General features: G+C 47.8%; 1 protein-coding gene across 1 annotated transcript; it reads right to left on the bottom strand.

Annotated features, from left to right (window-relative positions):
- Positions 1–50,209: 50,209 nt before the first annotated feature.
- LOC125759600 (uncharacterized) lies at positions 50,210–62,762 on the bottom strand. Its single transcript, XM_049418615.1, has 3 exons — positions 62,503–62,762; positions 62,250–62,434; positions 50,210–50,841 (listed from the first exon to the last, which is right to left on the bottom strand). The coding sequence occupies exons 1-3, from the start codon at positions 62,516–62,518 to the stop codon at positions 50,581–50,583; spliced, it is 462 nt and encodes a 153-aa protein (XP_049274572.1). The 5' UTR covers positions 62,519–62,762; the 3' UTR covers positions 50,210–50,580.
- Positions 62,763–72,089: the final 9,327 nt, after the last annotated feature.

The raw sequence follows: 72,089 nt of genomic DNA, 5'->3' as shown, positions 1-72,089 counted from the left end.
CTTGCTTCTCGAACGCGTTGAACAAGTCCCGCTGCCTCAAAATCCGCAGAAAACTGAAAGCGGACGGCACCCCACAGAAGCATTGCGGTTTATCAAGAACCAGCATTCCTACAAAGAATCCCTTTGCGACGTGAACCCCCGTAACCGATTTTTGGTATGTACGATGGGCGTCATGCTGTTGGCCTGTGTATTGATGTTGGAACGATAGAATATGCCAACAATGTTAGGAACGAAAAAGAGGGTTTCCTGCACAGCTGGGTTTGCTCAAACCACGGCGATTTTTTCCCATGCAGACGACAGCACGTGCATCATTGTGGAAGCAGCTCGAAAGGAAGCTATCGTTAGCATTAGGCGAACGATGGCTGTCATTGCTGTGGGACGCCAGCACGAATCTCTCTTCCTTCTTTTTTTCTCTCTTTCTGTAAAAATGCCTGCAGAAGAAAATAAAAAAAAGCTTGAGGTGGCAGTAACCACTCCGTCTTCGTTGTCTTTGCGTACCTTGCCCTTTTCGCGCTGCACCTTCTGAACGAAGAACCTTGACAGCCGTTCGACCGCACGTTGTAAAACATGCCTGGGAAGCAATTCTTCACCGACGACGAGAAAGATATAGTTACGGAGCTCGTGCAGAAATACAAATCATCGATACAAAATAAGAAATCGGACTCAGTGTCACTGGCAAGAAAGCAAAAGGCATGGGAGGCCTTGGCCGCCGATTTCAACAGCGTCGAAAATGTGCGGCCACGCACTGTTCCCCAGCTGCGGAAGTTGTGGGACAATCTCAAGCAGCGCTGGAAGAAGGAGAAAGCTCGGCAAATAAGGGATGCCATGGCTACAGGTGAGATTGTCCTATATTAGAGTTTGTTCTTGTGTTCAAAGGTGTCTAACGCAGGAGGTGGGCCGCCGTCAGAACCAATGGACGAGAAGCTGTCCCAAATCGAGGCTGCGGTTCCACACCTTTCCGAGCGAGTAAACAACCCCTACGACAGTGACCGTCAACTGCCATCACCACCCGGGTGATCGCGTTGACGATATCATCACCAGAATGACGCAGAACAACGCGCAAGACAGCGACGACGGTCAGTGCACTATACCCCCTACTACAATTTGTGTTTTTGTGGGACACTGCGAGGTTTCATTATAGTCTTGCATTGCCAACGGTGTAATGGCGTCTCGAGGCAGCTACAACGCTTCTACACATAATACCAAAGAAGCGTGCATTCAATTCGGACGTACGGCCGCGCTGTAACGGTGCTTTGTGTTGCAAGATGTTCGTGGTCGAGGCGACGCCTGCTTGCAAGCAGGGTCGTTGCCAGAAATGTTTTTTGAGGTGGGTTCAACTGCCGTTTATGTGGGTTCGTGCGTTTGTTTGTATGTGTGCGTGTTTATTTACACATGCAAAATTGAAAAATTTCGGGGGGTTTGAGCATCCCTATCGCGTTTGATGCATGACTTCGATTCCAGTAATTAATTTCAGCCTCTTTGGCCCCTACCGAATTCTCCATGGCCTATATTCAGCTGTAAGCATGTGAGCTTGCCACATGATGTACAAGCAGCAGGCATTGATGTTCGGAAGATTTTTATTTTACTGTATCATAGAGCGGCACAGAGCATCACACTAGACAGGCATTCTTGTTGAAATCTTTGCATTTTGTATAAACATATTTTTATTTTTGGCAGATCGCACTATCGAACTTAGCGGCACGGACTGGCATACGGATACCGTGAACCCGACATCCCCGTTGCCTGCAGGCCGTACTGAGGGCTCGTCCGAGTCCACACAGGCTACAACAAACTCGCAGCAACGAACCTCTCTGCAAACTCGGGGTACCACGACAGAGACAGGATATGAGACAGTAGCCAGCCGGCGGGCGCTTCTGCAGCAGACCTTATCAACAGAGCTTGATTCTCGGCTGCAAGTGCTGCAGGAAGAGAGGCTCCAGAGACTCGCTGAGCATAACGTAAGAATGAGGATGATGGAGGAGGAGAAAACTGGAAAAGGCTGCAGTATGCTGATGAGGAGAAAAAGAGGAGGTCACAACACAGGATGAAACTGCGTGTCCCTAAAGCCAAGCTGAAGGTATTTTCAATGAGAGTGGATGTACTTGCCAAGCAGCTGGCTGGTCACGAAGAAGAGTAACCCCAAATAAACAAGGTGTTGCACGGTCAGTCTGTGTCTCCATTGTTCTGAGCTACAATGCTCGAAAAGCGTCTGTCAATCAGGCGCCTTCGCAGCTGGTTGCCACGAGCTGTGTCAGGTGGTGCAGGCCCTGGATCATATGCGTCTTCTTCTTCATCGCCATTAAGCCAGAGATCACGCAATTTCGACGCCACGTTATGAATTGCTGCACATGCTGTTATTATTGCAAAAGTCCTCTCCATCTTTGTTTGAATCTTTGTCTTGAGGCAGGCAAACCGTCTTTTCCAAACCCCAAAGGTTCTCTCGACTGTGTTTCTTGTTTTGATTTGGCTCTTGTTGTACCTGCGTAAAAATACACAATGTTACAGCCTTATTTATTAGTCAGTGAAATCAGCCGGCCTGCACTGCCATAACACACTACGTTTCATAAAAGCCGCGTCTGCTCATTGTCAAGAATTCGCAAAGGCGCGATTTTCTTGAACAAATCATTGTTTACAACTTTATATTGTTTAGTTGAAGCCCTGCATGCTGTCTGTGGTACTCACCACAGAAAGCATGCAGGGCTTCAATACAACGCACATATGCACAGAATCGAGAGACGTGATGAAGTAAAAAAATAAGTGCATCGTGCCTTTTTTCTGCAGCTGTCTTGGGGTTTCTCAGAGGTGGCATGAGGTGCGGCAGACAGGCGTATCCCTGGTCGCCCAGAAGCACGCCAGATGCAGCTCTGCGCTCGTACAACGTCATGACGCGACTGTTGGCAAAAATGCGGCTGTCGTGAACAGACCCAGGCCAACCTACAACAATATCAAAAAACTGCAGCTCGGGACCCGTCACAGCCTGGAACAGATTTTTTTTTCCACTTCAGAAATATTTCTCACCTCTACACACAGCAAAACTTCCACAGAAAACGAAGAAAACATATGTGAAACAGCAATTGATCTATAAAAGAGACCAGAACTTACCTGCACATTTATGGAGAATACGCCTTTTCGGTTTCTATAAACTTCCGCGTTGTCTCCTCCGGGACTGATTATTTGCACGTGCGTGCAGTCAATGCAGCCAGTCACGCCCGGAAAGACACCAATATCGTGAAATCTTCTCTTCACGGATTTCACTTCTGTAGTGCTAGGTAGGCGCACGTATTTCGGGAAGTCTCACGCAAATTTCTTGCGTCACCTCCGAGATGCTTCTGCTCACCGGCGGCTGTGACACGTTGACAAGGTCCCCAACAACACACTGCATCGCGCCGGTTGCGTAGAATCGCAGAGTGATTAGCAGCTTTAGCAAAGGCGGGAGAGGCTCTCCTCTGTTATCACTACTCCTGTTGAGGTGCAGCTCTTGGTAGGGGTTTGGTAGGGGCCGGGAGAACCGGTATCGCCAGAAGCAAAGCCTCCGAGATGAGGAGACGTTTCGCGACTTTTCCGCTTGGGGAGGGCGCATGCGCCGGGGCGTCGTGAAAAAGCCGGATTCTTCCTCGCTGTATAGTTCTAGAGGGTTCAACTGATCCCTCAGGTTTCGGACTGATGGTACCGCATAGCGATACAGGTCACCGTACAAGAAATCATTCGCACGTAGCGCGAAGTCAGCCAACGACGCGTCGTGCGCCATTCCGTTTTTTTAACTGACCGGCAGCTGCGGCAGAGCCAACACCCTCTAGACTCTAAGGCCGAAGCGCTCTCCGCATTCGAAGTGCTGACGTCACCAAGTGGAGGCGGCGACGGCAGCGGGAATCCGGTTTCCCCCGTTCCCGGTGGCCCGCTCAAACGCGGATGGATACAACTCCAAACACGTGTCACTGGTCGTCATTAAGAAAGTCGCGCCATTTTTCTGAATAAACAAATACAATCGGCGGAAGAAACCTGCAATAACCCTATGAGAGTTATCTTTAAATGAAATATCAGCACCCAGCGAGATAACTTTCAACTCAAAAGCGCGCTATATTTAATGACGGAGGGCGAGTAGTGCGGCGGCACACCGGCACGTCAGTATGTTTCTTGTTGCCACACGTGGTACGTCGGTTCTGTCAGTGCAGCGTGCCGTTTTTTTCTAAAATGTGAGAACGTCGTGCGTGCTGAAGCGTGTGTGGGGCATTGAATTCGTCAAACCGAACAAGTGCTGTGTCCTTCAGTGCAGTAGCAATTACGACTTGAAGTGCAAGGTGTGCGTTTTTCGATTTTCCAAGATGCGGAGCTGCGCTAAAAATGGCTGCGCGAGATTTCGTGTGACAACTTCACTCCTTCACAGAACCTCAGGGTGAGTTTTCTGCAGAATATTCTACATATACTTCCAAGCGTGATTAGAAGTACGACGGTCGCCACTTCTAGAAACGCCAGTGACCAGGATGAGGAATGGCATGACCTTCAGAGGGAAGCAAACTGTTCACGGCCTTGCTGCAACGTAGTTGTCACCGAGGAAACGCTGTAAAACATGACGGACATTATCCCAGTATTGGTGTAAGTTATGTTCGGGGGACGATTTCCCCAGGACGGATCAACGGTGACTAATCGCAGACGGCGCGTGACGGAAAAGGGGCGCTCGGAAGGGCCATTAGGCCGTTCGCCTCTACCCGGGCCTTTGTAGCCGAACCCCGCGACCTTTTGTCGACCGCTCCTTTCGCGGCGGAGTCACCCGTACGGCGGAAGCGATCTCACGGAGACTGACAACGTAAACAATGTGTCGCCGTCGCGACGGTCCTCACTGAAGGAGCACCGACGTGGTTTTGCAGTAATTGCAACAGGCGGCGGCATCTTGTCGCAGACAAGGTTCGAGACGGCATAGTAAACTGGGCACGTTGGTGTGGTGCATTTCAGTGTACGTTGACTGTGTATGTGATTGAAGGCGTTTTAGTTGGCTTGCCGCATAGTGAGGGCACCAAAGCTTGGGAACGCGGAAGCGGAGACACATCTCTGAGAGAAACAAAGTTCTCTGCTTCATTGGTGGAGTATCAAAAAGGGTTGGTCCCGTAAGGCGGTCTCAGACGAGACAGGGGGGATTTAAAGGAAGAAATAGGAGAGGAGGGGGAGCTTGGTGCTCGACGGAGAGATTGCGGAGGGGACAGAGGTCGTGCTTGGCGCCGACTCTGATCCAGGGACGAAGGACTTAGAGTTATTCTCTTAAGGGCTTGAACGCTTGGTGCGGGCCCAGCCCAGTCGTTGTCGCGAGAGCTGTTCAGTGGCCGCCCCGGCCTTTGTTTTGTCATCAAGTGTGTAAATAAAGTCAAGTTTACCAGGATCTGAACAACCGAGCCTGTCCAGTCCTTCAACGTGTCGCCACGATCATCCGAACCATCGGGATCACCTCCATCGACCCAAATTTAACTGGCGCAGTCGACAGGATGACGTGGCGGCTTCCTGGAGGACAATGAGACATCCTGCAGTCCTGTGTATACACACATAAACCAAAGCAAAGAAAGGCGGGGCGAAGAAGCAAAAAAAAGGGTACCTCGGAACGGTGCATGCAAGTATGCAGTTCGAGAAGGCTGAACGTGAGACAACACCAAGTGCGGCAATCAACTGAGCTGCAATCAAGATCGGCAGCGTCCTCTTTCCGGACATTGGCACCTCACCCGGAGCGGCTGGCGACTGCTGGAGCGACGAGGACCGCGAGAGGCATTGCACGACCGGCCGTCGTCCCAACCAAAAAGGCAAAGACTGGACGGTGCGAACACATCGAAGTACATCGGAAAGCGAGGAGCCAGCGTGGCGACGCAGCTACCGACAGAAATCACAGGTGGGTCCCTGTTCTGTTTTCTCCGGGAGCACCATGGCGACTAGGGTGACCAGAAGTCAGAGGGCAGATGGGACTAGTGAGGACCACGAGCTAGATCGTGATGAGGCATCGGTAAATACTGATAGCGCAGATATGCGTGCTGTAGAAAGCGCCGATCCAGCCGTACAAGTTCGTGTAAAGGAGCTGGAAATAGAAGCGCTAAAGCTCCAAATCGAGCTGCAAAAATTGAAGCTTCAATCGCACACGAGCAATGAAGTGGGGCGGAGTGACAGGTGCAGTTTGGCGCGGTATGCGGATCAGTTGCGAGCAGTTCTTCCGCCAATGCCGGTTTCCGATGAGCTGGTGCCGGCGTGGTTCCGGAGCGCTGAAAATATGCTGAGAAGCTGCAAGATCCCTAACGAGGTACAAGGCGCTATCATTGTGCCGTTCTTGAACGAAAATAGCCGCACATTGGTGGCAAATCGGGCTGATGACCGAGTACTTTCGTACCCGGAGGTTCGCGACCTAATCCTGCATGAATTAAAGCTCACCCCTGAGGAGTACAAGCGCCGCCTCTATGCCTGCCGGAAGGGAGATGAGACGTGGGGACAGTTCGTCACTAGGCTCGAGATTTTGCTCGATTATTATCTCCGCAGTAGAGAGGTCAGTAATGTTCAGGAGCTGCGGGCATTGCTAATTTCAGACCGGGTCAAGCAGCTGATGCGCGAAGACATGCGCACATATGTGCTACAGCACGAGACGGCGGAATGGCTTAGACCTCATGACCTCGCGAAACTGGCGCAGAAATATGACGAGAGCACGAGTAATAGAAAGTCAGGTAAAACAGCCACTGGTAGTTCGAAGAATGGCGAAGTGTTCAATCGCCGCACGACAGAGAGGTCATTGCAGGGAAATGAGAGAACGGGTGTCCGATGCTATGCATGCGGCGAGAACGGGCACTATCAGTGGCAATGCTCGCAAACGACACCTCCACCCGCGGAACAGGGACAAGACCGTTCCCCTCCGGAGAGACTCGCCGCGAGGGTAGCATGTGAACCGGCGGTGGAGAGCTTAATCCCCGAAAGATGCTATGCCGGTGTGTCAAGATTAACATGGATCGAGTTGATAAGTGCGGGGCGCAAGCTCAACGCGTGCTTAGATTCAGGATCAGAGATAACAGTGATCAGGAAAGCGTTAGTTCCGGAAGGGGCAAAACTACAGGGAGTAGGCAAAGTGCGCTTGAGAGAGGCATTCGGGCGGGCTGTCCCCGCTGAGTTGATGTACGTCCCTTTGGCACTGCACATTCCAGGGGGAGGTATTACTCCGGAGCTGATGGAACTGTGCGCGGTTACTGAGAAACTCGCGGAAGGAGTAGACGCTCTCTTAACGCCGGACACGCTAAAGAAGCTTGAACAGCTTCAAAGAAACTCGCGGGAACTGGCGATTCATATTGTGAGGGCGGAGCGGAATTCCGCTGAGGAAGTTGATCACGAGGATGAAAAGAGTGCTCAGGAGACGCCGGAGCACCGGCAAGATTCAATGGGGTCGCGAACAGGACGGGTAACGGCGAATGAGGCGGGTAATGAGATCTTCGTAAAAGAGCAACGGGAGGACAGCTCCCTGCGATTGCCATGGGTGCAGGCGCGTGAGGGTACACACGGAATGTTCACAGAGGGTGAGTTATTGTTCCACCGGGAACTCTTGAACGGGAGGCAGTGTTACCAACTTGTCTTACCTGAAACACGTCGCAATGAAGTGCTGGTGCTCGCTCATGATGTACCTTCCGGTGGGCATTTTTCAGGAAGGAAAGCGAAAGAACGCGTTCGTAGTGCATTCTCTTGGCCAACAATGGCGGCGGACATTAAAAAGCCTTGTGAACCTTGCCTTACCCGCCAGAAATTCGCGAATAGAAAGGTGGCCGATCGAGTGTCAATCACTTAATAAGTGTGCCGATGCCTTGTCGCGCTTTGTCAGTTTTTTCTTGTTTTTTTTTTTAGATTAGCCAGACAGCGAGAGCATTGTGCCTATATGTTCACTAATTGCCATGGTGCTTCGAGGAATGTACAGTACAGGGTCCAACCTGCGAGTGACGTTCCAAACAGTGCGCGGGTGTGCCTGCTTGAGTGCATTTCGGTGTGTGTGTCGTGTGTAGTAACCCCCCTCGTTCTATTATGCGTGACTTCATGCGTTTGACTGACCACAAACAATAGGGAAGGGGCCATCCGGCATGACGCTCGGTAGTGATGTTGGGGAATCTTCTATAACGTGTTTCGTGTTTAGTGTTTGTCTTTGTGCGATTTTATTTGCTTACTTGCCTAGGTGAGATGAAGCGTTGTCGGTGCCTTCCAATGTGAATACCCCCCCCCCCCCGCATGGAATTTTGAAGTTGAATGTACAACAAGCGTACATACAACATTCTTGGGTTGGAAGGAGTTATGTTCGGGGGACGATTTCCCCAGGACGGATCAACGGTGACTAATCGCAGACGGCGCGTGACGGAAAAGGGGCGCTCGGAAGGGCCATTAGGCCGTTCGCCTCTACCCGGGCCTTTGTAGCCGAACCCCGCGACCTTTTGTCGACCGCTCCTTTCGCGGCGGAGTCACCCGTACGGCGGAAGCGATCTCACGGAGACTGACAACGTAAACAATGTGTCGCCGTCGCGACGGTCCTCACTGAAGGAGCACCGACGTGGTTTTGCAGTAATTGCAACAGGCGGCGGCATCTTGTCGCAGACAAGGTTCGAGACGGCATAGTAAACTGGGCACGTTGGTGTGGTGCATTTCAGTGTACGTTGACTGTGTATGTGATTGAAGGCGTTTTAGTTGGCTTGCCGCATAGTTAGGGCAGCAAAGCGTGGGAACGCGGAAGCGGAGACACGTCTCTGAGAGAAACAAAGTTCTCTGCTTCATTGGTAGAGTATCAAAAAGGGTTGGTCCCGTAAGGCGGTCTCAGACGAGACAGGGGGGATTTAAAGGAAGAAATAGGAGAGGAGGGGGAGCTTGGTGCTCGACGGAGAGATTGCGGAGGGGACAGAGGTCGTGCTTGGCGCCGACTCTGATCCAGGGACGAAGGACTTAGAGTTATTCTCTTAAGGGCTTGAACGCTTGGTGCGGGCCCAGCCCAGTTGTTGTCGCGAGAGCTGTTCAGTGGCCGCCCCGGCCTTTGTTTTGTCATCAAGTGTGTAAATAAACTCAAGTTTACCAGGATCTGAACAACCGAGCCTGTCCAGTCCTTCAACGTGTCGCCACGATCATCCGAACCATCGGGATCACCTCCATCGACCCAAATTTAACTGTGTATATGGCACGGTATGCTGTCTACGCCGCCTTGAAGAAACTCAAGAGTGATAAATGTAGAGAAGCAACGACAGTGAATAAAGAAATTTCAGTTTGTGTTACAGAGAAGCACTGACCTCGTCAGAGCAATGGACCGTGGAAGTATCCTGCTTTTAGCGCTGTTTGTCGTAAATGCTGTCGCATATAATCATGCAGTCCTGGAGCAATCGTCCATACAAGAAGTGCTTTAAAGTTCTCGAAACAGCACCAAGTGGTTACAGACCTCACCGTGGAGCTCCTAACCAACGACGAGTCGTCATATTTTAATACCTGCGACGATGGACATGCTTGACAGCTGGTTCTGAAGCAAGAGTTGCAGTGCAGCACGAATCCTCTCATACAAGTCTTTAGCCGCAAGAAATGGTTTTAGAAGCTGAGTCGAAATCAAAGAAGGGAAAGCTAGAAACGCTCAGCTAGAAATAGCTCTCGAAGTGCCTTTGGCCCCGCTGTAAATAAAGTTGTTCAGACAAAATGCCATTAGTCTCCCGTTCTCGCTTATAAAGCACGCTTGCGACCTGGTGTAAGATTTCCTCTGTTTCATTTAATACCTGCCCATAAGTTTCCCTATCACTGGCAAGCGCAACTCGAGAAGGCAAATGTATGGAGCCTACGTATTTTCGCACGAACAGTTAACCTTGCAGTTTTACTTAAGGTCGAAGGGTAGCTTGTTCCTATGAATCTTTTTTTTTATTTGAACTTCTCTGAATGCATTACGCGAAGATAATTTTCTTCGAGGTGTGACTACGTGTTCGGGCTCTTTTGTGGCCGATGTATCAATCAGTCGCAAGTTTGTGCTACCAGCCGGATGTATTCGCAACTTCCAGGTACCGTGGCGACGCCGAGTGGTGGCCGCCGGAAGCTCTGTTGAGATTATTGAAATGTTGGACTCGCTTGAGTCAGCGAATGTTGCCACTTGTTTTGTCTCGTTTGGGGTCGTTTCGCGACGGTGTGCACGGTCTCGATACGTGACACTTTCGGTTCCTCAATGTGAACGGTAAATAAAAGGAAAAGGCAACTGATTTTACTGCGGGCCTCGGTGCTCACAGCGGGAGGCAAAGCAAAAGCCTCCCCTTCAGATTAGCGCCTCGAAAAGCCGTGAGTGGTTAAGCGGGTTAAATTTCGCAAGCAAATAACCAAGGCCCATGAATGTACGCATAATTCCATTTTGTGTCCGAGTATATGTCTACTACCTCATATCACCGCGGGATCGAATCCCGGCCGCGGCGGCTGCATTTTCGATGGAGGTGAAAATGTTTGAGGCCCGTGTACCTATAGATTTAGGTGCACGTTAAAGAACCCCAGGTGGTCGAAATTTCCGGAGCCCTCCACTACGGCGTCTCTCATAATCATAACGTGGTTTTGGGACGTTAAACCCCAGATATTATTATATTACCTCATATCACCTTTCTCGCGCTTCATTCCTCCGCTCGACACAGTCGCTGTGCAGACAGTACCTGAACTCAAAAGAATGCGTTCCGCCTCTAGAATATAATGAAAAATCCGCTTTCAAAGCGTCCATCGCACCATTCCACGTCTGAAGTGGCTGTGAAGTGCCTCCGCGACCTTAACATCTCCAGCTCTTTTTGTTCGGTATTACTTGCTGATGGCGCTGTTTTTTCGTCCCTGTCCCGTACGATGTTACTTATTGCACTTCTCATAAACACTGAAAGCGTAGAATGATAACAGGAACGTCACATCTTAAACGTGAAAATTGCGTCTTGCGCTGATTTCATTCGCTGCTTGTCAACCTATTGTGGCATTGCGCTGTTTATTTTTTCTCTTTTTTACCAAGAAAGCGCAATAAAATCGTATTTCCGATAATCGCACATGCCTCAAGTGGTTCTTGTGCTTCGGTCTCGAAGGGCAACACATCTTTTTTTTTTTTTTTCGTTTACGTACATTACTTCGTGCGTTGAAGGGAGCATGAGCTAGCTACGCGGCAGAATGCAATGCAAGCAGAAATGAGATAAAGCATGTCTCCGAGAATGTCTCTGATATTACTGAGACATCTTTACTGAGTCTCCTACTACCATATCGTGCTAACAACACAGCGGGGGTTGCAACGCGCGATTAAGCGCCGCAAGCAACGCGACTAGTGTGTTTAGTTTATTTACAATTGTGTGCATATTTATCTTCCCAATGAGGTTCCAATCACGTACCCGACATTCCTTTACTTATTATAATATGTCACCGCGACCCTGCTTTCAGTCAAACATAAATCGGAGTGCAGCCGAAGCGCAAAGAACTGAACTCTTCGCCAAACATGTACGTTCCTAAATGGTCTGCAGCGGGCCGATAATCTCAACGACCGCCATGTTGGATGTACAGTCGCGCCACCTATAGGCCGTGAGAGTTGCGAATAACCAAGAACCGATGAACAAAATTATGCGAAGTTCCTGAACATTTGATATATCTATTTCTGTTTACTACCGAGGTGAAATACAGGGCATAAACTCCTCAGAGCAAACACAAGTCTTTTACTTATTCACAAGAGAAAGAAATATGTCAAAATTTGTGAGGCTCATTTGACCGTAAATATTTGCACGGAACACTGACGAAAGAAAAGGCGAAGACAAGCGTACAGCAGACGTCCCTACGCAAGCCTTCGCTGTGTGGCGAGCAACCGCCGCCGCCGCTTCGTGACGTCACGGTGGCAGCCTTCAGGCCTTAAAGTCTAGAGGGTGTTGGCAGAGCGCTGTGCTGCCTCCTTTCCCCCCTGTCGGCAGACCAAAAGTGGTGGTGGTAGTGGTTTGAAGAGGAAAAGGCGCCTAATTTCTGCAGCCCGGTCGGGAGCACGGCGCAGCGCAGAGAAGCACCCTTTCAGTGCAAGGAGCGAGGTAAGGAGACACGAAGGTTGCCCCTGCGCTACCTTAACCTGAGGGAGCACCAAGGAAGGCCTCAGTGAGGGAACCTTGGTAAGGAGCGTTCCAGAATACGCGGTAAGGCGTCCTCAAGCAGTTGAGGCCTCCTCACTGAGGTAAGGAGCGTTTCAGAATACGGGCCTTAGGCCCGTATTCTGAAACGCTCTTTACCTCAGACCATTTCCTTCCTTACGTGAGGAGCCCTTCATGCCTCCTTATCTTAAGGAGCTACTTGAGGGAGCCAGCGTATTCTAAAAGCTTCCTTCAACCTTCCTTTCCTAAGGGCCGCCTCAGTAAGGTAAGGCGCCTGTTTCACAAGTCGGGGATCGAGAGTACGTGTGAAATACGGACTAAACGTCCGTTTTAAAGCAAGAATAAGGAATATTTTTTAGGCATAACGATGACTAATAACGTGTACACTGCTTTTGTGGGAAATACTGAATAAACGTCCGTTTTCACGCAAGAATTAAGGAACATTTTTTTGTGCATAATGATGAATGTGTACACTGCTTTTTCGCGATATGGGTGCAGAGCCTTTTCCATTTACTTAACTTTCGCCTGTTGCAGAAAACAAGAACAGAATGGTCGAGCAACCTTGGAGCTCATTGCGTTTATTGATGCATTTCAACGGCCTGTTATGTGAGAGCGAGTAATAAAGATCGTTTAATGAATTGAAGACGTGGGTGAAATTGATTTTCATAACCGAGCAGAGTTAAGTTTGTGAAATCTCCTCACTTTGGTGCAAATGTGACTCGAATGTACTTATGTTCAAGTAAATTATTCTGTTTACATTCGAAACAAGGGCGCGTCTATCAGGTCGTGCATCGCGCCTTCGTGGATTGACCTGTTTTTTTTTTGTTTATGTTTTTTTTTTGCTAAACGAGAAAATCTTACAGCAGCGGTTCCCAGGAACCCAATTCGTGATAGTATTCAGATATATGTGCACTATTTCTTAGTAAACTTACAGTGTGGTGCATCGGAGTTACATTCTGAGTTGTCACAAATGGTCGGAATATTTGAAGAATGTCGCCCGTCGTCATAACACGTGGTATTCCCTTCTAGGATTCTGTCGGGTTCCTTGACCTTAAGCTCGATTTCACCCGTGATCATGTTTGCTGGACATATGAACTAGGCTCGTACAAGCTCAACTCCGCACAGTAAGCTTGTCAAAAGGTTTATTGTTCGGGCTTGCTTCTACAACGCATTAAAATAGTCATGCTGCAGAGTAGGCGCCAGCTTTCAGGCACAGGTCACTCGCCTTTATGACGACGGATTACTCATCTCAGTGGCTGAGATAATTCGCCGAAAAGGAAAGGAGGGTTTTCTGGGCATACATTGTAGCGCATGCGGCTGCACCCCTGTGTTCGCTGAGACCAATGTGATTTCTCTTACCCGGCCGACTGCACCTGTCTCATTGTGGAAGCAGCCCGCATGGCATGTGGAGAATTCCATTGTTAGCCTAATCCAAACAAGAACTGCCATTCCTGGAAGACGGCAGCACGAACTGTGTGCGGTGAGGGGGCCTACCGTTTCGCATTCCTTGAGTCTGTTCTTTTTTTCTCTATTCCTGTAAAATGCATTGTCCCCTTCGCGCTGCGCAATCTTAACGAAAAATGTTGACACCCGTTTGGCCGCACGCTCAAAAACACGCCTGGCAAGCAATTTTCCAACAACGACGAAGATACAATTAGAGCGAGCTTGTGCAGAAGTGCAAGGCATCAATCGAAAATAATATATCGGATACACTGTCGCTGACAAAGTACTGCAGAGAAGCGCCCTTTCAGTAAAAGTAGCAAGGTAAGGAGGCCTGAAGGTAGCCCTAGAGCTACCTTAACTTGAGGGAGCACCAAGGAGGGCCTCAGTGAGGGAACCTTAGTAAGGAGCGTTCCTGAATACGTGATAAGGCGTCCTCAAGCAGCAACGTTTTTCGGTTATTTTCAGTTTGCAAACTAGCTTCGACAGGCGGCCAGGTTTTGTCGCCGTCGCAAGAGGTGGCGCTGGCGTAGCGTTGAGATTAGAGTGCCTCGATGTCCTCCTCCCCCACCGCTCCGTAGGGAGTGGAGACAACCGCGTCGTCTGCTACGGCGTCCGCCATTTTCACGCCGGCTCCGATCTAGGGGCGCATTGACGGCGCGCGTGTGAGCTGTTTGCAGGCTGTACGGAGGCTTTGCGTAGAATATAATACTCCGGAAATGCATCAATGTGTTATGCTGGTTTATTAAATCTTATTTTTGATAGTTTACTGTCTAACAGCACTATGAAATTCGCCGCTTCGCGCGATGATATGCTGCTGCCCGAAACCACCTTTAAATGCCCTGTGGCCGCTTGTTGGCGTGATAGTTTATTTATTTTAAAACACAAACGGCGTCGTTTAACACCGGTTGATCTTGCTCTGCTGGTGTAAGCGCGTCGCTTAGGCTTTAGTGTAGAGCAATGGGTAATTGGGGTTCGAGTCACCATATTACGTGGCATTTCCGCTCTTCAGGAAGATTTGCTCGGCGAAGCTGTGCTGGTTCAAAACAGTCATTATGCAGCTATGGTGATAAAGTTACTTGAGGAAATGTCTACAGTAAAGGTAACCAATTAATAAATGACCAATGAATACGTGATTGCTGTCAGTATTTCGATCCACTTGCATATCTGTGTTATCTATTATCATTTAATTGTCACACGTATTTGGTAGAACTCCTGAGGCAAAAGAACAAGCTAGCAAAACGACAATACTAAATTTCAACACGTAAAATAGCCATATCCCTCTCCGGCTCTACTTGACAAGCGAAGAAAAAAAAAGAGAATATACATCACAAAGAGAAGCGAAAATGTCTCAGTTGTGCCTAATGCACCAACACACGATTTCAATGTACACTGCAGGCTCACTCCTACACATGTCTTGCTTGCATGCCTATTAGCTCCCTTCGCCGCGACTTGCAGCTGCACGTGCAGCCTCAGCCTCGCGGAGATTGAAATTAGCAGCTTTTCCACAGCTTCTTCGTGTCGCTGACAGCATCCTGCCAACTTCGGCCGCGCAACCCTGTTTAGGTATGCAGTCACAACCTTCAGGGGTGATTTCATCGAAAATAGGCCCTTGGTCCAACCGCTAACACATTCATATAACTAGAGAAGACAGCGCGCAGCATGCCGTCCCAGCCTCTTGGCGTACGAAAAGAAACAGCTTCGGTAGTCTTCCACGTCACGTGCAAGGTTGCGCGCGCTGAGTGCGAATTAGGATTCCAAACTCTACTTCTAAAACTGGTACAGACACGCGCAGAACTTTACAATGGGATTTGTTTTCTGAATGCTTTACACTCACAGCTAAGAGTTAGCGTAACTTGTAAATTACTTCGTACGCTGTCTCTCATCAAGAAACATCCTCCCGAACGCGATGTACAAGGGAAGACCTTTCAGTCACCACCCTCGTGCTACAAAAATATTCCAGAACAAACAAATATTTTGAGGGAATTGCGTAATACTCACAATTCACAGGGACGAGGTGTTTGTAGGCTGTCGATTGTCGTGCTTGATTTTAGCCACCGTGACAGTCCTCCTTTTTGGGTGCCTCGGAAAGTAGTGGTTTGAGCACAGTGGCACCCAGCCAGTGACGTAGGCAGAAATGTTTTTCGGGGAGGGGGGGTGACACTTTTTTGATGCGATATTGGGTCTGTGCAGATAAGTGGGGTAGAGTTTTATATTCGCAACTTTCAGCTACGGTGGCGCCGCCACGCGGCAACCGGTGAAAGCCGCGTTCCGGTGGTAGAACGAAAACTTGCCTGTCGACAACGTGCGGGCTGTGCTTCGTCGTCGGCGTGTCCTGCAACTTGTTGTGCGTGTGGCCAGTGAATTAGGATGGATATTTTGTTGGTGCAACATTGTGGAAGCTTTGCGGTTCAGTAATGGGTAAACAGCACAAGAGAAATCGCGTGTACTGCGTGCCAAAATGCTCAAGCCGTATACTGTGAAAGGCGTCGTAAACGTGGCTGGTTTTCCCTTGGACCGCCGGCAGAAAAGACAATGGGATATCCACGTGCGCATCGGGAAGCTTGTCATACGAGGAAATGATGGTTTCCATCGTGCTTCTCAAATCGGCTGAATTTTGGGACACGACTGAATTCCTCGGATATTACGTGCCAATACCACGATACGATTATGGGACGCGCTGTAGTGAGGAGCTCCGGATGAATTTCGACCACCTGGGGTTCTTTAATGTGCTCCGAAATCTAAGCACGCAGGTCATCTTTTGCATTTTTACTCCATCGAAATGCGAACGCTGTGGCCGGTAATCGAACCCGCGTGAACATGCACCGCAACACCGTATACGTACTGCGTTACCACCGTCCTGGAAGACAGCAGGCGAGTGCTCTTTTTTTTGTCTAATTTAGAAGACGACGGTCAATAAAACTATGCCTTCGCGAGCGAAAGCCACATCAAAACAGCCTGCCGCAAGTGACACCGGCGAGCGGCGGCTAGGCAGACGCCGCTGCCGTCCGCGATCGAGCGCGAGCACGCCGTAGACTGAGCAAATTTTACTAACACGATTGATATTGTACTCTTATGTCAGGCGTCGACATACGCAATCCGCTTTCTCGACAACCTCAATATTAAGAGCAAAGGTGGAAGCGAAGCAAGCCGATTAAGTAAGACGGCCTGCAATGTCACTGCTTATCTGCGAATGCATCGCAGGTGCCTTCGCATCGTGGTCCCCGATCTTGCGAGTGGTGTGGACGCCGGTGCTTTTTTTAGGGGCGAAACTCCTTAAGGCGGCACCCGTTCGTCCCTCGTAGTCGTCGTCGTCGTCGTAGTAATAGCAGTAGTCGTAGTCCATAACAAGTCTTACGCTTTGACCTCCAAGGTGGTGCCGGTGGGAGATTTTTCCTGTGCGTTGTTGAACAATAAAAAATTCGCAGCGTGCGCGTTAACTAAAAGCCGAATTCTTCTGTCTCTCATTCCCCATTAGCAGCCATTGGCATGTTCCAATAGGAAACGTTAGTAGAAGTAGAAGTGTAAGTGTTAGCTAAAAGCCGACTTCTTCTGTCTCTCATTCCCATTAGCAGCCATTGTTTACCTCCAAGGTAGTGCCTGGTGAGATTTCTCCTGTGCGTGATTAAACAATAAAAATTTTGTTCAAAACGCCGTTGATTGATGAAACAAACCAACGAAAGACGCCAGATGTTTTGTAAAAGCAGAACGAAAGAACGCCAGATGTTTCTAAAGCAAAACGAAAAGACGCCAGCTGCTTAACGAAAGACGCCAGATTTTTCTAAAGCAATGGTTTTCTAAACCATGAAAATTCACAGCGTACATGTAAAATTAAAGTGAGCTGCAAGTCGTCATAACTCATCGAACCTTTAGTATAAACGCGCCCGATCTCACGTCAGTGATGATGTACTGGGCAGAATTCACGGAAGATTCACGGTTTACCGATGAACCTCCGCAGCTTCGCCCACTCATCATCATTCACTCCGTGGATATGCTGTGATTTTTTTATTAGTGCCACACTGGAAGTACCGCATTATTGAATTAGGAATTAGTTTGCATGATAAAATAATTGTAGCTCATCTTTTTCATGCCACCGATAGCGGCGATACCGGCAAATACTTCGGCATCCTTGGACATGATGATGGGAGCGGTAAGAAACCGAGCAGCGGCACGACTTTGCCTGTCTCCCGTGCTGCTGCCACTATGGCTATACGGCCGTGCGATCGCCGGACCGGGCGGATGAGAAAAATGCCGAGTTTAACGCACGCCGGACGCCCGATCCGGCGACCCCGTACGGCGAAACATCACCATTCTGGCTGCTACACAAGCGCGTAGGACGTCAAATCGGATGCATAATCGTGCCGTATGTCTCGCAGTTTATGCTCTCAAGCGTGAGCCACTCCATGCATGGGAAGTTCAATGCGGTGGAAAATTATCCTAGCCGGCAAGCGGCAGCAACCAGCGACAACACATGCGGTGATCGCTCCCTGTGTACGGGTGATCACCGCATCGACAGCCATATTGGATTTCTTGTGGCGCCCCCTATAGTTGCTGAAAGTTGCGAATTGTGTTCTGTATCGCAAGGGAAAAATATTCTTGGGGAGGGGGGCTCACGAGCCCGGTGTGCCCCCTCCCCTCTGGCTACGCCACTGCACAAGGGAGCCAGGCATTTCGCGTGAAAGCGCTCAAAGAACGCCGTAGTTAAACCCGCATCAAATTCCTGCCGACTGCCGCCACGTTGTAGCCGCGTCTCGACACGCACGCTCGGCGTGAGAATAGAGAGTTTTAGCAAGTTACGGAAATACGGTACGCAAATATGGTAAAGCAGTACGGTAGCGTTCCTCCTTTCCCGCTGGTTGTGCTTTTGCCGCTCCCCGTTCCAGTGAAAATGCGTACCCCAAACGACAGGTGTCTCGTTAACAATGCGTGGGCTGGCGGGCAGCAATAAGCCGTGACAACCCCACAGTAAATTTTGAAAAAGCTTTTGTGGTGTTGGGGTGCCTTCACCCTTCACCGGCAAAAGGTCGACGGCCTGGAAAGGAGGAGCGGTACCGTCCTACGGTAGCGTATTTGCGTACCGTATTTCCGTAACTTGCTAAAACTCTCTAATGGCGTACAGCACTACGAAAACTGGTTTTGACGACAGGAGCTCAGTCAAAGGATGTCTCCACTCTCTACGGAGGGGCGGGCGAGGAGGACATCGAGGCACTCTAGTTGAGATCGGTCGAGATGCAGTACGAAGGGCTACGCCTGCTTCAGCTGCGTGCTTTTGCTGCGTTGTTGGTTTGTGCTCGTGCGTTAATCGACCATATATTCTGAGGTTCCACGCGTTCCACCAAGGCATGAGCTCTTTGCAGTGATCGTGCATACGTATTTGAGTAGATACCGCGAAGTGTCAGCGCAGCGCGCCGCGAGCTGTTGTGCGGGGTACGCTTCGCCTTTGGCAGTTACGTACCGCGACGTTTCTTCATGGGAGCTTTTCTGTGTGTTTAGAGGCATTGAAACCAAGTTTTCAGTTGAGCTGCAAAGGAACTGGGTCTTTTTGAGCCCTTCTTGGCGCGCTTCGGGACTGTGATGTGACAAGTGTCGGTTGTCCCGTTCACAAGGACACCACTGCTGCAATAATACCCGGGGTATTTACTTGCCCAAACCACGATGGATATTATTATGAAGCACGCCGTTGTATTGCCTCCGGAAATTTAGACAGTCGGGTGTTTAACGTGCACTGACATCGCACAGTACATGGTCCTCTAGCACATCCATCGAAATGCGACCGCCGCGGCTAGGGTCGAACCCGCGACCTTCGGGTCAGCAGTCGAGCACGTAACCACTGCACCACCGAGGCGGACCACCACTACTGCAGAGGTTCACTCGTGCATAGTGTTCAGGATGCATTTGGTGCCAAAGACGCTTGCAAAAAAAAGCCTAAGGTCTAAAGGTCGCATCAGCAAAAAATAAAGCTAAGGCTTCCCGTACAGTTCCGTCATCATAAGCAGCTTTCTGATTGCATTAGAGATGTGCGAATAGTGATTTTTGAGGCTCAATCGAATAGTGACAAAAGCGAATAGAATTGAATATGGTATACTTTTTGAATTAAGTCACGAATCTGAAACAGCCATTCTTAGAACGAATGTATACAAATTGATGTTCACGTCCTCGTATTCATATGTTTAGTATTTATTTATTTATTATACTCAGAGGTTTCAAAACGGGACATTACATGAGAAGTAACCCCAGACAGAGAGGTCGGTTAGGGCGATGTCAGATAGAAGTGTATTCCATATTTCTTTCTCTTTTACAGCGAAAGCTGTTATGAGATCATTTCACCGGCCGTTTTTGGCGCCGTAGTTGTCCGCCGCCGCCGCCGCCGCTGCCGCCGCCGCCGCCGGTGTCCGTAACCAGTATCGCTCGAAATAAGAAAAAAAACGAAATAAGAAAAAAATTCCAGGATGGAACGAGGTTCGAACCTGGGCCCTCTGCGTGGGAGCCCAGTATTCAACCTCTGAGCCATGCCGGTGCTTGAAACTGCTTTGCAAAAAGGTCCTATACAGTCTTCATGTCGGGAAGGAACCGCATTAGCATATGCGATATAGCGTGGTAGAAGAGTAAAATAAGCACCAAGCGTCGCACAACGCGAATTCTGTAACCAGGCGTCACACAATGCGAATTGCGCAACGAGTGGGTTGTTGAATGCTTCCAACCAAGGAGGTTTAAACCTCCTTGCTTCCAACCCATTACAGGGCTCTGCCATAATTCTTCGTCATCAGGCACAGCATCAACAAAGTGCGCATAATGCCTTACATGCGTTTAGCAGGTACCGCGGCTCTCCGTGGAATGACGAAAAATGGCACAGTGCCTGCTGCCCTACTTCTCAAAAATTACAATAATTTATATCGTAGTGGGTTCCTCGCAAGTGCACTTGTATTGGTTGCCAAGGAAGCCCATAAGCGCATGATCCATTTCCTCGGGGTCTCAGTAAAGTAACAATGATTTAGAGCGTAGTGGGTTCCTCGCAAGTGCACTTGTATTAGTTACCAAGGAAGCCCATAATGCATGATCCATTTCCTCGGGGTCTCAGTAAAGTTCTTCACCCCCCCCCCCCCCGCGTCTCTCTCCCACGTCAACGTATGTTATACAGCATGACGGGAGCGGGAAATAGCGACCAGGCGTCAGCCAATGCAAATTACATAACTGGTGGGCCGTTTAAAGCTTCCAACCCATTACAAAGGGCTGAGCCATAATTCTTCATCGTCATCACTCGTTGCGTCAACAAAGTGCACATAATGCCTACAGACGTGTAGCTGGTGCCTCGCTTCTCCGCAGAATGACAAGTAATGGCTTAGTAGGTGCTTCCCAACTACACAAAAATTGTGATTTATGGCGTAGTGGGTACCTTTCTAGTGTACTTGTATTGTATCCCCAAGAGAGCTTACAACGGGCTCTAGAAACGCCGCTCTTCCAGCTTTCGCTGTGACTGTGCTGCGGTTTCAGCGCAGGCCTGGCGTCTTTTTTTAAGAATACTGCAGGCCCTTCACGGCCCGTGCGAGTGGGTACATGAACACATGAAAATATATACATTGCCGAAAATTCATGTTGAACATTTAGGTTTCACCCGTCATATACAGCTTTGCTGTAAGAAAAGGTCGATAGGTATTAGAATACGCGCATGCCATAGGTACACAGCATTTGTAGGCGTATCGGGAGGAACGCACTGGAATAGGGATTTGTTTTCCTTCTTTGGCCAGTGAATGAAGGCAACTAAAAATAATTAAAAATCGGAGCCCTTTCACGGCAGGAGTTGAGCGAGGGAAGCAACTGGAGGGAGTAAGTAGAGGCCTACATAATTGTTCAGAAAGCGCGAATGCTCCTTGTTAAAAAAGACGTGCTCCCCAAGCGAGTTAGCGTGCCTTATACACGAGCTCTCGCGTTTTATGCCTCTAATGTGCCCTATATGAATGACAGTTATAGTGCTTTTGCGCCAATTTCTGCCTTACTTCGTCGATTGACATTTTGAAATATTCGCAAAATATTCGGGCTTACAAATGACATTAAGTAGGTTGGAATACTGGGCGAGTTGGTGCAGATTCATCGTGGCTAACAGCGCGAAAAACACAGACGAAGACGAAAAGTGGACATGGCACAGCGCTGTGATGTGGCCGTCATTACAAATGACGGTTATTCGATTCGATGATAGAATGGAAGAAGACACCGTTCCATTTGAATATCGAAATTTTCGAATACTCGCACACACCCCGCAAATACGTCACTGCAAATAATGTACGTGTCGCATTCTGTTTCACTAAATCGAATGAAAATGACAAGACGTGTTTTTCTGGCTTCCTTGCTGGTTTTTGATTTGGTAGGGTTTTCAGCAGCTGGCGTAATACGTGTTCAGGTGAGGTTGGAATATGATTGAGCATTACGGGAGCCTGAGATGGTTTGCGCATATACAGGCGAAAAATTAAAGCCGGTTACAATGGGAAACAGAATGAAGGTAAGCGCACTGTGCAGCGTTTGCCTTATCTTTAACTTTTTCATGCCCTGTCTTACGTGCTGTTTCTTGTGATAATGCTAAGATACAACTAAAACGCGCATTTCACTCAAGCCAAGTGAAATGAGAGCGACTACCACATCGAGTTAACCGCTGTGGTAGTCGCTTGTCGGCCCATTTCACTCAGCAGCGCAGTGGCAGACGACGCGCCGAGACCAATCCTAACGCGACCGCAGCGCCCCCACCTGGTTAGCGATCGCGGCGAGCCGCCCCGCGCCACTCGAAGACCACGGTCTTTGCCAACTGAAGTAATCTAAAAACGTTGTCAAGCAGTTAAGCCCCCTCACTCAGGTAAGGAGCGTTTCAGAATACGGGCCTTAGAGTTTGGCATAACCGACACAAAACGAACAGCCCGCGAGAATGGCGCGCGCCGTCATCGCTGAACCGCTGAGCGAGCAGGGCGAGCGGGTGAGAGTAAAGCCCCTCCATGCGTTTCCGCCGGCTAGGTAAAGTAGCGCCAACTCGTCCGCCCCCTCTCCCTTTACACCGGTTCCCCGCATAGCGGAAGCCGAAGTGCCGCCATGATGTTTCTGCTGCTTTTCCGGTTGATGCACCTGCCCCATGCCCGCCTCATGCCCGCCCATACCCTCGCGACGCAGAAACACCGAGCGAAAACTCGCTCGGCGGCAGGCAGTTTACGACGAACCTCAAAACAACAACACTTGCGAAACGGAGAAGCAAATATGAGCTTTCTCGCGTGTGCACATGTGTGCGCAGAAACAAGATGGAAGGAAAAAGCGGAAGGAAGTGGCTCAAGAACTTCCTTCCGGAAGCTCCGGAACCGGAAGTAGGCGTCGCCGTTGAACAATAGATGGCGGTACTTAAAAAAGCGGCAGTACACGCGATGGAGGGGCTTTAGGTGAGAGTATCCCGTCAAGGCTGCGCTTGTTGCCGCTAGGGGCGCCTTCATTCAAAAATAAATAATTAAAAAAATAAATAATTGGGGGGGGAAAAAGGTCATTCTGCCTTAAGAGGCGGAGAGATGGACCGTGAATTTATATTTTTTGGTATAATACCATAGATTTAATCAATGTAGATAAGGCATTAGGACAACATGAAACAAGGAAGAAGAAGAACGGAAACTTTATTGTCAAATCAATGAGATTTGAGTCCGGCGTCTTTTTAGTGGGCCTGGGCACCCACCGCGGACGCGGTTCCGAGACCTTGTCTCGAAGCGGCTTCCTCGGCACGCTGGACGGCCCAGAGTTGTGCTGTCAGGTTCGAGCTGAGCAGTGCGGTCTTCCAGCGCGAGCGGAGGCTGGTGGTGGAAGAGACGGATGAATCGGCACTGTTCGTTTTGTCTATTAAGCCCTGACACTCCCACAACATGTGGCTAAGCGTGGCAACCTCGCCACACGAGCTGCATCTGTTTGTAGTGTAAATATCTGGATACATGGCGTGCATGAGTATGGGGTTTCTGTACGAATCTGTTTGTAATTGTCTGTAGTGTACCGCTTGCGTCCTGTTTAGCCTATCGTTAGGGGATGGGTATACGCGTCTCTGTAACTGGTAGTGTGTCGTGATATCGTGAAACCTGGTCATACGATCCTCCCACGCCCAGACGTTTGCCGTACCCCGCGGGGGCTCTTGTTCCTCCGGTGATGCTCGGTGAGTGAGGCCTCGAGCAGCACGGTGAGCCGCTTCGTTTGGGGTGCTCAGTCCAGTGTGTGCCGGTATCCACAGCAAGTGCCTTCGGTTATCGAAGTCGACCTCTCCTGGATGTACGGGATGTCGCTGTAGTATGTGGCACGCCTCTTGCGAGATGCGCCCGTTCGCAAAATTGCGAATCGCTGTTTGCGAGTCACTGATCACGTACGTGGCCTTGGTCTGTGTGAGGGCCAGTGCTACAGCCGCTTCCTCTGCCGCTTCGGCGTGTGCAGTGTTCACGGTCACGCTCGTGAGGCATTTGCCTCGATGGCTGGTAACTGCCGCCACGAAACTCTTCCTGTCTGGATAACGGGCTGCATCTGTGAAGACCGCTTCCTTGTCGTTGGATTAGCTTTGGTTCATGCTTTGTGCCCTGGCTTTACGCCGTCCCGTGTGGTGCTGGGGGTGCATGTTGCGAGGCAATGGCGGAACGTATATTCGCTCGCGTACTGCTCTTGGAATTTCGACCTTGATGCCATGCTGCGTGTGGTATGTTATGCCGAGTTTTTCGAGCACGTGTCGGCCCGGGCGGGTCTTGGATAGGCGCTCGAGCTGGGACATTTGTTGCGCCTCCACGAGTTCCTCGAGCGTGTTATGCAAGCCTACTTCTAGGAGTTTGCTGGTGCTAACTCCAGGCGCAAGTCCCAACGCAAATTTGTACGTCTTGCGTATGAGGGCGTTAAGCTTGTCCTTTTCCGCAACCTTCCATTTGTGAAATGGTGCCGTGTACGTTATTTGAGAAATGACGAAGGCTTGTATGAGTCGTATGACGCTGTCTTCGCGCATGCCCGCGTGTTTATTCGCGATGCGTCGGATGAGTTGCATCGGGCTGGTGACTTTTGCCGTTATCCTGCGCAGTGCTTCGCCATTGCCGCCGTTCTGCTCTATCATCATCCCCAGCACCCGGTCTTATTTACCGTCGGGATGGGTGAGCCGTTTGATGCTGTTAATTTGATCTCTTCTTTTTCCGAGGGGACGTAGCCCTTGGGTGGGCGCCCCTTTCTGACCGGTCTATATAGCAGCAATTCGGATTTTTCAGCCGAGCAGGTGAGTCCCGTGCCTATGAGGTAGTCTTCCACGCATTCTATTGCCTCCTGTAAGCGTTGCTCGATCGCTCCGTCACTGCCCGTTGTCGTCCAGATCGTAATATCATACGCGTATAACGTGTGGTGCAGTCCCTCGATTTGATGTAATCGTTCGGGTAACCCTAGCAGGACTAGGTTGAAGAGCATCGGCGAGATCACCGAGCCCTGCGGGGTGCCCGAGCTCCCGATGTTGATTTGATCTGACTCTAGTTGTCCCACTCGCATGCGTGCGGTTCTTCCCGTGAGGAAGTCTCGGACGTAGTTGTACGTTCGCAGTCCGAGATTCAGCTTGTCTACTTGTCGCAATATGGCGTCGTGTCGAACGTTATCGAAGGCCTTCTTCAGGTCCAGCCCGAGGATAGCTCTCGTCGAGCGCCCAGGATTTTCTATGATTTGATGTTTCAGTTGTAGAAGGGCGTCCTGCGTGGAGAGATGTCTTCGGAACCCAATCATGGTGTGTGGTAATAGTTCGTTGTCTTCGAGGTAATCCGTGAGTCTAATGAGAAACGCATGCTCCATCAATTTGCCTACACAGGACGTGAGGGAGATAGGGCGCAGGTTCTCCAGCTGCAATTTCTTGCCGGGCTTCGGTATCAGTATGACCTGCTTCTTTCCATTACTGGGGTAGCTTGCCACGCGCCCAACACTCGTTGATGTATTTTGTCAGTTTTTCTATCCATCCGTAATCGAGATTGCGCAGTGCCCTGTTCGGTATTCGATCTGGACCGGGGGCCGACTTGGTGTTGAGTTTGATGAGGGCTGCCTCGATTTCGGCAACGGAGAATTCCGCGTCCAGGGTGGTGTTGGTTTCTCCCGTGTAGTCCGGATGTACTTGCGGTGGCGTTTGGGATATGTAACGGAGTTCCGCCTCTCGTAGGAAATCGTGCTCCATTCCCCCGTAAGCGTGTATAATTTTGTATATGCCTTGCCTATGTGTGGTCTTGGTATTGGCAGGATCTATCAGGTACCGCAGCATTTGCCACGTGCGACTCGTAGTGAGCTGACCGTCCATCTCCGCGCATTTCTCTTCCCATTGTTGTTTTTGTAGGTTAAGCGCGTGCTTTTCTATTTCTTTGTTGAGCTGCGCTATCCGTTTTCGCAGTCTCCGATTGTGTCTCTGTTGTTTCCAACGGTGCTGCAGCTGGGTTTTGGCTTCCCACATGTGCAATAACCGGGTGTCTATTACTCTCGAGCCCAGCTGTCGACGGTATCGTTTGCGTCACGCGCTTGATGTCCCGCCGAAGTTGGTCGGTCCAGTGTTCGATGTCTTTGATGTCTTCGGATTGTTGCTTGTCACGATTTTTCCGTAGCTGGTTCCAATTAGTGATCTTTATTTGGCGACCGGCATTGTGCTCCTGTAGGCCGCCTTCTGCTTCTATGGAAATAATGTAGTGATCACTACCAAAATCTTGCATGGTGTTCGTCCAAATGACTTTACGTGTGTTGCATGTAAAGGTAAGGTCCGGCGTCGTGTCGGTGCTGACGCTATTGCCCTGCCTTGTTGGTACTGCGGGGTCAGTGACCAGCTCGAGGCCGGCGTGTTGCGCTGTTGCCCACAAATGCCTGCCTTTCAGGGTGATCGTGCTTGTAACCCCACGCCGTGTGCACCGCGTTGAAGTCGCCCCCAATGAAGAGCTGTTGCCCCTTGGGGATGTCGAGTGCTCGTTTGAAGAGGACGTGGAAGTGGTGTTTGCGGCATCTGGGACTGCTGTAGACGTTCAGTACGAAGATGCTGTCGGGCGTCTTGCGTGGTGGAATTAATTCTACGAGGACGTTTTCAATGTCCCTGACATGGGTGTCGTGTTCGATAGCCGTGTGCGCTCGCTTGACCAACGTGGTGACGTTTGGTTTCTCCGCCTTGCCTGTTATTGACTGGTACCCCGAAAGTTTGGCGGGGCCGTTCGTTTACTGCAATATGACGACGTCTGGGCGTTCAGGGATCGTTTTCAGATATTGTTGTAAGTGTGCTCGCTTGTTTTGGTAACTTCTGCAGTTCCACTGCCATATCGTGTGTTTTTGTTTCGATGGGTGTCGGGCCATGTTCACTTGGTGCTAAATGTGTGGCGCCGCTTCGCTATGCGACGTCCCCAGCGTGATGTTAGCAGCTTCTAATCTGGACAGTCTGAGGTGAACGCTCTCCAAGCTCTGCTGGATGGTACGCGTGATGGTTGCGGGGATAGTTTACTCTAGACTGCTTAATCGACCCTCGAGTGCTTCGAGTCGCGCGTCGCGTATTGCTGCGCGCGTGCGCTTGAGACGTGCTGCCTTTAGAGGGGTGGGAGCGGGTCTGCGTTTGGTATCAGGGCCTTCTACCTCATCGTCCTCTGTGGGTTCTTCTTGTGTTTCCTGCATTGCCTGTGGATCAGTCTCGCTGTTCGCGGCGGACTGCAGTTGTTGTATGAGTTCGTCTTTTGCGCGAATCTGTGCCTGCATGTGTTCAATTTGCCTTTTCATCGCTTGCATAGCCTGTGTTAATTGAGCTATCTCCGTCTCTATCTTAGTGGGCGTTTTGCCGCCAGCCTCCGCGTTTGGTGCTCGTTTTCCCTTGACCGCATCTGCAAAGCTCACCGATTCAGCGGTCTTGGTGTCCCCCGTTGGGGTCCCTCTGGGAGTGCGACTGCGGGCCCGGCGTTTCTGATGCTGCTGGGGGCCCGGGGTGCGGCTCCGGGACCGGGAGCGGCTTTGACTGCGGGTCCTGGATCTTGAGCGGGGCTTGCCGGCGGGACCGGTGGTGGCAGCGGCCTCCGCCTCCTCGGCGGCCCTGCGTCGTCCCCATTGCCTCTTCGTCACGACGTAGGGGGTCTTGTACCTCGCGCGGCAGTTGCGATCCGCCGTCATGTGTGTGCCCCCGCACAGCTTGCATCGGGGGGAGCACTGGTGGTCGGGGCCTGGGTTAGGGGCGTCACAACCGCGGCACACTTTGTCCTGAGGGTTTGGGCACACGTCCATGCGGTGACCAAGTCTTCCGCAGCAGCGACACATATCGATTTGCTTGCGATACAGGACGCAGCGAAGAAGGGCGCCGCCGTACATGACGTAGGTGGGCACTCGCGGTCCTTCAAATGCCACTATGACGGTCGTGGTGTTACTGAGCCGTTTGGCTGCCAGGGCTTGAGGGTTGCGTGCGTGAACGATGTTGGTGTGAATTGACTTGGCGTCCTCCTCCAACGGGATGCCCTTGATTATTCCCTTCACTGTGTAGTCGGGGGCCGTCTCGTAGGCACTAACCTCGTGGCGGCGGTAGCCGACGGTAATGGCTTGTAACTGTCTGTACTTAGCGGCGTGAGTAGCGTGGGGTGTACTCACGACTATGATGTTTTGGTGGTTGTTGGAGCACACCGTGTCCTCTCCAGCTTCATGCGCAGGTGCGTTGGCCGCCCGGTAAATGGCCGATGCGCGGCGCACGGTTCCGGTGGTGGCCACGTCGAGGCCTCCTCGGGGTCGTACCACGATCTTGAAATCGCTTCGTGGGAGTAGTGGCATTTTGCTGTTCCTGATAACTTGCTGCCTGACGTTACGCTGTTGTTGACGTGAACGCTGTCGGTTGCCGTCCGCTCCCTCGCCGGTGCGGGAGTGGGCTCCGGTCTGGTTGTTGCTCTGCGCGTTCGCACGGTTAGCTTGGGTCTTGGATCCGATAGTGCACCAACCGGCGCCCTCCAGAAACTCTTCAGGGGAGATATCCTCCCCGTTCACTTGGACTTCCATCGTTGATGGGCGAAGCGGGCGCCCGCGTCAGAGAAAGCGCTCGGCGCGTCTCCTCGGGTGGCTGGCTAGCGTTGCGCCGAGCCGGTCGAGCGCGGGTCAAAAACCTCTCGAATTCGGCAAAAAAGTCGTTTCCCATCTTGAATTGTGGTGTCAGTAGAATCCTGGTGACTTTCCGCATGCGTTGGTGTAAAATTCATAGGGTGAATAACCGAAAATCACATGTCACCGCCCCGTTATAAAGGGGACGCTCATAGCACCCATCCATCCATCGAGTTAAGTCCGCACGGAGCCTATAATGCTGCTGCTGATGATCCTGGGATGACTGGAACCTGCTCACTTAGGCGATCGGCCAACACTGGGGCGGATCATATGGTCTTAAGATTTCCAAATTAGGCACAATGGCGTCAGTCAGAAAGAAGTCACTCTTACGGAATCCTAAATTTAGACCTCTAAATAAACCGTTTTGCGTACACACAAACAACCAAGAAACCATTATAACAGAAGGGCAGCAGGAAAAGATTATGTCGTGCATGGAATGGATATGCGCGTCAGCTTGACCGTGGACTGGTTGTCTACTGTGTAGACTGGTGGTGGTAGTGGTTCTCGGTGAAGGAAAAGGCGCTAATTCGTTTCCGAGGTTGTTACACGGCTAAGCGCCTTGTAAAATGAACCGACTAGGCCAGCAACGTTCTTCAGAAGATACTCACGGGGTAAGGGTGAGCACCAGTCGAACTACGTTTCCTCAGGTGCTCACGGCGAGTGCGGGAAGGAGCTTGGGTTTAGGTTTTTTAGAAGTGCACTGCAGTTTTTTCGCAGAATGCACGTCAAGTCCCGCTCACACTTTTTTATTCAAGGAATGCAAACACTGCTACGCTGCCATTGTGCTGGGTCGCCAGTAGGTGTTGACGTGCTGCTGTTGTTGCAAAGGGGGTTCCAGCGATGAGCCATTCTTGAAGAGGTCGTTGAAAGCGGCTCAGCTGACACGCTGTATTCCTAATTTGTCAAACCTTGGTTCTTCTTTGTGAGGTTTCAGGTGCAAGAGGGGTAACAGGAATTGAAATGAAGTGTCTTTCGATATTGGCAGTCTTTCTGCTAACGAAGAAATGCAGGTATTATAGGTTTTTATTAGAAAACGGGAGAGATATGGGGTCTTGATGTTTGAAAGATGTCTGTATGAGCGTCTTATTCAAATGTCGAAGCTTTAGGAAACTGTAGAACGCTGCTGCCTTGAGCATGCAGAATGGCCTACGCAGAATCAGCGTAAAATCCTGCCCACCCCCCTCCCCTACGCGGGGATTGTGCTTGTCCCCTCATTCCCAGTAAATTGCGGACTCGAGAAACCGTGACGTTGTTGTCACGTGATGCGCAATCCCTCCCCGTCGGCAGGCGGTATTTCTCCCTCTTCTGAATAGCATTTGATACCGCGCTTTAGAGGAAGAAACGTTCGCAAACCACCGACATGAGTGTGCGCCTGCGCCCTAACGAAGAGTTCCACCGCATGATTGAAGAAGTGACCCTGCCGTCAGCAGTGAACGAACTGGACCTAACAGGTTGTGCTCTTCTCTACCCTCAACGATTGATTCCGCAGATGTCGAGATATCAGGGTCTTCGACGCTTGCGGTGCGTAGCCAGCACCGTGAAAGTGAGTGACGTGCTCACGTTGCTATTGAAGCAGCTGCCACATCTCCTCGAAATTGAATTCGCCCTCGTGTACGAGGTGAACACTGAGAAGGCGTTGGAGAGCGTGCGCGAAGTCGAACGTCGATGTGATGGCAGTTCGCAGATTCCCAACCTGCGCCGGATGTACGTCGAAATCGGAGAGGACCGGAACTTCCGACTACTATTCAAGCTTGTTCGTTTGTGCAGCAATCTGAAAGACCTGCATATTCATTTCCTGCGCGGAACGCTCCAGAACGCCCTTACTGAGTGCCGAGCCATCTGTGAACAGAGCGTGCACTTGGAAACGTTCACATTCACATCCGAAGTGCCGCCGTGTAATCAAGGCAAGCTCAAGACACTTTTGGAGTTCACGAGTTGCGCTTCCGTGTGCGGAAACGTCATACACCGGAAGCTGACCGACGAGTGGAGTTGCGTTCGGCTCTGCGACCTCGCGGCCGACCACTCCGGACTCCGAGCGCTACCGTTCCAACTGGTCGTGGCCGCCGATGACTCCACCGACGGGCTCACACAGCTACGCATTCAATCGGCCATCCTAAGACACGTCTGGACGCAAGTGCGCCAAATATTTCTTCTCCTCCTCCCGAAAGAGCCTCTAGCACAGTATTCCCGACAGTGGGTGGCGCCTACCGCGAATTCCTTCGCCAGTTCTTGGACACGGCACTCAAACATGTCGTCCAGCTTAACATTAGCTCGTTCCATTTCGGGCCCGACCTTGACTTGAGCGACCTGCTTCGGGACGGTTCGCTACAGTTCCTGCAGTCGCTCTCAGTGTCCACTTGCGGTTTTCGTCGACCGTTGGTCACTTTGTACCGCCTTGCGCAGTGCTGCCCCGACTTGAAAGACCTCGACGTGCGCTTCGATGTGCGATTCAACGAGAACGACAGCGTAGTCGGTTGCTACGGTTGCGAGGGTCTCGTCGCCCTCGATTTCGGGGAGGCGATCGAAATGCAAAACTGCTCCACGGCAGCGTTTCCAAATGGGCTTGAGAAACTGACCTTGAAGAGTGTGCACCACACTGCGTTTTCGTGCCTCATCGACAAGTGCTTACCGGTGGCTACACTGCGGCTCTTGAACTGTCCCACTCCCTCGAGCTTAGGCTACGCGCGTCTGCTTCCAGTGATTGCCCAGTGCACCATGCCTAGATGCCTCGTTATTCAGCACAAGTTTCTACAGTTTAACGAAAGATCCCTGATGGTAAGTTGCTCACGCTGAACTATAAAAAATAGTTAGAAAATCAACGCTTGTTCCCTACACTAAGCGTGCAGAAGATACAGCATGCTATCGTATTACGGCCTATTTTCACAGCGATGCTGTGTATGGTTAGAGCAAACCAAGTAGTAGTACAGTAGTAGTAGTAGTAGTAGTAGTAGTAGTAGTAGTAGTAGTAGTAGTAGTAGTAGTAGTAGTAGTAGTAGTAGTAGAAGAAGAAAAACATTATGCACAGAAACCAGACAAGCTAGGTCCCCAGTGCCCCGCAGGGATTATAGGCGTGAAAAGCGGAGTCTGTCCGGCATGATGGTGCCCCTATTCTATGGCCCCATTGGCCCGGCCCATCCGTTCGGCTCTTTGAATCAGCCGTAGCTAGTCTTCCAGGGCCGGGCTAGACAGTAGCGCCTCCCATTCGTCTCATATTTGCCATTTGTGTCGTGTTCTTCTCCATGCTCCGCACACTCCCACGTGATGTGAAAAAGTGTTGGTGTTGGTCCACACCACGGAAATATGTCTCTTTACGCCTTGGGGTAGGTCAGATGGCCAAACCAAGATTCAGCCGTCCCGTGCGCGCCAAAACTCCTAGCTCAAAGATCCCACAGAAATCTGCCAAACGAAACTACTCGACACTAGCCCACTAACGAAAAAGGTGACAGGAAGCCGGCAAACACCAGTTAGGATTTCTGAAACGGCGTAACTAACAATTCTGAAAGGACTTCAATGAACCGTCGGCATTAACCCAGCGATAAACTCCGGGGCCGATTAACACCGGGGTCACACGTTTCAGGTTCACCAGTGAACCATCTGTACAGAGTCCTCGGGCGGCGATTTTCGCTTCTTAGGTTGCTTGTCGTGTTTGAGGTTGCAACCATATTGCTTGGCGTGCGGCGCCGTCTCTGGCCTGGAAACCGACTGGCTTGTGCGAAGCTCCCCGTTTGTATGGAAAGTACACGTGCGGTTCAGACCTTTTTTTTTCGCTCTGGCGCGCGTAATTTCGTATCAAGTGATGGAATTAAGGTAGGAATTGAGTCTTTGAGACGTCCTGAAAAAGTTTCATCTGTTCACGATCAGTGATGTTACGTAAATCTTGATCTCGGCGAGCTGGTTGCGTGTTCTTGTCTATTGTCTCAGTTGCGCTGTGCCTTCCCATTGCAATGATGTTAATCTACGGCGGCGTGAACGTGTTGCAAGCGGTCGATGTCATCTCTTTATGGCACTGCCTGTTAGAAAACTGCGCAAATATTTCGACTCCTTCTAGCAGTACGACCAACTGTTGGCACACTGCGGGGATACAATAATTTTTTTTTCTTGGACTGTGCACTTTTAGTTTGTTTTTTCAATCACGGTTTGTTTTCGCTGTCGCACGGACTACCCCTCGTACATGCGGTCGTGTATGAGCTCGCAGTCTCGATTTCGTGGCGCGGACGGCATCTGCTTGTTGCTCACAAAGACTTTCTGTCTTGTTTCTCAACTTTCAAGTGACCGCTTATTGCTCGCTCCTTTATTGCCCACAGGTGTGCTCGAAATTACAGATGTTTACAGGCAAGTGCTGGAACATAAAAACGATGCTGATGTTGACATGCCGGCGCGCTTCTTGTTTTCTTTTGAGAGCCGTGATATTTGATTGGCTCTCGGCGGCCATAAAGTGAAGATGGTCAGAGAGTTACTTCTGCCGGTGAGGCACAAAGCGCGCTAGGGCTCGAGCCCGTAGGCGTACCCAGTCTTGGGCAGTAACTAGTTACTAGTAACGCGTTACTGGTAACTAGTTACTTTTAAGTTAGAGGAACTTGTAACTGTAACACTGTTACTTTTTTACACAGTAACTGTAACTGGAAATACTGTTACAGTTACTTCTGTTTTTATAAAATATGCATCAGCAGCACACGTTAAAGCCCGACGTTAAACGATTTCACTATATACTCTCCATCATTGAACTTTCCACAATAACGCTCCCTTCGCAGTTTAGAAGAGGAGGTTGCTAAGAGGGTTACATTCCCTGCAGAACACCGAGGTCGGAGGTTCGTCTTTAACGCAACTTCAAGTTTACTAGTAAGTTAGATGTCGTAAATCAGTCATGTTGCAACTGAGCAGGTTGCCTAGTTCACGTCCACTTTTTTTTTTCGTCACATATAGCCTCTTTTTTTTTCACTTGAGCTTCTAGATGTGTCCTTGGTGTACCGGTAGAGCATTAGGGCGCTAGTTTCTGGTCTCCTTTGTGCGTGGCTCAGAGCTAATCGTCTTTGACAGATGGTTAGAATGCAGCAGCGCGCGAAACGGCTGAAAGTCAGCAATACCGTGAACTAGCTAAGCAATTTTCGAAAACATCTTTGGAACTGATTGGAAATTGTTTACTCCGACTTAACAAAACAATTCTTAGCAAAATGACATAGACCTACGCAGGTGGTATCCTCAGGTTGTTGCAAGCCGATGCGTCGCGGCTTACGAACCACGATTACACGAGTTTTCTTCCCCCCACATTCGTGCACTAGCCTGCGTCGTCCTATTGTATAGGTCAAAGCTATGCGCTGTTGTTCAGCAGTGTCGAACAAGCCCCGTCTTGTTCACATTTGGCAGAGGCAGAGTGTTCTTGATCTTTTCGTTTAAAACTGTCCATGTACAGCTTAGAACAGTGCGTTATCAATCGAAGCGAATTAGAATGTCGTTAAAATATTGATTGTGCTTCACCCACACATGTTTTGACTATGACCGACTCTATACGCACGACGTCGTGAGTCTTGGCGGAAGCGTGTATACGTACGACGCGGATGGATGGATGGATGGATGGATGCTATGAGCGTCCCCTTTATAACGGGGCGGTGACAAGTGTGCCACCAGGCTCGAAAAAAAAAAAACCTTTACTCTTTTTTTTAGCGTTGGCCTAGTGTCTTTACTTCAATTAAAACTATTTTACTCCATAAGAAAAAAAAAAAAACTTTAGTTATCAGCTCCGTTCTGTGCCCTTTACGGCAGAATGTCCTTATTTTTTTTCGCAATATTTATTTTTGTCCTTTCTCTCTAGTTTTCTGCCACCAATACTCTAACCGTCTCTTACTTATTTCAATCGGGGGTGTGTTCAGCTTTCCATTGTCTCTAAAACCCAAGGCGTCATGTAGGTACGTGCCCAAACGTACACCTGGGTGGATGTCTCCACATTCAATCAGAACATGCTCCGCCGTTTCCTGATCTTCCCCGCAGCACGTGCATTGTTCTTCTTCTTTACTGAATCTCGCTTTATAACTACCCGTTCTAAGGCAACCCGATCTCGCTTCAAACAGTAAAGCGCTTCCCATTGAATTGTCGTAAAATGCCTCCCTCCTTATTTCATTTTTGCCCTTTCGGTAGTTACTCAAAGCCGGTTTTTTCTCCATAGCTGCCATCCAGTAAATGCTCTCCGCCTCTCTGACTTTTCGCTTAACGCTCTTTGTTGACATACTGCTTACACTACCAGCCGTATATTTACTAGTGAGCCTCCTAGTTCTTTTTCTCCACTGTGTGTCCACGCTCTTCCTATACAAGTAACGGAACACCTTCTCTGCCCATCTACTCTCCTTCATATTCCTTAGCCTTTCTTCGAACCTTATTTTGCTCTGAGCTTCCCTCGCCTCAAAACCTGCCCATCCCATATCGCCCTTGACAGCCTCATTTGTCGTCTTCCCGTGAGCACCCAACGCGAGGCGTCCCACAGTCCTTTAATTTATATCCACTCCCGATTGAACCTCTGGCCTCATGCACACCACTGAGTTCCCAAAAGTAAGCCCCGCAACCATTACACCTTTCCACAGACCTCGAAGCACCTCGTACCTATAGTATCCCCACAATGCTCTGTGCTTCATTATTGCAGCATTCCTCTTTCCTTTTGGTGCTGAGGCTTTTTCCTGTACCTCCATGTACCTGTCACCCTCATTTATCCATACTCCGAGGTATTTGTATTCGCTCACCCTCGGTATTTCTTGGCCTGTATTGACACCGCCTGATCACAAGGGTCATTGAATACCATCAATCCACAATTTGTTACACTACATCCTAGTCCTAGAGCTTCCCCTTCCCTTCCGCATATATCCGCCAGCTGCTGTATATCCTCTCGACTGTCAGCAAATAAGACAATATCGTCAGCATAAAATAATCCTGGAAGCTTCTGCTCAATCATCACGCCGCCCTGTTTGTGTGACAGATTAAAATAAAAGTTGCTACCTTCTAGCGCTTTTTCCATATTCACCATGTACAGCATGAATAACAGCGGGGACAAAGGATATCCCTGTCTCAGCCCCTTGCTAGTCTCAACGTTCTCTTTGCTATTCATTCCTTGCCATTCTATGCAAACTGCATTTTCTCGGTATATCTCCCTCAAAAGCTGTATACAGTCGTCCCCTATGCCCATTCCTTTCAATATATCCCACAAAGTTTCCTGATAAACGTTCTCGTACGCCCCAGTGATGTCTAGAAAAGCCATGTACAAGGGCCTATTTTCTATTTCAGATATTTCTATACACTTGATATTTCTATACACGACTGACGCGCCACGACGCGCCACGCGGCAGTTGCTGAAAACATCCCGGCTCGGACCGATCGGACTACCGAGTGGTCTGCGCGTGTCTGTTCGGTCGCCGCGTGTGTGACAATTGTTTAGTGGATGTCGGCAAAGTAACGGGCCTTACAGCTGTGAACAGAACGATGTTTTAACGCAAACGAGAGCGTGTGCTGCACCTTGTTCCCCTTATCGCTCCGCACGTAATTGCGCATGGAAATAACGGCAGTTTTCAATGGGGCGCGGACAACTTTTCTTGGCAATGAAGCGAAGGCTACAAGTTAAATCACGCGCCTCCTATCGTTAATTAATGTAGTCCCGTAAATGCCACCGTATTTCTACGTAAGCTGTGAAAACAGCTCCTTTATTTTCTACATGTATACCCCTCTTTGAGACAGGACGCAGCACACATTAGTGAGATGTACAGCCGCCCAAATCTTAACTATCGTGCGCGAGCGCCGACTTTTTTGTGCGTCAGCACCGTACGCCGGAGCAAAGTTGCAAACAGAGCGAGACTAAACGCAAAAAAAAAAGCATTTGCGTCGCCAGATAACAAATGAACGATCCAGATTTGTCAGCTTATCTCATGCGGGGGAGGGGGGGGGGGGCGTGTGACGTATCTGCGGATTTCATTTTCTCGGTTGCTTGCTGATCTTCGGAATATAAACCAGCAACACGCGCTGCCTGTTCGTCTGAACTGAGTTAATGCAAGGTGACGTTCTCGCGAAGGAACAGCCAAGCAGATGATGGGCCCAGCTGAGCGCGCTTCGTGGGCATGCGCTTACTCTCGCCCTGTTTGTAACTTTGCTCCGTCGTACGGCCTCTGGTACGGCGCTGAAGCACAAAAACGTCGGCGCTCGCGCACGATAGTTAAAAGATTTGGGCGGTTGTACATGTGCCGCAGCTCCGCCCCCGTAGCTTTCCCTTCATTGCCATTGCCAAGAAAAGTTGTACGGAAAACCAGTACGGAGCGCTGGCGAGGTAGTTGATGCAGTGGAACTGGAGGACTTTAACAATGCTAATAGGGTGAACACCCTATTATTGTTCAGCAGCGCCTTCAGTTCATATGCATCTGGCCATCCTGTTTGACAATGTGTTTGCCTCAAGTACTCCGAGCGTCCGAAAAAGTCAGCTAGCCGCGCTGTTCACGCACCGGCTGCACTCACCGTCGAAAGTTTCATGTTGGGGCATATTACAGTCGTATGTATTTCAACTTACACTTGTATCAGTTACTCTATTTTTCCTGTTTCAAAGATGACATGATATAAAAGTTTAGAAGTAATTTACTGTAGTAAATTGTTTTGGTATTGTTAGGCGCTATCAAAGTCGCTAAAACAACTAAATCGTGCCCCAACTTCGAATGCCATGCCGTCCACCACGATACAGCCACTACAACAAAAAAGCGAGTCAGGGGACCCGTTGCGCCTGTGCACGGCCGCTCGATGAAAACATGAAAACGCACGTGGCCTGAGCAGCGAGACTAGCGAGGGAGGCGAGGATACAGTGTAGCGAGGGCGCTTTCCGTTTTCTGAAGTTTTGCCGCGTGGCGCGTCATGGCGCGTCAGTCGCGTCGTGCGTATACACGCTTCCGCCAAGACCCACGACGTCGTGCGTATAGAGTCAGTCTTTGACTATTTAACATCGCAATGACAAAAGTAACAACCACGGTATGCACACGTAATAGACATCGGCGCGTGATCTGCTCCCGCGAACGTAACTTCGCGTCTGCATCACGGGACACAGCCAACGATGTTCCCGAGATCGCCAACGCTTGTGCGATCGCCTTGTTGACGCCTGTTCACGGCCATGCTATAGTGCCCAACAGGAATATAATCATCCTGTTCATGAAAATAGGTCGGCTCCTGTTGCTGCTAAAACGAAGCGGACGGGAGTGGCGTCGCCTGCACGGTCGGTGGGCTCTAGGTCATTTCTTGGCGCGTACTTTAGTTACGAAAAAAAAGAAGGAAATAGACGTTTGCTGCAAAGTCCGAACGAGGTGCCCTAAAAATTCGCCGTATAACAACTAATACTTTTCACATTAACAAACAAACGGCTTTCCCGCGTACCACGGGTGTCACGCCGACTAATATTCTACCTACCTAATATGAGTTACACTTTATTACATGGGCCAACATTGAGAAGTTCGAATCCTGGAGTAAGCATACATACTAACTCAATTTTTTTACAAGAGCATCGAAACAAGAAACCAACATTACTGGAAACCCACGTTTACTCATGTCCCCTCTAGCAACAAAATGCAGGTGAACTAGCACTGCATGTATGGGCTGACTTTCGTGTTTTCTAATAAATGAATATGCACTGTTCACTACAAAATACGCATCGAGTTCATAATTCAACAGTCTATCCTCACGCCTTATACACTTTCAGGCAGTGCACAAAACGTACTGAGATACCTGCTTTTTGTTTACTTGCACAGCGTGATGTTTTGATTAAGAAAGGTATTCAGGTCTATAAAAAAAAAATAATTGACCTATAATTGACTTATACAGCATTTGGTTCATGTAGTGGGATGTGCAAGAAATCTTTTCTCTGAATTTCAGTAAAATGAAATGAGTGGTATGATGGTGTCTGTACATTGATTGCATAATTGTTGGTAGGAATGGCTCAGAAAGTATACTTGTGAGCAATCTATCTATCTATCTATCTATCTATCTATCTATCTATCTATCTATCTATCTATCTATCTATCTATCTATCTATCTATCTATCTATCTATCTATCTATCTATCTATCTATCTATCTATCTATTCGCCTATTACTTTATGCTCTCCTGGCTGTGTCGTTAATGGGATGTATACCAAAATTGGTACGGCTTAACATGACTGTATGGCGAACATAAATGACAGGTCATAACACGAAAGCCTTGATATGTATGTCATGTACAGCATTATTTACTGGTCTCCGGGAGCCTCGCGGCCGTTTATTCAAATGGATATATATTAAAACTGGTATGACAAATGATTTTTGTACGGCTAACATATAGGAGAGGTGGTGACATGAAAATCATGATGTAGATGTCATGGTCGGCATGACAAACCTGCCATGCTCATGGTACGCACGCGGCCGTTTCGCTAGCTTGAGGTGTACCAAATATGGTATTGCATGACGTCACTGCATGGCGAACATAAATGATAGGTGGTAACATGACAATCATGAGATGCATGTCATGTAGGGCATGATTTACGTGCAACACTCATAGTGTGCTCGCGGCCGGTTTGCTAGCTTGACATACATCAAAACTGGTATTGCGTGACGTGACTGCATCACGAACATGTATGACAGGTGGTAACATGAAAATCATGTCATGCATGTCATGTACGGGATGATTTACATGACACTGTATTGGTGCGCGTCCGGCTGTTTTGGTAAACGGATATATACAAAAATTCGTATAACATGAAATCAGTGCGTGACGAATATAAATGACAGGTTATGCATTATATGGACCAGAATATACGTTTCATTGGCATGCTATATACCGTATTGTAAATGCCCGCATGCATGCATGACACACATGCGATATATGGTACACTAGATGTCATGACATGAATGATTTCATTTGCCTCAAAGACAAACAAGGCGATGTATGCAGCTCTTTGTTGCCTGCTTCGCATTACATCCAATACCACAGTGCTTGGGATCTGCCGGAACAACCAAAAGAGAAGAGAATCCGCAGGTCGACCTAAAACATGCAAAAATTGTTCGAAACGCTACTCATCCAAGCAGCAGCCCACACACTCCGCCGTCGCGCACAAGCCAGACCGGTCCACTTTACCCGATGCAAAGATCAATAGACACGGCTGATCTAGCAAGGACACACCTCTCTAACATGACGTGCAAGTGTTCGCAAAGGTTGCTTCGCTAATAATGTGCCACTGCTTGTTGGTACTATAATCGCGTACATGTAGGTACAAAACTTGAATTGCTGCTTATAGACATCACCAGAGGTCGCAAGATCAAAGACCTGTGCCTTGCCGAGTAACACTCGCGCAATAGGAGTTTTGTGTATTGTTCTATCGCAGGACAAGCTTTGCCGTGTAAGGAGCCTGGAGCACTTGTACCTGCTGTCGGCGGCGCCACTTCCAGACGAGGACGTCGTGGAGCCAATTTTGGCCAAGGATTACGGGGAGCCAGTTTCGGACAAGGACGTTGTAGTGTTCCTGCTTGCACTCAGTAGTAGGCTACCTCGCCTGTAGTTTGTGCACGTCCACTACCGAAGTGTTGAGGCCGGCGGCCGGAATTGGCGGATGACGTGGATGCGGCGTGCTGCAGACCACCCGGAAGGCGACTATGTTCTGTCTGCAAACGGTCCCTGCTTCCAGTGTTGCTCAACGGCGACATATATCGGACTCGCGAAGCCGCTGAACAGGGACTTCGAGCCGTTTCTTTAGTTTAAGGCGTGGCTTTTTTGACAAAAGCCTCCTACCTAGTCAGATGTGCTGAATTATATGGCGTCATGTGCCTTTATTCTTTGCTCTACATGTATATTTTTACATTGACAAGCACATGCATAGGCAGTTTACTGTTTACCTTCCATCTTAATTCGCGAAAGCCAGGGACCCAAGGCAGACAATCTTGAGAAAGACGTCATCGCCTCTTTTTTTTTTCATTCATTGTGAAACAGACTCCCCCAACGGGGAGGGGATGGGGGAGCTGCCTTTAAAACTTCTCTACTCACGGGAATCCCAGCGCACGCCTATGCGCGCATACGCCCGCAGGGATAGCTCAGCACTGGAAGTGGGGTCATGTAAAGCCTCCTGAACGTTGTCGCCTATTCTAATCGGATTGGATGCTTGGCGGAAACAGCACTGTTATACATTCCGGATCTTATGCGAACGCCAGCCTTTATGCTGGTATTTACGATGATGCATGCATGACGAGCCGAAGCGTTTCAGATTTGATACTGCCACGGCGGAGGAGCGTGTCTTCCCCTGTCCTTGAACTGTTACTTTCTTGATCGGCAATAAAGAGCAATATGTTTAACTAATGCCTCGACTGGTCTACTTATTCACTTCCACCGCATTGTTGCACTCTGAACGGCTTTCAAGTTCGATTGGGTAATCCACCGCTACATCTGTGTCTAAGTGTTCTCTTGGAGAAGGGGGGTGGGGGGCGGGAGTACTCGAGCAGCGCTCGCTCTATTTTTTAGATGCCCGCCAGTTCATGCACTAAACAAAAAGAGCTCGCGGAGTTCCGTGCTTCTCGACGCGTCGCTACCGGCTGACACCGGCATGTCGTCTGCTCTGGACGAAGGTGCGGTGATACTATGGCTGTACGATCTTTAGCTTTCCAAATTCTTAAACAACATACAATTTTTACGCGATAGTGTTAACGAGCTGTACTAGCATAAAATACGGTGTTTGTATCTCGCACGCAGCTGTTATGAGCCAGACTTTGGGACTGCGTGACACTTCGCCTTATAAAGCTGGGTATATCTTGTGTTTCATTGCCATCGTTCTGCGAGTTTAATGGTGTACGCCTTAGGAAAGTGCACGATGAATTACAAGCGTTGTAAAACCAGTGTTGGCGGTGACGCAAAAAACAGTCGTTGTGATGATGCTTTGGTAGATTTCTTACGCACGTTTCATTCCAGCAGTGCATAACGAGCTCGACAATTCGCCCCCAGATCTTTGAGTGGCGCCCTGTCAAGAGTTACATCAGGAAGACCGGGTGCTGCTCTTCGCGCGCGCGCTGGCTACGTGAAGCCTGCACATGCGTTTCGCCGGAGTCTGGGCTCTCTCGCGAACAATAGATGACGTCGCTGCTACGTCACTCACGTGTGACATCACTTGAAGACTTTCTTTCCCTAAGTTAGTTTTGACTTTTCCCCGTGTCGCCACGGAGTGCCTAGTATGTCACGTGCTTGATGAATTTCGTCCCTAGTGTCCTAGTGTCATCTTCACCTCCGCCGGCGCTGTCTCCGCGCACGTGTCACGAAGTGTCGTCGGTGATGAAATGCGACGTTTGTGGCGTTGGCCTGTCTTCACTGGAAAAATATGTGGAGCACCACATCGCAGCGCACAAATTCGCCGCCGACTACGTGCAGCAGGCGTTCCACAAAGATAAAGGTGAGTACCCATCCTGTTTTCAGTTTATAGTTGTTGAAAAAGACAGTGTCAGTGCATTTTTATCATCTTTTGTGGTGAGGCTGTACAGCACATGACCGCTTCCACGTGCATTCACTGTGCCAGCTAGTTATAATTCGCATGTGCTTGTCGCGTAGAAAAAAAAAAAGAAAAGTATGCACAGAGGCACTAATTTTCACAATTTTGCTCGATCACACTGAAAGTACTGCCGCTTGCGTCGCTTTTTTGTTTTCCCTCTAAAAACAAAGCAGAGCAAATATGTCCGGTGGATACATGATGTGTTGAAACAGGTGAGCGCACAAGACAGGGACAGTGAAAACGACATATAGAGCGCTACTTCAAACTAACATTTAATGCACTACACTCATCACGTGGTAACATCGAGTGCTTCAGAACAAGACTATCAAAAAAAAATTTAATATTTTTCTTCCTTACGCTTTTTTTTCTCGCTAAAGATTACAGGCGGTAACGTGCCCATGGAAACAGGGCGACAAAGCGAAAAAACCCTTGATACCATACAGAAGTTTTTGACCGAGCTCATGATCGAATGCGTTATCAACGGCAAAAACGGCTGTGTGATAAATGCGACATGATATGAACATGGGTTTTAACAAAAAGCGGGTCATCCAAATGAAGAAACAATGATGCAGCTGAACAAAGGAGGCTGTAAAAAGGTATTAAAAATGGCCTTGAAAAGGTTAACACTTAAAAAGTGAGAACAACAATAAAAGTTTTGCAAAAACGCAGACTCTTTCTTCGAGAGTGACACAGAGGGCATGCTGACACAGCTGGGTCCGAGCTGTTCTGCACATGATGCATCATATATTTCTCGAGCTATGACAGCCTAGTCAAGAAAGGGGGTACAACCGCAAGCTGCACAGTGTAAGGCCATGTTGCCGTCAGACTTTTAAATTGTTGGCGTGTTCACGCAAGCGATCGTTAATACATTGGCCAGTTTGGCCGATGTAAACACATCCACAAGAGAGCGGAATCTTATACACGATGCCGCATTTGCAAGACAAAAACCGCGTGGTGTGCTTCTTTCAGCATGTCAGGCCTTTCACTGTTCACGTTTACACGCTTGCACAGGCCTCCAAAGTTTGTTGGGGGCGGTAAACACTACACTGACTCCTGCGCACCCTGCAGCCTTGTTAATCCTATGTGACACTTGGTGCACGTATGGGATAACAGCAGTTTTTGTCCCATCTCTATTTTTTGGAGGCACATCACTGGTTTTCTTGAGTCTGTGCAACAAGGTCTCCGCAACGTCACACAAAACTCTGGAAAACGTGTGCTCTCGAAGAAAGATTTTGTGTTTTTGCAAAACTTGTTGACTTTTATTGTTCTTACTTTTTAAGTTTTAACCTTTTAAAGGCCTTTTTTAATACCTTTTGATGACCTCCGCTGTTAAGCCGTATACTTTGTTTCTTCATTTGTATGACCCATTTTTGTTAAAACCCATGTTCATCTCATGTCACATTTATCACCCAGTCGTTTTTGCCGTTGATAGCACATTCGTAAGCTCGGTCAAAAACTTATGCTTCAGAAGTTTTTCAGAAGGAATATCAGTGCACTGAATGAGATGAAGGTTAGCTGAAGGACTTAATTTATTTTGTGAAGCAGAGAGAGTGAGGGAGCAAAATAAAACATTTGACATTAATCTATGTCTAAGGCCTTTGAACTATTTTCGTTGGTTCAATGTCTCTCTCTGATGCTATGTTGTATTTGTATTACAGAATTCAGTGAATGGAAAGCTCAGCAAGAGGCGAATGAGAACTGTTGGTTTGTTCTTCACACGGCTCCCAAAAAGCTGGCCAGTGGGGAAACGAGGAGCCACTACTACTCTAATAGATCAGGAGTGGCTAGGCCAAAGGAAGGTCATGGTAATCGTCGAGAGAAAAGTCAGGGTACCTGCAAGTCCGCTAAGATATGTCTTTGATTTATTACTGTGACGAAGAAGGAGAACACTCAGAGCCCGGCACCTGAAGATATCACCATAAATGTAAGGTACCAAAGAAGGCATTATGGCTATAAAGCAGAAATTCAGCACTTGAGGATGAGTGACAAAGAAAAGGCCAACGTTAACCAACGTAGCAGAGGACCTGGAGCGTGGTGTGCCCATGAAAACCATATTGAATAATATAAGAACATCTGTTGCATGTAAGCTGAGGCCAGCACATTTGGCAGAACGCATAACTCTGCATAACATCAAACGGCAGTTTCACATCGCTGCTCCTGAACAGTGTCACACCAATGATGCTTTCAGTGTAGATATGTGGGTGAAAGCAATGTAAGACAAAGGTGAAACACTTGTCTGTCTGTATAAGGCACAAGGTGCAGTGGACCCAACTGGTACTTTTGGTGCAACAGATTTTGCCCTTGCTTTGATGACAGAGCCACAAAAAGAGCTGTTAGAAGAATTGGGCACGGGCACTGTGTGTCGAGACTCAACACATGGAACTACAGGGTACCAGTTTGAGCTGACCACTCTTCTAGTGCTAGATGAAGTGGGATAAGGTATACCTATAGCCTATTTCATCTGCAACAGGATGAATGAGGAAAACTTGGCAGCTTTTTTCAGGTCTCTTGAGTGTGCCATCAACAAAAAAGTGGCTGCTAAGACATTTATGTCTGATGACGCCTCACAATTTTACAAGGCATGGTCGTCAGTTATGGGTGTCCCTCAGCAGAAACTTCTCTGCACCTGGCATGTGGATAGGAATTGGCAGAAGAAGATACATGAGTGTGTAGAAAAACAACTGAGGCCAGACATGTACCACAACGTGCGACTCCTTTTAGAGTTCCTTGACCAGCAAGAATTTGAAAAGTATCTTCAATCATTCCTTGACACTGAGGAAGAAAAACAGGGATTTTCTGAAGTACTTCAAGGACAACTATGCAGTTAGACCTCAAGAGCGGGCCTACTGCTTTAGGACGAGGACAGGTATCAACACCAACATGCACCTTGAGAGCATGCACAGGACATTGAAGCACAGCATGCTGGAGGGAAAGAAGAATAAGCGTGTTGATAAACTAATTTCTGCCCTCATGGACTTGACATATCATTTTTTGATGAAGAGGGCAATCCAGATGATCAAAGAAGCAAAGGGCAAGAAGTTGAGTGCAGTTGAAAGGTACCACAGATCTGGCACTGAAATGGCAGGTTGTGCCAAATTAAACGAAGACGGCACGTGGAATGTGCCATCTCAGTCTACTAAAGGGCACTCTTATACAGTGACAAAAGTCGGGGATGCTGCTTGCTGTCCCTTGAGATGCAATGAATGTGCAGTGTGTGCGCACCTGATACACTTCAAAGTGTGCAAGCACATTCACTGTGTCGTCATTGCTAACACATTGTCAAGCAGTGACAATAACGACTATGAGAGCCCACCTGAAACAGTAACTGAAACGAGTCGGGCATTGCACATAGTGCAAAGCATTGCAAAGCTGGAGGCGGCCACAACAGTGCCGAGCCAAAAGTCATGGATCGATCTCGGCCGCGGCGGTCACATTTCTATGGAGGCGAAATGGTAGAAGCCCGTGTACGTACGATGACAGTGCACGTTAAAGAACACCAGATGGTCTATAGAACACCAGATGGTCAAAATTTCCGGAGCCCTCGACTACAGCGTGCCTCATCATATCGTGGTTTTGGCACGTAAAACCCCAGAAATTATTATTATTATTGCCAATGATGACCACATGCCTCAACAAATATGAAAAGTACTATGCGTTGATGTTGGCACTGGACCGAGGTTTCCACTAAATATAAAATTTAAGTTACTCATATGTCTCATCTGCTCTATCTGACACAACTGCTGCTGTAATTAATAATTGACTGGAATGCAAAGTGTTCGATTGGTGAATGTGCTGACCTGCCCATTTCTCACTTATGATTTCTCATTTCAGATATTGTATTACTGATTGTAGAGGTGTTAAATGACATTGATTTCCCAAAGCTATGGAGGAACCAAACCAGCATTTTAATAAAGCCTTATTGTCAAAGCTTAACCTGGTTGTGTCTTCCTGTGTTGATAATGCATACTTGTGCATGCCGTTTCTGCACTACATTCATTACAGTAATGCAATGCAGTTTCATTTCAAGCCACGAGGACAGAGTCAGAATCGATTTAGATCTGTTTCTTTCTTTATGAATGCTTAGATTATTATTATTATTATTACTATCATTATTATTATTATTATTATTATTATTATTGCAGCGGTATCTGCACACGTTTTCTGGCTACGGCGCGAATCCTTTATTACAGAGGAGAGCTCGATCAACATCGACATCGTCTGCAATGGCGGATTGTTTATTTGCAATTTGCAGCGTTTGCGCGATGTAAATTGTTCTTTCGCTAGTTTCTTGTACGCGGTAATGTTAACATTAACGCTCGCTATCGAGTTTAGGGTATGTCTTCTCACACGTGAAGGTGTGGTGCCTTTTTCACCCGTGGATATTCGTACTCCACCACAGCAGGTGAGGTCATTGGTAAGATACACGTTCCGATGCAACTTCCAATTCAATATTGTGTTTTGTATGAGTGTCACGCTCTGCGCTTTCGATAGGTATCGAGCTCTTTGATCGTTCACTTGCGCTAGATGTGGTATCGAGCCAGTCGAGCTCTGAAAATTCATTTCCGATGATCGGGACACGATCGTGAACGCGCGGGTACCACACAAAATATAAGCTAAAGCTGTGCAGCAAATTCAAATGTACTAGGTATTGCCGCGAACAAATATTGCTTTGCTAATGGGCGTCGATGACTGCCCAGCCCCCCCTTTTTTTTGTACATGTAAACCGTGATTTCAATTTGACAGCTTTGCTTTGAAGGCGCTTTTAGTGCTATAATGGAAGCGATAGCTTGCTTTTGATGACCTCTGCGCTGTCAGTGCATCAGGACATTGCATTATTGATAAGACAGAATTGTTCACGTCCAACACCCCTCGCAACGTAAAGCTTTTGAAAATTCTTGCGCAACACTCGCTCGTTTTCACGGAAGGGGGTGTTTTTGGAAGAGTTAAGCACCCTTGACCTAAAGACGCTGATTTCTTCTTATCAGTGCTAGAGTTACTGACGACGCTACCTAAAGGTAGCATATGCAGTAACTAATCAGTGCCTGCCAGCAGCTCACCAATTGAGGGTGTGTTCTGTACAACTTCGTGCAAAAAAAGAAAAAAATCAGAACTAAATGCACAGTAGAACTTGCTACAACCGAGCTGCAAGTCGGGTTGAACTTTCAATTCAAGTGCGAATATTCATTTGACTACATTAACCCTTTCAGACACGATCTGTGAAGAACTGCCTGTAATTCGTCAGTGTTGCACATTATCTCAAGGGACTCGACGTTGCAACAAAAATATTGTCATGTATGTGCTTTATAGTAACTAATCTTGATTAAACTGCAATTGCGTTAAACCTGAAGTCATTCATGTTCTGCTTTTTGCAAAAATAGAATGAAATCTCAGGCTAGAAATATAGTACTAATTTTTCTTTTTTTTTTTGGTTATGATCATTTCAAGCAAAGATAAATTGTACGTTTTAGGTGACTTGGAGAAAGCGGAACATCGAACATGGTAGTGCCTTCTGCTAATTGACTATATTTAACAGTACACTGCAAAATGAAGTTGAAAACAGATCTATTACACAGGAGGTTCAATTTATCCACTCTTAAATGTATCTTGTTCTTTCTTAGCCACTAGTCAACACGACTAGCAAAAACATGTGATGTACACAGATGTATACAAAGCGTCTCAAACAGTTATAGAAAGAATGGTGTGCTAAAAGCTGCAGCAAGACAGAGCACGACTTGGCGAAGCTGCAGTCGTAAGTGCCGCCGCTTTAGGTTTACAGGTTGATCCATCAACGGCTTGGATGTAGACCATACCTAGAAACTAACTCGGATGATACCGTTGTCACATGGTGCACCGCTGATCGCAATTAAGCCCAATCAGGGTCAGATTTCTCAACAGTGATTGACTCGTTTCTGCAACTTGCATACAGTAAATAATCACAGTAGAGAAATTCTACCCAGTCAGGTCCCATCGTGATCAAAATTGACAGTATGACACCCATAATACATATTTGTCTGGGAGGCCAACTTTTGGATATACAGGTCTTACTAGAAAAGAAAATCTAGATACATTGTTCGATGGCAGCCTATTAACATGTTGGCTCACGCACTTTTTCAAGCACATTCAAGACGTGGCATGAAACTCTTGCTGAACTCTTCTCACTCAGTTTGTACCAATCAGCTTATTTGCCATGTTATATACAAACAGATGCGGTCACCTACAGTGCACACTATGGGCTCACTTTCTTGAGCTAAATTTTCGTGACGTACAGCTTGACACTTAGAAACACCATGTGGCTCTCTTGTTTGCAGTTCATCTGCCTTGGTGCAGTTGGCCTGCCTTGCAAACTCATAAACAGCATTGTGTGTTGCTGCCATGTCTTCCGTTGCTTTCTCTCAGTAGCATGAACTATCCGCACTCGTTTTGTCTGCACTACAACGGAGATGCCTCAACTTCAGCCTATGTTAACCCCCACTGCCTTTCAAGGAACTATGTCAACAATGCCAGCACTATGTGCTACTGGGCCTCATAACATAAGCTTGCTCAGTGGCACAAACTGTCCATATACTTTTGCCCCACAATGCAACTGTGCCATTCTCAGTGGTCCGTATTGGGAAGCACTCCAGATCTACAAACACTATGATGTGCTGTTGGCTGCTAGAAAATAACTCGTTTATAACAGCAGAGTTTTGCACAACGTAGAAGGGGTTATGAATGTAAAAATGGCCATTCACTCCCATTTGTCCATCCGCTCCCATTTGTTGCACAAAGCTACGATAAAATTCATATGGATTTCTCATAAGGAACAGCATTTTAGTTGGCAAAAAATTTGACATGGTCCACAGTTTAAACTCGAGAACGACTTTTTTTTCGGGGTGGTCGCTCTACCATTTAAGCTAACCAGTATGCTAGTAATCAAAGTGCGAGGGCGAATTCAATTTGAAGTGCATGGACACTGAATATGACAAATGAGTTCTGTGGAAAGCACAGTAGGTATAAGTAGCTTATAACCAGCTGCAAGTAATGTTTTTTCTTTCAAGTTTGATTTTCACAAATACATATTAAAGCAGAATCTTCTGCTAAAAGCTGCTGCACGTTTCCACAGGACCCATTTGCCACATTCTGTGTGCTTTGACTTTTCAACTAATTGGCCCTTAACACTGCCCATTGCTAGCCTACTGGCTATCTCAGTTATAGAGAAACAGCCCTGGAAAGGTGTTGGTTCCAGGCTTGAGCCCAGGAACAGTACAAATTTTTTGTCTGCCTTTCTGAGAAATCAGTATGGATTTCCTGGTAGCCTTGTGCAAAACAGGTGGATGGCCATTTTTCAATTCAAAATAACTTGTTCTCTACACAGATGATGTATGCGAACACAACTTGATGCCTTGAATCATGTCTGGATGAGCTGGGCTTGGAGCATGTAGCCAAATGTGATGGTAGGAGCTCCAAGTGAATGTTCTCAAATGTTCATTGTTTCAGTGCTCCCAGAACGAGGAAAAAGCTGGGACACAGCACTGTGTGCCTTGGCTTCTTTCCTCGCATTGTAACATAATGAAGTAGTACCAACTAGCCCAGTTCATTGCGCTCTAAAATGTGTTTAGCTACTTGTGATGCCGTTCAGACCAATCTGCTTGGCACATTCACAGGTAGCAATAGAACAGAGGGCTGCTGAGATAGCAAAGCCATAAATGCAAGGCCTGCGCGTGCACATCTGAGCTTGCAGAGATAGTGTCCTGATGTGCAATAAATGCAATTTTGGGGGCAATAAAGGTGTTATGACATATGCAATTTCTACATTTATTTGCTGCAATACAGAAACGTTCTCGATTTGTTCGAGTAGTGATCAGCATTTATGAAAGATAATTAATGCAAGGTCATGCTATATGTATTACTTTCAATTGAAAGACCCTGCGGCACAATCTTAATTATACAAAAGTAATATACAGCCAGCAGAGTCAACATGCGGCGCACAACTCCTCTCAAGTTTCAAGGAGGCTATCAGTGCTATCTTGGTAACAGTTGGGAGCATTCGCAACCAGCCGGACAACACATGGGTGGCCCTGAAAAGGACCGTTTCATGGCAGGCAACATTTGGCAAGATTCAGTAAGGTTGAAAGTCGGGTGAATTGGTGACAGAGCATCTGAACACGTAAAGCAGCGCACAGAAAAAAGACACAAGAGGATTAATATGATTCAACAGGACAACTGTTGCACTTGCCACTAGTTTATTCTTTTAAAAAATATGTATATACATACCCACAAGTGCACCACATGCAACAATGACTTTTGCTCATAACGGTGCTTAAAAAAAATTTGAATGTTGTGCACTTGTGCATATGTGTATTACCCCCTCCTTTTTTTCCCTTCAAAATAAGCTAATTGCAAGTGCAGTGGTTGGCCTGTTGAATTGTATTCCTCCTTTCATGTCTTGTTTTTGTGCGCTGCTTCACACATTAAGATGAGCTAAAGCAGTCTTGGTTCATGTTGGGAAGGTAGGCGAAGGAATTTGCTGCACTCGCAGGACTTCGTGGCCTTTTGTGTTGCAGTGGCTGCACTTCAGCACCCTGTAGCAGATACCCAGCTCGCTGTGTCCATGTGACTTCACTCCAGGTCCGAAGTCACGGGCAAGAGAACTGACGATTTTGGCCAGCTGATCGATCCCTTGGCCTCTGTGCACATGGTACCCATCAATTGCTAAGAGCGCACGTCGTGGCTCTTTCGAGGAATTGAGAAACCGATGCTGTGGGAACAAAAAAAATTAGTGCAATTAGAGAAAATGTGATGCATTGAGACAAGAAAGAACTTGCAGATCAACTGAAGTCACTAAACAAAAAGAAAGGGAAGTGAACAACATGGGACCACAGCCTACAGTTTCATAAGATAATGGAAAAATTTGGCAACATAACGTGTTGCTAGTATGCTGCAATGTGAAAATTTTTCACTGCTAGATGGGGCTCAGCCGGAACTTTTGAAATCAATACACGCTCCTTTGAAAGTTTGCATTGCCCCTGTATATGTGGCTTGCACCAGTATCACAGCTTGAAATTACATAGCCATCCACCCCGTGTGTTGAAAACGAAACTAAAACGGAACTAAAACCAAAAACAACAAAAAAAAAAGATATTTTTGGCCGGAACGAAAATAACAAACGTTATCTATTATTTCGTTCCAGAGTGAAACCGAAATATTTTTTATCAGTTTTCAGTTCCTGGGAAAACTTGGTGATCTGGAACAACCGAGGTCATGCAATGTGAGCAATAATACATATGTCAGGGTATAGTGTTAGCGCTTATCTCATGCAAGAATTCCAAAGTTAAGATGTTCAAATTTTATGAAAAATGAAAAGAGTGGCAACCAGAGCTGTTTATATTAATACAAGTGGACTTTCGTGTGCCAGTCACACTAGTGTGGAGAGGGCATTCTCGGTGCTGAAGTTTGTTTTATCAGAACAGCGGTCTTGCACCCTCGATGACGGGCTGCTTCTGAGAAAATGCTCACTCCCTTGACACAAAACATAGAACCTGCTCAGAAAATTCGTAATTCACTTTTGAGAAATTTAAATACAGTAACTTGGAAGGGTGCTAGTTTTGGGGTTTTGTGTGGCTGGCCCAGAAGCCCCTCAGGGACGAGACCAAGACAGACCAGCAACCATCTTTACTCTGCCGAGCCTCGGCCGCAACTGCCCGCTGCCAGTGGCTGCTGAGTGCGAGCTGCGAGCGCACCATCGCTCATCATTCTCTTCTTCTACGGCCAGCACGCTCGCAGCCACCGCTTCTATACTGCCTCCTCCCCTCCGGTGAAACTGGGGAGGAGGGCGCAGTAGCGACTATCCTTGGCCACAGCGGACAGCATGTGGCGTGCACGACCACACGACGGCACGGTTCGTCCACCACGTAACGAAGGTCCCGGTGTTGTCCGTGGCAACTGGGGGCTCCGGGGCTCCGCATCCATTTTCTGGTTAGCAGTCGTCGTGGCAGCCGCCTTGCTGCCACCATTGTGGTTGCCTGCTCTTTCCTGTTGCTGACCTCTGGTTCTTCCTTCCTATAAGTGTATAGAAGCGTATAGACAAGTATAAAAGCGGCGGCTGCAAGCGCGTCGTCCGTAGAAGAAGAAAACGAACGATAGCACGCTCGCAGCTCGCAGTTGTGGCCGAGACTCGGCGGAGTAAAGATGGTTGCTGGTTTGTCTTGGTCTCCTCCCTGACTGGTTTCTGGGCCAGCCACAGCCACGACACCCCACATAGCTCGCGCTAGTCTGTAGCAATTCGTCGTACAGTTACTTGCGCTCCTCTGAAGAATGCGGGAAGAACGTGTTTTACCCGTCCCACGTTCTTAAGAGGAGTGCAAGTTTACCACAAATCTCATGTTTTTATCGTTACTTTACCTTCAAATTTTCGCATAAAAATAAGAACCGTTACAAAACATTTTTTTTTTAGTTCCGGAACAGAAACGGAACTTTTTTCGGTGGAACGAAACTAAAACCGAAACGAAAAACATTTCGTTCCGACACCCTGCATCCACCATTGCGATGAATCACTACTGAAAGCTGACCAACCACCACTGAAGCTATAATGACAGTACTAGAATATGTACCGTACTTACTCGAATCTAGGCCGCTCTCGATTGTAGGCCGACACTCGAAATTCGCAAGGCCAGAAAAAAAAAACTTAATCATGGTACTCGAATCTAAGCCAACCCCCCACTTTCGCACATTGTTTTTTTATAAAAAAAACATCAGCTTAGATTCGAGTAAATACGGCACATGCATTTCAGATTCAATTAATGGTTGCCTGCACATTTGTATAATGCCCCAACTGCTTTGACACTAACTCAAGGAAGCAGCAGCCAACGAAAATAAATATGAATATTTCAGCCTGCCATACATGGAGAACACGTCCAATGTTCATATGTGAAAGACAACAGTGTTAAAGGAGAGAGCCTGGTGCGGATAATAGAAGAATTTTGACACAGCAAGCCTGTGATGTACACTTCACTACATAGTCAAAAGTCTGATAAAAACTTGTCAGATGGGGAAGGTACCAGATTAACATATTAGAACGCGCCTCAAATTTTTTAAAAGTACATAAAATTGATGCTTCGGGACCACTATGGCCCCATTGCTCACACTAAAAAAAGCATCAGTGGGGCGCCTATGTATAGCGTTTGTGCCACAGCGTGCAGGTAGGGCAAATTACCAAATGTACAGCTAGTTCCACATTTTTCCGATTTCATAAAGATTCCATGAGCAAACATGAAGATTACTACTTTGTAGCAGATGGAGTGTATTCAGATAACATCGGTGCATGTCTGTGGACCCCTTTAATTTCGCTGAAAAAAAAAATATTTTGCTGTATGAGTCCCTAGGGCCACGAAACCAATGTTAGTTTTGCGAAAAAAAAAAGTTTGCCTAAGTCAAAAAAATTTGGACGGAAGTCTTCACTCAGTAGAACTGCTTTTCGCGAATTTCCCGAAAATACGATTTTGACGAGATCCTACAAAGAAATTATTGCAGCTGCGAGTCAATTTTTCTTGGCTTACTGTGAGTAACATGCATTTATAAGATGTTATGTTGCAGTTCTGTTGCCCATAACTTATGCAAAAGAAGTTGCAAATATGGCACCTGTGAGGAAGAAGATCGGCAAGCATGAAGGCCCATCGCCATCGGCTGGCACACACCGACAATTCGCTCTCTGGCTACGCCCTGCGCGCTGCTGCTACGATCGTCGCCCTCGTAGAATCCTCAATAAACCCCCCGTAGCAATGAAGTTGTGTAGAATAAACGATGCAACGTCTTTTGCTGTTGAAGCAGGCAAGGCGGCGGTTTCAGCATACCTTGTCAAATGATCTACGGCAACGACAATCCATCGGTTTCCAGCACCAGTGCATGGAAGGGGCCCGTATAAATCGATGCCGACGCGGTCAAACGGGAGGGGTGGGCATGGGAGTGGCTGGAGAGGTGCTGTGGAGAGGTGCGAGACTGGTTTGCGTCGTTGGCAGGGGATGCAAGAGCGGACGTACTTGCAGACGAAGTTGTACATGCCCCGCCAATAATATCGTCGACTGAGCCGCATGTACGTCTTAGACACTCCACCGTGACCACACTGTGGGTCATTGTGGAAAGCGGAGCACAATTCTTTACGAAGATTACGGGGTACGACTAGTAACCATGTGCGGCCGTCGTTGTGGTAGTTGCGGCGGTATAAAAGTCCGTCGCGGATAGCGAAATGCTGTGCCTGGCGTCGCAGTGAGCGAGGTGCCGACGCTGTCGGAGGGCTTGACAAAAAGTTCAAAATGGTGGCGATCCATGGGTCGTTTCGTTGTTCTGAGGCCATGTCCAGGATGTCACACCCATTGCTCAATAATGCTCTAATTTCAGATTTTTTCACTCCGCGTCTATAATACTCGAAATTTCCCAAATTTTCCAGAGATTTGCCACGCATTAGGTTAACCATTGTGCTAAGTATGATTGCCGAGGATGATGTCAGACGCAAACCATAAATGCATATGGTAAGAAACGTCTCTAAAAATAAAATACTTCGAAATTCAGTTTAAAAAAAAAGGCCATCTTCAATTTTCTTTAAACTCCCCAGAATTAAAGCCAAGCACGTGCTCTAACTTAATCTGTAAAAACATGTTGCATTATTTTTGTTAGATAGGAGTTACAAAGCCACCAAAGTGTCCAAATTGACGTCAAGTTCACACACAACCACTTAAAGGGGTGGTGCCATCAAATTTGTGGCTTGTGCATTCTTTGTTGCAAACATTTCTTATTGATCTAGGAAGCATGAGACACACTCCCAAATTCATGTATTCTCTCGAAACTATTTCACATCGCCTTATTTGTATGAACGACTTTCGGTTTCGGTTTCTGGGCGACAAGTTGGACACCGACATCACCGTGTAGGAAGCTAGAACAAGTGCACCCACAAAGTTGTGACACATGCAGTGCTGCATTGTCTGCTCTCGCAAACAGATGCAAGCAACCGTCCGGACGCCTTCAAAACTTGCTAAAATCCTCCATCATCCGTAGATGGTCGGCGAGCTTTCAACAATGACTGGTAAAACCCGTTTTGTCTACGTAACCCAACAGCAGCACCACATTAGTGAAAAGATGTTGCGTGGAGTTTTGCACAAAACTCTCCACAGAATGGTACTGCACTGTTAAACGGAACGTCTCAAACAAAGGTGAAAACCACCTAACGTTATGGAAATTGCAAGCAGTATTGAATCCATTGCAAGAGACTCTTGTCTGCTGAGACAGTCATTTCATAACTGACCTACCTTCATTTTAGAGACTAAAACCTGAATTCACAAGTGCAACCAGTACTTGCTGGAAGCAATCCACACTAACCAGCTGCTGAACTCACTGAATATTGGCATGACTCTGCTGCTCACTACCCGAGGCCAGCAAATGCTGCAATGACATTGCTGTGCCTATAGTCGGGTACAACTTTAGAAGACAGGAGAGGCCCCGCCCAGATGACCGAAGCGCAGCAGCCAATTGCCTCCGCGACTAAAGAAATAGTCCCGCTAGGCATGTTAGGCATGTTCTGCGTCACCGGCTGTCCGGCTCATGACGTCACCTGAAGTGCGCGCCTATTGGTGGAGGCTCGTATGCATCCGCCTTTGAGGGGAAAATGCCGCTGCCTTCTAAAGTTGTACCCGACTATAGCTAATGAAAGCTGTGATGTTGAGAGCGTTCTTTCAGCTGAGGTACAGAGTCGTCCACTTCCACCTTGAACACCGCACCGTGCGGCCAGCACTCCGCGGAGCGCCTCTCTTGGTTGCTTGGGTAACTAGCGTGTATGCGCAGCGACAGCTCTAGGCGGAGCCTTCGCCGCGTCGTCTGCTAAAGCACGGCAGCTCTGCCGAATTGTACTTGCTTTGCGGTGAAGCTAACTTCGCTCTTGCTATGCGTATGCAAATCCAGCATCCGGCACGGTTCAGAAGAAGCGAAGCGACTGCACCTTGTTCCGTCTAGCTTTTGCTGCTAGTGTTTTCTTTCATTTCTGGATGCGATCTCACAACCAATAAACCTCGGTCCGTGCATGAGTAAACTTTCACAGCCGCGCTTGAACTCCTACAACTAAGCAACTCAGCTCCTTTGAGCCCAGTAGCCAGAATGTTCCCGCTTCTCACGCAAATGTTTTTGATCAGCTTCAAAGCTAGGCGCCGCAAAATTGGCGATAAATGCATGGTAAGGTCTGACATAACAGCTTTAAATGTGCGAAAGTTTGGATTGTTACTCGCCTGAAAACAAAAGGATGTGAGCAATTTGCCAATTTCAGAGAAGTTACATTACATTCAGGTGTTATCAGCACTGCGGCCTTCATGCGCTAGCGAATTTAACTCGCCAATACGCCGCCCTAATTTGCTACTCATTTGCAACCATGCTTATTCGTACCATTCATGCAGAAAAATGAAGAAGCATTCTAATAGAGTTTTCAGCTGAACTCATATCACGCAATCAGTTCACCAAAGAAGCGCCGCTGACAAATGATTACTTCTGTAAGCAGGCGCTGAATAAAGCTTGACTCCCCTTTTATGGCTAGGTGACCCAAAGCACCGCGTATCGCTTTATATATTTCTTGGCTCAAAACTTTAGCACGAAGCAGAAAGTTTTTCGTGAGCCTTCAATTCACAGCGCAAACTTATGTTTTTTTTATTGTCGACTTTGTGTCGCCAAACTTTCAGCTGATGAAAACAACCGTGTGAGTAGCGGGAATATTCTAACTGTACGGCACAAAGCATCTGAGTAGCTTAGTTGCGGGAGTGCCAGCCCGGCTTGGCGCCCAACACCAACCACATACCAACCCACATAACACCAAACACCAACCCACATACGCAACGCCAGCCACTTCGTGGAGCGCATGAAGGAAGTGACCGTGAGCAGTGATGAGTGCCTCGTCTCGTTCGACGTCGTGTCCTTGTTCACCAGCGTGCCCATAACACTAGCGGTGTCTTGCGCACGGGCAGCTTTGAATGACGACGAACTCCTGAGTGAAAGAACCTGCCTGAGCACCGATGAGCTGTGCCGCCTACTGGAGTACTGCCTCAAGGGAACATACTTTAGTGTCAACGGGGACTTCTACAGACAGGCCAACGGGACCGCGATGGGAGCAGCCGTCTCCGTTACAGCTGCGAACCTCGCAATGGAGCACGTAGAAGAGGCGGCACTGCGTTCCTTTATTGAAAGGCCGAAAGTATTTGTGAGGTATGTGGACGACTGCTTCTGCATCATAAAGAGAACAGCGGTAGACAGCTTCCTCGAACATCTTAACTCCGTCGACCAAGCAATCCAGTTTACGGTGGAAAGAGAACAAGACGGAGCGCTACCGTTCCTCGATGTTTTAGTACGACGACAAGGCGAACGCATGACCTTCTCGGTGTACCGAAAACCAACGCACACCGGCAGGTATTTGCATTTCACCTCGAGTCACCCCACTGCCCACAAAGCTTCCGTGGTGTCGGCACTCTTTTCACGAGCAAGAGCCATTTGCACATCAGAAGGAGAGAGAAAGAGAGAAGAAGAGAGGGCCGTGGCCGAGTTAAGAAAAAACGGATACACGACAGCTTTCATCCGCCGTGTGGCACGCCGCATGCCGAGAGATCAGCTTCCCCACCGCGGAGACGCACCTGCGAACGACACACGTGACCCTCCTCCCACGCTGGCCACCCCACCGGATACAATGGTATCGAAGAAACCAGCCCAACGAGTCGTCATCCCGTATGTTCCGGGAACTAGCGAACAGCTCGCCAGGGTTCTCGGAAAAGCTGGGGTCACGGTGGTTCACAAGCCGGCCTCAACGCTCGCTCGCTTACTACCGCGGCCGAAAGATCGACCATCCCGGGAGCAACACCAGGGCGTGGTCTACAAAGTGTCATGTGCTGACTGTCCAGCGAGCTACATAGGCGAGAGTAAGTGCTTCCCGGAAAGAATGCGCCAACACAAAAACGACGTCAGAAAGATGGATGGATGGATGGATGGATGCTATGAGCGTCCCCTTTATAACGGGGCGGTGACATGTCTGCCACCAGGCTCGAAGGATAAAAAAAAGAAAAAAAAGAAAAAACCTTCCTTGTTTCATGTTGTCCTAATGCCTTATCTACATTGATTAAATCTATGTTATTATAACAAAAAATATAAATTCACAGTCCATCTCTCTGCCTCTTAAGGCAGAATAACCTTTTTTCCCCCAATTATTTATTTTTGTACTTTATCTCTACTTTTCTGCCACCAATACTCTAACCGTCTCTTACTTATTTCTATCGCGGGCGTGTTGAGCTTTCCATTGTTGTCCCTAAAACCCAAGGCTTCATGTAGACTCGTGCCCACACGTATACCTGGGTGAATATCGCCACATTCAATCAGTACATGTTCCATCGTTTCCTTAGTTCCCCCGCAGCATGTACATAGTTCTTCTTCGTTACTGAATCTCGCTTTATAACTACGCGTTCTCAGGCAGCCCGACCTTGCTTTCCCTCCTTATTTCGTTTTTTCCTTTTTGGTAGTTACTCAGAGCCGGCTTCTTTTCCATCGCTGTCATCCAATAAGGAAATGTGGAAATACAACGCAGTGCCCTTGCAGAGCATTGCGAGAAGCACGACCACAAAATTGACTTCGAGGGCGCTTCCATCATAGAAACGGAAAGGAATCTGGGAAGGAGGCTCTTACTCGAGTCGTGGCACATCCAGAACACACCTGCGAATGTGAACCGGTCCCTCGGAACAATGCCTCCGATCTACGTGCACGGCCTCCGGAATGTGAGGGAAAGAGAAAGGTGGAGCCAAAAACAAGCTGCGACGAAGCCCCCCTGATCAGCACAGTCACCCCTGAAGAAGAGACCAAGCCGGTCTCGAAACGTCGGGTTTCCTCCAAGAATTTGTGGCTGGAGGTATTTCAACTTCTTAATTCTTCCACCCAGCCAGACAGACTTCTGTCGAAATGTTTACATTTAAGTAGGTAAAAAAGCAGTGCGGAACGAGGCGCAGTCGCTGCGCTTCTCGATTTCCATGAGATTAAGTTACCTTCATCGAAGAGCAAGCGCGATTGGGCGGAGCCGCTGCGCTTTAGCAGACGACGCGTCGAAGGCACCACCTACAGTTGTCACTGCGCTTGCGTGCCCCAGCCGCCCGCGAGAGACGCTCCGCGGAGCGTTGGCTGCACGGTGCGGTGCTCAAGGTGGAAGTGGATGCCTCTGTACATCCAAAGGTGAGACAGCTCTTGAATGAAGACCAACATGCTGCACATGCAAATGGCAATGTACGTTAACAAGGGCGCGTAAAAAATCGGTGATCAGCTTTTTGTGAATTAAATGTGTCTTTTCCTAGATGTTATCAAGGCTCTTTATTGTCCTTTTGACTTATCAATTTGTGTAAATGTATTTCATGTAGCATTTCTAAGCTAAACCCCCCAAAAAACATGCAGTTCAATGATGGTTCCACGAAAAATGTGATTTCTCTCAAATTACCAGCTTGAAAAATAGCACCCAATTTTTACCCACTAATTTGAAAAAATATAAAACACAAAAACAAACCACCGTAGTTATGCAATTTGTGTTAGAATGCTTTGGCTTCCTGTGCGACACAATTTGTACAAACCTCACCACCAGACAGGCATAGATGAGTCTCTGGCTAAGAACATGTGCAAGGTTGTAACGAAGCTGATCATTGCGCATCATAGCAACAATAAGGCCATCGTCATCACCATGACCAAAAAATAATGAGCCACCGATCAAGACAACAAATGTGTGTGTGTGTGTACCTTTCATCACATTTACCACCAATCATAACAAGAAACGAGTTCATACATTTGTTCATATTTGTGTGTTATGTGCTAGACAGCTTCACTGGTAACCTGCCTTCACAAAATGGAATGGCTCGAAATTTTTATCACAATTTTACGCACCAATTCAGTCGTACACACAACACATTGTAAACAGTGGTAGTTTAGCACAATAGCAATAATACGCCAGCAAACGAGCAAGGCCTTATCTATAAGAAAGCAACATTGTGCTTATAAAGCCCCTGTTGCTGTGGTTCGTGTTTGTGCACTCAGCATGTATACGCACTGCGCATAAGCACCACGGCTTGACACAGGTTGCCAGTTCCCTTAGTCACAGTGATGGCAAAGCCGCCTCTCAGCAATCACTCCTTTTGCCTTATAAAAAGCATAGAATAAAGTGGGGATGCCTAATATAGATTGTAATATCAAGCACGAATTATGGTGCATGTAAAGAACAGAAGACTGTACAGCAATCCGAATGGCTCCTTTGCACAGTATGAAGGCCTGTCCACCAGGCTGCACAACAAACCGGTTTTTGCAACATTGAAACACATTTTAAAAATGCAAATCCTGTTGAAACTGCAAAAAGTGTGCTAGATTCTATCACTATAATTTACGGTCCTTCCATTTCCACTAGGATATGATAGCACGTTCTAGCCAGTTAGTTGTCTGTGTTTCTAACTTAGAATTATTATGTTTAAGCTGTTGCATTAACGTAGACAGAACTTTCAATGGCAAACTTGTAAGGCATATTGGGAAACACCCAATGGCTCTCTATTGATGAATAAAAGGCTTTTACAGTGCTCTAAAATTGCCAAAGCTCCGAACGAGTGTGACTATTGGTGTTGAATCCTTCGTCTGTGGCAAGCTTTGAGATTGGGCTAGTTGCTAATCCATCTTCAACAAAAAGGGTAGGAGTGGACAACAGACAAAGAAGGGAACAAAGACAACCGTTCCCTTCTTTGTCTATTGTACACTGCTGCACTGTTTGTTGACGATAAACTTCGTTTGAGGTTTCTAGTCTCACTGATATAAGTCGTATCAAAGTTCATGCGTGGAATTTTGTAGATTACCCCTGGTAACTTTTATTGCTCCAAGAGGTCTTTAATATGTGTGAGCTGTCATGTTACCTAGTTTTTTGGCATCTGGGAAATTCTCACACAATTAGTGTAAAAAAATCTTGCAAGTGACTCGCTTATTCCCTGCACCATGGGATGCCCACATACTTTTGCTGTTCCCGTTTGTCCTCCCAAAGAATCAAAGTGCTCCTTCGACAAATAGTTTCCAGGAGGTTACCCACAAAATGCGTGAACTGTGACACATCCTACATAAGTGGAACGAAAAGTTCAAACAAACAACAAAACACCATAAAAAGTGCCTTGAGAAAGGCAAGACATGCTCAAACACTGGTGGATAATTATTCATTGCTAACCAAGCGATTAATTTGGACACCACTGCTCTAATCGCAATGAAGAAAATCTTTATACATCTGATCTCAAATGTGGTATGTGTGCAACTTACTTTAGCTGTACATGTGTTGACCTACCCAGGATATACACCAGCACCCACTGGCACCTAGGCCATAAATAATCACCCTCTTCGCATTCTTTATTGTGAACAAGGGGCCCATAGTGGTTCTGAAACGTTAATTTTAATTGTTGCCTTTTCAAAAGGTACCTCACATACATGAACCCATTTCGTCGACAGGTTTTCATTCGTCCACTGAAACAGATCGAGATAGCAGTGACCTGTGGGCTTTCATTTATTCAAGGGTAACAAAAGTTACCTAACAACGTCATAGTGAGTTGGTTGTCACTGAGAAGATGCGGACACTGGCGGTTTTCTGAATTTGGTATCACCACATACTGATGTTTCAGTCAAACATTTCTTTTCCCATGCCTTGAAAACACTGTCTTACTCTGTTAGTGGCCTTCGGTGAGAAAGGCTAGGATGCTTGTGTCACTACCACTGGTATTTTCCCTGTATCTCAACATCGTGTGAACGCCTTGTCAATAACAACAGTCAGGTATTTCAGATGAACGCATATACACGGGAGAAAATTGCTAGGAGCACTTACAACTAAGTTTTAAAATTCGTTAGAATGCGGTGCGGACGGTACGCATCTACATACCGCTTTAATCGGGTCTGTTGGCAGTGCAGGTTTACCGTGCAGCAATATGGATATGCCATACCGTCGTGGTCGGCATGTCAGTACTTTAACCCGCAAGACCTCTACCGCATCACTTTACCGCAAGCAATGAGCAACTAGCGCGGCTAAAATGTTCTTAAAAAAAGCTGCGTGCCGACCACGACGGTACGGCATTTCCCTCAGCGGCGCGCACCAGTATGTCAGCGTAAACTTACCTCGGCGTTCAAGATTCGAACACACGGCAGGCGTTTCAGCGTAGCCGTCAGCTTGCGGTTCAGCAAGCGCGTTTTCTTGATCTGGCGCTCTGCATAGGCGTCTTCAGAGCTGGAGCAACGTGGCAGCACTTTGAAGACGTATACACCACGGGGGCCACATCGTGCTGCAGTTGCAGAACTAACTTCTAAAATGTAAAGAAAAAACAACCTTCAGTGACTGATGCCACGCATCTCACAATTTCAGAATACGTACCCCTATATTGTCGCATATATCTTGAGGGTCCGCGTTGGCACTGCAAACGTCGTTACCACCAACGTACAAAACGACAGTCTATGCGCTGAAAGTGCATCGCAGAGACGGCCTCAGCCATTCGCACAGCGTCAACACCACCAAAACTAAATGTGCAGGTCTCGACGGATGTTTTCAAGTGAAGGCGACTCCTGCACATGAATTTAACCTGGCTGTCGCCTATCACTACACCGCGCAAAGAAGGCATAACTCAAACAAGACCGGCGACTGCGGTGAGGGTACCGAGTAGAACATAGGCAAGTAAAGGCTGGGGACAAGGCCGAGGAATCGTCGGATCTTTCCCTAGCTACAACAGTACCTGTCTAGGGGCAGGGAGTACCTCCCTATGGTAACGTCAGATCCGGTTTCGCGCCAAACCGGGAGAGCCCCGACTCCGGGGATACGCTTTCAAGCCTGCTAGACGCTGCCGGCCAGTCTGTCCTGCTCGAGTTGTTGAAACATTAGTGGGCAAGTTCGTTAAACAATATGTTACTTGGTGTTCAAGCAAAATGCCCCGCCAAATTGAGCGGAGTTGTCATCCGGAGCAGGTTCAGTGTCGATTGCTCCTGGTGTCGTCTGACAGGCATCAATGAGTACATTCGTATGTATGGCGAGGATTTATTTTCCCTACTGGTCTATGGCCGTGCAGCATTCAAAATCACATTCGTGCCCGTTTCCGACCACCGACTTCAGCGTTTCGGCTTCGGCTTCCGTGTCTGCGTAATAGCTATGTTTTCAGATAAACCCGGAAAAATTCGTTAACACTCGCCGGAAAAATTTTTGACGATTCGGACTTATCCGATGAACTCCGATTTAGCGAGCAATGTGACCCTGCACCGTACTTTATTGAAAGCGTATGGTCTATACGGTCATTGATATGTGGGCCGGTTTTCGACAATATGAACTTTACCTCACGCAACAATTTTGCCGTGCACTCTGTAATGCTGAGATTCCACTGCACCAGGCTGACGGACCCCTTGGCAACTTCTTTTGAGGTGTCCCGCGGCACCAGGGCCGTAGCCAGAAATTTTGTTCGGGGGGGGGGGGGGGGTTCAACCATACTTTATATAAGTTCTTGCGTGCGTGTTTATGTGTGAGTATATGTACGCAAGCAAAACTGAAAATTTTCGGCGGGGGGCGTCTGGATCTCCCCCCTCCTGGCTACGCCCCTGCGCGGCACACCCGATGCCAGGTAATGATGAACTACTCTGAAATACCTGTATGAGATCCGCGCGATATATATTGCGACGATAATCTTTTGAATGACATTTTCATCACCATCGAAAATTTGCCGCAATTCCGCGGACGTCCTGCAGTGTCGGTGCTTGCAACCTTGTACGACGACGAGCTTCCTCGACGTAGGACTTTCATGGCGGACTTGCATATTGTTCAGCACTGTGACGCAGCATCACTTGGAATGTTGGCACAAAACGTTCTTCAGGAGGTCGGAAAGGCCTTAGCCTACGTAGCTGGTTGTGCTCCGATTCAATTCTGAAAATCATCAATCGAAAGGAGCACGCTTCTATTAGTGACAGCAACCTAGCAAATTATATTAGCAGAACTGTTGCTGGGCTACTTAGTACATATATCGAGAAAAATTTATATGCCTAAGCACCTCTAGTGCTTCTCCTTTCTGTTGGTGGTGCTTAATCGTGTATAGGTTTTTCCCCGTAATAAAGCATGCTTGCATCTTTTAAACAAGCTTTAAGGTTGTAATATGCAAAAACGTAAGTGTATTGTTTGCATGTATTCGTGCTTCTGTGTATATGTGTGAGCTTAAACCTTCCAGACAACTGAAATACGCTTCGTGTGTTGTGATGTTTTCCTATTTAGGTATCATTCATTTTGGAGCAGGAGAACAATGCAAAATTGAACTCAGAATTTCGGGTGAAGAAGAAACGAAATAACGCCTACCAAATGAAATGTTTTATCAACAATAAAAAAGACGTTTCGCAATAACTTTAACGAGCACGGTAGCAGGTTGAATATTGAAATAAAACGCGTGCGTTTCCGAAGCAGTTTCCGAGCGCGTTTCCAACAGCAATTGTCATGCAGGGCATTTATTTTTTTTTCTTTGCATATTTTCACATTCTGCGTAATTTGAAGGACAGGTCGTGTTTGGGTGAGTTATAAGTGCTTGTTTTCTAGTTGGAATAAAATAGGCAGGTATTGAGCGTACTGCTACTTCCGGAAACTTCATCGGGCACCTAGCGCTCTTGTATTGCGTAGCGCAAAATTCGCGCTATTATTGGTTTGAATGTGTTTGTCAGCGTTCGGAAGTCTTCCCACGGTCGCACGGTATCTTTAACTAAGCTTATTTTGTTTATACTCTAATAGGTTCACTTAGGAGAAGAGGGGATATTCCACAAATGCCGTTGCACTGCATTTGAGGAATATAAGCAAATTGAGTACATTTCAAGATCTCGGAAATATAGCATGCCCACTAGTGTCTCGCCCATTTAAATGTTGAACTGTTTTTAACAACGTGCATTTATCCAAAGCCGTCCCCCTTTTACTACCCCCGCTGCCTCCGTGTCCCGCAGATATAAAGGTACGTTGCAATGTTACCCAATGCAATTTCAAATAAATTTGGGTATGTATACACGTACAGGCCCTAAAACCAGACTACAACCAGGAAAGCTCAGTTAGGTGGCTTTTTGTAGAGGTGCAAGGGAACAAAAGAGCACTTACTGAAAAACTGGGTTTTATTGCATGGAGTCATAACAAACTTTTTCTTTGGAAGTTTTGTTGTGAGCACTGACCCCCCTCATTCGCTTGCAGGGTGGCTTCCTTTCCTTCTGCCTTGGAAAATTAGCAAGGACGCTTGGTGCGGCATGTATGGTTCCATTTTATTCCTCCCAGTGTCTTGCAACTATAATTTATTCGAACTTCTCAAAAGCATTGTGATCCTCTAGGGAAAACATTACGCGGAATGCTTCAACGAAGAAGCCTTAATCGATCTCGCACACAGCATTGCGGCAAAACACGGCAAGGTGTGGCAAAAAACTAATCCCAAATGCTCATTTTCCTGTGAGGTTGTAGTGTTGAAGCCACCCCGGTGAGAAAACCAAAGGCAGCTTTATTGGGTTCCGAGCAGTTTAATGTTAGAGATACGGGGTGTGACTCTGCATTGATTACTATGCACAAATATACGGCATAAAGAACGTCGAAGCAATAATATCGTTGCTAAGATAAATGCTCATGTATATGCACGAACAAAAGCACGCCGGCCAGGCGAAAGGCTGCTTGAAGTTATAACCATTACAAAATCACTTAGTTCGCATAGCCGGATGTTTTCAGTGGGCACAAATTTCTTGTGACTGATTTTGTTGGGCCATCCTTCAGCATATATTTTTGTCACCGTGAGGAACAAAAGAAAAAAAAAGAAAAGTTTTTTTCTGTCCTCCGCGCGGGGAGGCAACCGAAGACATAGAGACCCGACATACTAGCACGCAGTGTTGGCGGCAACGCGTTACTTTTTTCGGTAATTTAGTAACGTACTCGTTACAATTTCTGATCTGTAACGGGTAACGTACTTACGTTAACATTTTTCGGTAACGTGTGGTTTCACGTTACTCGTTACTTTTTCATCCTGCAGTTGCTTTTCACAGAGCTCGTCCCGATGAGTTTTCTTTTTTTTTTTTTTTTGTCGCAGCGTCGGAGTGCTGTCGGCCTGCCAGGCATTGACAAAGTAAGCGCGGGCGGAGTCGCTTTTGTTTGGCCATGGCCAAAAAACCTTGAACAAATCCGCGGAATCCGCCATGTTTTCGTGGAAGTGGATTGTAGCCGGTGGATTGCTGGCACTTGCGCCTTTTCGTGTCCGAAAGACAGGCGTCCCGCAGAGAAAGCGCAGGGCTGGTTTATTCCATACCATGTGCTGATCGTGACGCTCCGTACAGGGTGGGAGACAAAGAACTTCCCCGAGAGGCTGCGACAACATGAAAACGACATCCGCAAGTTCCAGTGACAAAAGAGTACACTCGTTGAGCACAACGTGGTGACCGACCACCGTATCGAATTAGACAACTCCCGCTTCGTCGACTTAGAGCGGCTTTTTGTGGAATCCTGGCCCATCCAGGTGACAGCTGGTAATGTCAACAGGTCTACAGGTGCGCTGCCGATCGAGAGTCTGCGATGCAAGCAGTAAAAATAAAAATAGAAAAGTGGGCAGAACACAACGATATTTTGGGACAACTCCAGAATGGATTTCGAGTCGACAGGCGGTTAGACGATAACCTGTTTGTTCTCACTCAGTGTATAGAAATATCTAAAATAGAAAATAGGCCCTTGTACATGGCTTTTCTAGACATCACTGGGTCGTACGACAACGTTAATCAGGAAATTTTGTGGGATATATTGAAAGGAATGGGCATAGGCGACGACTGTATACAGCTTTTGAGGGAGATATACCGAGAAAATACAGTTTGCGTAGAATGGGAAGGAATGAGTAGCAAAGAGAACATTGAGATTAGCAAGGGGCTGAGACAGGGACGTCCTTTGTCCCCGCTGTTATTCATGCTGTACATGGTGAATATGGAAAAAGCGCTAGAAGGTAGCAACTTTTATTTTAATCTGTCACACAAACAGGGCGGCGTGATGATTGAGCAGAAGCTTCGAGGATTATTTTATGCTGACGATATTGTCTTATTTGCTGACAGTCGAGAGGATATACAGCAGCTGGCGGATATATGCGGTAGGGAAGGGGAAGCTCTAGGGCTAGGATTTAGTGTAACAAAATGTAGATTGATGGTATTCAATGACCCTTGTGATCAGGCGGTGTCAATACAGGGCCAAGAAATACCGAGGGTGAGCGAATACAAGTACCTCGGAGTATGGATAAATGAGGGTGACAGGTTGATGGAGGTACAGGAATAAGCCTCGGCAGCAAAAGGAAAGAAGAATGCTGCAATAATGAAGCACAGAGCATTGTGGGGACACAATAGGTACGAGGTGCTTCGAGGTCTGTGGAAAGGTGCAATGGTTCCGGGGCTTACTTTTCGGAAGTCAGTGGTGTGCATGAGGCCAGAGGTGCAATCGGGAATGGATATAAATCAAAGGACTGTGGGACGCCTCGCGTTGGGTGCTCACGGGAAGACGACAAATGAGGCTGTAAAGGGCGATATGGGATGGGCAGGTTTTGAGGCGAGGGAGGCTCAGAGCAAAATAAGGTACGAAGAAAGGCTAAGGAATATGAAGGAGAGTAGATGGGCAGAGAAGGTATTCCGTTACTTGTATAGGAAGAGCGTGGACACACAGTGGAGAAAAAGAACTAGGAGGCTCACTAGTAAATATACGTCTGGTAGTGTCAGCAGTATGTCAACAAAGAGCGTTAAGCGAAAAGTCAGAGAGGCGGATAGGATTTACTGGATGGCAGCTATGGAGAAAAAACCGGCTTTGAGTAACTACCTAAAGGGCAAAAATGAAATAAGGAGGGAGGCATTTTTCGACACTTCAATGGGAAGCGCTTTACTGTTTGAAGCGAGATCTGGTTGCCTTAGAACGGGTAATTATAAAGCGAGATTCAGTAAAGAAGAAGAACAATGCACGTGCTGCGGGGAAGATGAGGAAACGGCGGAGCATGTTCTGATTGAATGTGGAGACATCCACCCATGTGTACGTTTGGGCACGAGCCTACATGACGCCTTGGGTTTTAGAGACAATGGAAAGCTGAACACACCCGCGATTGAAAAAAGTAAGAGACGGTTAGAGTATTGGTGGCAGAAAACTAGAGAGAAAGGACAAAAATAAATATTGGAAAAAAATAAGGACATTCTGCCGCAAAGGGCAGAGAACGGAGCTGAAAACAAGTTTTTTTTTTCTTCTGGAGTAAAATAGTTTTAATTGAAGTAAAGACACTAGGCCAACGCTAAGAAAAAAAAAAGAGTAAAGTTTTTTTGTTTTTTTTGGGAGCGTGGTGGCGCACTTGTCACCGCCCCGTTATAAAGGGGACGCTCATATCGTCAATCCATCCATCCGTCCATCCATCTTCGCGTTTTAGCCACCAAAAACCATGGCGCGTGCCTCGTGGACGCCGGCGCGCATGCGCACACTACCTACACGGAAAATGTCCATTGTTCCTCCCGTGGTGCTTTAAAAGCACCGCACTGCATATGGCAGAGACAAGTGCGCGAGGGGCATCTTTGAAGGAGAGAGAGAGAGAGATGTTGAAGGGGAGAAAAAGAAGCCACTACTCAGGGCGTCGTTTGCTCGAACCGCGACATCAAGTTCTCGTCCTCTCCTCATACACTGTAGCGCCCCGGCAAACGTTTCGAAGTTTCACCCGTGACCGTTTCCCCCATCTTTCCTGTCCTCTTTTCTCTTCGTTGGATGGATGTGCTCCTATCTCTTTTCTCTCTATTTTCCAACTATTCTTTTATTCCCTCCTTACCCCCACCCCTACAAGGCACTGCGCCGTGTCGCCTATAGGCAGACAGAAATTAGGTGCCTTTTTCCTTTCCCTAATAACCACTGAAGAAGAACGTTGTCCTGCTCCTGACTGAGTGGCATTTTCTGTTGTCTCAGAGAGAACTACTCGCAAGATGGCAACCGCAGAACCGTCGCCCTCCACCAAAAGCTCCATTTAACTTCCTCAGCGAAATGGTGACCGTATGACATGAACCCCACCTCCCTCGAGCAAAAGACGAGGGAGTTAAACGGAGTTCACGGGTGCCCGTGTGACACGGGTATAATACTGTGTGAGACAAAAATTGCTTCAGGGTGACAAGACCGTAAAAGCATCGCTTAGTTCGGCGAGCTGCCATAATCCACTCTTGACGCCCCTGCTCCTCTCACTGCTTTCATTGGAAACGGTAGAACTCTATAGGCAGTTTTCGGCTCTTCGTCAATTTTAAACCTTTGTGACAGTTCACAATGCAGCAGGAAAGCGTGCCTGCTTTCCCGGACGAGCTCGGGACGACAGCCACAGCCAGAAAAACGCGAGAGAATAGCGTGGAGATTTACTCCTGACGCGCGCGCAATCGGAAAAAAATCACAGCATATCCACGGAGTGAATGATGATGAGTGGTCGAAGCTGCGGAGGTTCATCGGTAAACCGTGAATCTTCCGTGAATTCTGCCCAGTACATCATCACCGACGTGAGATCGGGCGCGTTTATACTAAAGGTTCGATGAGTTATGACGACTTGCAGCTCACTTTAATTTTACATGTACGCTGTGAATTTCCATTGTTTAGAAAACCATTGCTTTAGAAAACATCTGGCGCCTTTCGTTAGGCAGCTGGCGTCTTTTCGTTTTGCTTTAGAAACATCTGGCGTTTTTCCGGTTTGCTTTTACAAAACATCTGGCGTCTTTCGTTGGTTTATTTCATCAATCAACGGCCTTTTGAACAAAATTTTTATTGTTTAATCACGCACAGGAGAAATCTCACCAGGCACTACCTTGGAAGTAAAGAATGGCTGCTAATGGGAATGAGAGACAAAAGAAGTCGGCTTTTAGCTACCTCTGCGAATTTTTTATTGTTCAACAACGCACAGGAAAAATCTCCCACCGGCACCACCTTGAAGGTCAAAGCGTAAGACTGGTTACGCACTACGACTACGACTACTACGACTACGACTACGACTACGAGGGACGAACGGGTGCCGCCTTAAGGGGCTTCGCCCCTAAAACAAGCAAGCGCGACCCGTCCGAGCTACCGGATATTCCCCGCTCTATCCGCTGGGGCGGCGGACGGCGCTGCGCAAGCTTGAGCGTTAGAGTTACTGCATATGCTACCCTAAAGGTAGCATATACAGTAACTCTATTGAGCGTTAGAGTCACTGGAATTGAGCGTGGAGTAAAAATGCAGAAGATCTGTACCCATAGCTTTTCCTTCATTGCCAAGAAAAGTTTACCTTTTCACAGGAGCGCAAAATACGCCGCCAAGCTGGGCTGCGCGTGGTAGTATGGAGGCTGACTTCACATGCTCGGCAGTGCATTTCTGGGCGGTCACGCCTATTTAACGCAGTCCAGAAAGGATTAAGCCGCAATTGAGTGAATAACTGTACCGACGTGCTTCTTGTGAAAGTGCATTGTAGCAGGTGGATTGCTGGCACCTGCACCTTTTCCTGCCCAAAAGACCAGCCTCCCAAAGAGAAAGAGCAAGGGCTCGTTTACTCCATACCATGTGCTGCACGTGAAACTTCGCACGTGGGAGAAACAAAGAACTTCAATGATAGCTTCGACAACATAAAAACGACGTCCGCAAGTTCGAGTGACAAAGGAGAACACTCACTGAGCACAGCATGGGGAAAGACCACCGCATGGAATTCGACAATTCTCGCGTCATCGACTTAAGCCGCCTATTGTGGAATCCTGTCCCATTCAGGCGACAGCGGGAACGTCAACCGGTCTACAGGTGCGCTGCCGATCGCTAGCATGCCTTATCGTGGAGAATAGGCGTCACCCGACGGCTGAAAGACGACCCTGAAAAAGAATGCGAGTGGGACGCGAAACGTAGAATTTTATCTTGTTACGCAAAAAAAAAAATTCGGCAGATCCCACTTACCGTGGGAGTCGATGTTATGCGAAGCATGCGGCGAGTAGCTGACTGTGGCGTAACTTTTTACTGAGCGACACGTTACAAAATCACGCTAAAGGTTTGTATAAATTTGATACGCACACAAATATATGTTGAAGAGCCGCATATGTGTTATATAACCGGTTGTTCACGGTTGGGTAACGCTGCCAATGGCAGCGTGGGTATTACCAACACCAGAAGCGGTAAGCTGATATGTAGTGCTTATACGTGTCCCGAGAACGCACGCACGTTTCATGAACCCGTGTCCATGTGTGCAAGAAGTTCCTGACAGTTCTTGAACAAGGGCATCATCACCGTGATCAGTGAGCACCAGCAGCTGGTCATGACTTGTTATCGGATCCGGTCGTGATCGCGGAGAAAAGGGGTTGACGTGTAGTGAAGTATGAGGTATAGTACAGCTGTTGGAAATCGTGGATGCCTCGGTCACTTCGTCGACAATTTGTCTGTCGATAGAGCCGGCGACATGTCGGAACCTTAAGTCACCCTTCGCGTTGGTGAGGTATATGCTTTCGAGGCTGGTAGGCCTGGATAGTGCTACGTAGACCAACATCAGTGGATGGTGTTTGTCGTATTCGTAGACTACCAGGGCGTATGTGCCCTACGTAGCCTATTCTACAAAGCGGCTGTCAATCAATCCGGCATCATCCTCGGTCAGCATGAGGCCATCGCCCAGCCTCGTAAGAAATGAAGAGGACACTGCGTCGTTCTGGTGGACAAAGTGCACTGTACGGTGCAGTGATGTGGATATCATATATACTTTTCGTTAATGTAATCCTCCGGGGTCGAGCAATGCTTCAATATACCTTGCTAAATCATAGGAATACAAACGTAATGTTTATGACACTGCTATATAAGCTGAGCCAACACTGGAACTACAGACGTTAATCTGATATGACGCCTGTATCGTACGAGTACGCATCGTAGGAGCATCATGTAGTGTTTATTGCTTTCTTTTAAAATTAGATAGCCAGCACCACAACCACAATTGACGTTGCACCAATATTACGCCTGCG

Source organism: Rhipicephalus sanguineus, chromosome 8 (assembly GCF_013339695.2).
Source record: "Rhipicephalus sanguineus isolate Rsan-2018 chromosome 8, BIME_Rsan_1.4, whole genome shotgun sequence".
NCBI classification, from domain to species: domain Eukaryota; kingdom Metazoa; phylum Arthropoda; class Arachnida; order Ixodida; family Ixodidae; genus Rhipicephalus; species Rhipicephalus sanguineus.
This window is presented reverse-complemented; position numbering and strand designations above follow the sequence as displayed.

Excerpts from the sequence above, each read along its gene's own strand:
- LOC125759600 (XM_049418615.1), bottom strand. Across the intron at positions 50,842-62,249 it reads TTCGAATCTTGAACGCCGAG|CATCGGTTTCTCAATTCCTC; the intron begins GTAAGTTTACGC and ends TTGTTCCCACAG.